Source organism: Talpa europaea, assembly GCF_964194135.1.
Source record: "Talpa europaea genome assembly, chromosome: 3".
In the NCBI taxonomy this organism is placed as follows: domain Eukaryota; kingdom Metazoa; phylum Chordata; class Mammalia; order Eulipotyphla; family Talpidae; genus Talpa; species Talpa europaea.
This window is the reverse complement of record NC_140069.1, coordinates 140,467,789-140,539,877: the sequence shown is the minus strand read 5'-3', so window position 1 is coordinate 140,539,877 and position 72,089 is coordinate 140,467,789. Positions and strand designations below refer to the sequence as shown.

General features: G+C 39.6%; 1 protein-coding gene across 2 annotated transcripts; it reads right to left on the bottom strand.

Annotated features, from left to right (window-relative positions):
- Nucleotides 1–23,275: 23,275 nt before the first annotated feature.
- Nucleotides 23,276–59,234, bottom strand: AKR1D1 (aldo-keto reductase family 1 member D1; the record flags this gene model as incomplete). 2 transcript variants are annotated; one of them, XM_084230832.1, is made up of 9 exons in its annotated part: nucleotides 23,276–23,318; nucleotides 25,163–25,245; nucleotides 32,799–32,964; nucleotides 33,628–33,737; nucleotides 34,332–34,454; nucleotides 37,106–37,183; nucleotides 40,867–40,983; nucleotides 45,261–45,428; nucleotides 59,142–59,234. In XM_084230832.1, the coding sequence occupies 9 exons, from the start codon at nucleotides 59,232–59,234 to the stop codon at nucleotides 23,276–23,278; spliced, it is 981 nt and encodes a 326-aa protein (XP_084086958.1). The 2 variants fall into 2 exon arrangements, with proteins under 2 accessions (XP_084086958.1, XP_084086959.1); XM_084230833.1 differs by lacking the exon at nucleotides 34,332–34,454.
- Nucleotides 59,235–72,089: the final 12,855 nt, after the last annotated feature.

Here is a 72,089-nt window from a genome sequence, read left to right as displayed (position 1 = left end):
CATAAAACAGATAAACCACAAATTTAATTATGTAGCTATACACAGAGACACCACAAAGATATGAGACTGTAAAGGTGGCCAGATGATTGAGACTTCAATACCATGCTGTGCTAAGGAAAGTGAGCAAGGCTGGGGGTGGGGGTGGTTAACAGGAAGTTGAGAGGAGGAAGTGTATGATAAATAAAGGATGCCTTGTTATGCAGATAAATTTCTCCATGGTGAGAAAAATTCTCTGTTAGTATGGCTCTTCCTGATACAGGGACTCATTCTAATGAAAAATTCCTTTCTAAATATAGATTTTCCCCTTAAATGAGGAAATCTGTACTCTCTTTAGGTAGTTAAGAGGAGAGTTAAGATGTCCTGATTACTTTTGGTACAGGGCAGGGAGAAGGGCCCCTCAGAACCCCCAAATCTGTCTGCTCTAAATAGGTTCTGCCATCTGCTGCATCAAGACAAAACATACAAGACCTTTAATGGAAAGGAACTTTAATGCAATTAGTGAACAATACACAAAAGACAAAGAATATAGTTTCTAAATCATGTACTCAGTTACCCATCCCCTCGTGGGTAAACGTCCACCCACATGGGATTGCCCAGAGCAAGACTGAAAAGCCTGCGACACGTCTAAAGCACCTTCCAGGTGGGACCCATAGAAAAGGGTCAAAAACAGCCAGACAAGTCTGGGAGGAAAAGAGCAAAATCAAAATCAAGATAAAAGCTGCCATTGTGAACCTCCTCACAGGTCTCTCACCCACATCCATTCCAACCAGTCCAGGACCAAGAAGCAAGCTCAGCTTCTTCACATGTCTCTGCTCCATGTGCCTCCTCCAGGTCTCCTCCTTGCTTCCCATCCTGCTTCCTTCCTTCTCCAGTCTCCTCTCCAGTTGCTTCTCCTCCCTGCTCTGCTCCACCCTTCTTTGGGTGGGGCAGGGAACCTGGTACCTCCCCTTTTCCTGGGGACCACCCTGTTACACATCAATTGAAAATAATCCACATGCCAGACTTGCAAGGCCCCTTCTGTCACTTTTCTGGGGTTCCCCTCAAGAAGAACTTAGACTTGTGGTAAACGTTTAGGCCATAGTCACCCTCCTTTGGGCCAAACCTGTTTGGCTGGGCATTTACCCATGAGGGGTTGGGTAACTTTGGGTGTTTCATTGGGAAACTATCATCCTCTCTTCTCTCTCTATGCCCACTAATCCTGTTAAAGTTCTCTCACTCTAAGACCATGCTTTGTCTTTATGTGCAGATGGCAATACCCTGTTAGAGCATGCAAATATGGGGTTCCTGGGGTGCCACTCAATCTGCATACTAATAGCATTTTCTGAATGCCTTCAATAGTAATAATAGATATTTCTTATTGAAGAATTAACTCTAACTCTCCACATATACAAAAATAGTTTCTACATATACTAGAGAAGTAGACATAAGCTTTAAAAAAGTCATAGAAGAAACTGATAATATTTATATAGTTTTGGGGGTAGGGAAGTCTTATGACCACCAAATTGAGATTCTGATTTCATGAAATTCTGATTGAGAGATTTAATTAGAGAAAGGAAAACACTGAGGCTTGACAAAAGATATTAGAAAAATGTTGCTGGAAAGCAACGACCTGACAAAAGAATTTGCAACATGTAAAAAAGTCAGAAAATAATTACTTGCAATTGCACTAATTAAATGATGACAGAGTTGATAGTTCTTAATCACTTGGAGGGTGAGTCTATCTGTCATCTATCTCAATATCATAATTTTTCCCTCTTAATGTCATAATTTGAATATATTTCCATATTATTAAGTATACTTCTAGAACATAGTTGTTACTAGCCCCATAGAATTCCATGTGAGTGTGGTGAGCATGCTGTGGGTACCGAGTAGCAGTGTTCTGAAGCTGACCACTTTTCCACCAACTCTCTTCCATCTTCCCCCACCATCCCAGTCGGTAACACAGGCTCATTTAAATAAATCCTGGATAAATATTTATGAAGTGGTGTTAAATCTTAAACCTGTGTACTCATGTTCTTCATCCAAAACTGTCTGCATTGGTTTAGTTTCATCAGAACTTCGCTTAGACTATGAAGGTACTCAAGTCACACCACCCCAAGGGTCTCAGAACTGGTTTCCTTAAGACTTGTCTGTCTTGCAAGCAGAGTATTTTGAGCTAAGAACCAGGAAATCCCTCAAGGCTGAGGAGAAGCTTCTGTTCTTGCCTAAGTCTTTCAGCCTTCTCTAATTAAACATTATCATTCCTAAGCATCTGCCCTTTTCCTAATTGGAGAAGCAATCACTGTGCACTCTTTATGACCTGGAAGAATATGGTTCAGGGTTTCATCCAGTTCTAGGTTTATCCATAAGTAAACATTCTCTCTATTTAAGAATCTCATCTTTAATGAGATCATGTCCTTCTTATCTATTATGTAAGGTCTCCCTCCAACCCTGACACCCCAGTTCCCTAAGTGTGGGATTATTAACTGTGGTTTACTCTGTATATTATTAAATTTTGGTCTTTCTACTACTAATCTGCTTGATGTTAATTTGTAAATCCATCCAGCCTTAGAAGTGGGGTTGGGGAATATCACCCCTATGCCCCAACAACTGTATGAAAGAAATAGTGGTTAACAGAAGGGAGGTGGAAGAGGGGTGAGTAAATCAGGTATAAGGGTCAACTGTGTGAATATTGGGAGGAAACAAGAATTCTGGTGTTAAACATGATGTATTACATATAGATGTTGATTTAAAAGTTTCTACACCTGAAACCTACATAGTGATAGAAACCACTGTTACTTAATAAAAATAAACTTTAAAAAACGTAATTCATTTTCTTTTTAATCAGAAGATGGAAAAACATGTAGTTGCACAAAACCAGTAATTTGTGAAAACTCCATGACATCTATCTATCTCTCCATCTACCTACCTACCTACCTACCTACCTACGTACCTACCTACCTACCTACCTTATCATCTGTCTTGACAACAGATAGTTTCATAAAATAAGATAATCAAATGTAATAACTCCCCTCTTCTGATGCCCTTAAATAATACATTAATTCACAATGATACAAATAAAAATCATGTTAAGAGCAGTTTCTTATTAATAGATTTTGAAAAGTTTTGTTTTTTATTACAGCAAACATTGACATTTATTTAACCACTAAAATAAATTCAAATTATATTGTTTGGGAACTTTATGATTTCAAATGATTTTTTTTTTCAAATAATTAAAGTTCTACATTTGTAACAAATGAAAAGCAATGATTGGTTTAAGGAGATGAAAATATATGCTGAAATAGAATATTTCAACATGGTTATAAATTTATGCCACTGTAATAAATTCTAATTAAAAAATAGAATAAACAGATGTGCAAAAATGGAAAAAATCCATTCAAAATTTCACAGCTGTTAATATTTATTACATTTCTTTTCAGTCATTTTCTAAGCAGAGGTTCTTCTCTTTCATGATTATTATAATATTACATAGACAATGTAAGGTCTTCATTGTTTCACATGACATAAAATAATGTACTTCTAACAAATTCAATTCTATGAGTAGGATCTTTCATCCAAAGAATCCACATTTAACATGCAGCCTCTCCATTTAAGAGAGACCACACTATGCTAGAATAGACATGTTTACATTCAAGTCCTTGTTCAGCACAGAATCTTTCTGGAACTTAGGGAAGACATTTGGATAATATTACTCACTTCAGCTCTCTTCCCAATGGCAAAAAGAATGGGTTTTGGCAGCTCAGCTTGTGATACACTGCCAATCACCAGAGGCAATGTCTGACAATGAACTTAGAAAATCTCATTGCTTTTGAATGATAGAAAGGAGAGGGATAGTTTCCAATTTATAAATATTTGGTTTATTATTACACAACAGTCATAAAACAAATGTTGTGAGAAGATACTACTTATGTCAAATACCTCCTTTGTGTACGTTGGTGAACAGACATGTTCTGTCTGTAGATCAGTGATAGTTATAGCAGACATTCCTTAAATACAAAAAACTCTGAGGGTCATTCTAAGTACAACCAATTCAAGCATTTATGTTAATTCTTAACCTTGGTCCAGAGAGGAGTCACTCACACCATTATGCATTTCCCTTCAATGAAGTCCAGCCTCCCTGGAGAAAGCCTGCTGTTGAAGGCGTGGCCTTCTCAAATATCAGTGTATAGTCTGATTTATGCAGATACAATGAATAATACACAGAAAATAAATGAACACAACCGACCCCAGGTACTTATCTATCTGTGACATCGGGATTCCCTTCTTAAAAGTAGAAACCCTGAGTGTATGAAGAATGAAAACACATAGTACAACCATTTCAAAGCAAAACCCCCAGTGTGCACAAAACACCGTTTTGGATAAAAGATGGCAGCTGCAGAACTGGAATGGTAGCAGTTGCCATGGTTACCAAGGCTCTGATTCAGCCACCATATGCCACCTGGTGTTCTCAGCCTGAAAAAGCAGGTCCGTGATGGCCCAGCTAGGAGGTGGAGTTGTGGCCACTGCCCTTCAGGGAAATGGTGTTGGGCTTGGAAGTGAAGCAGAGTTTGTAGCATCTCACTCATTGATAGAAGATTTGGGGCTGCAGCCTTATCCCTTAAGGCAGGGGTTCAGTTGGGGAAAGGAAACAGACACACCCTCCTCCTCTCTTTCTCAAGATCATTTTTATCTTTTCATGGAAACATTGCTGTGTGGGCATCCATTCTCAAAGATCAATATTTGACCTCATTTCAGGGGAAATTTGCTACTCAAATCTGTTATGTCATATATTACAATATCAACAAACTCAAAATACTGTGTACATCTCAGTACATTGATTGAAGAACAATAGATTTTATCAATCCTCGGGGTACCCTTCTATCCTTCTAAAAGTGCTATATGGTACTTAACTGTATAGCTTTTAGTTTTGAATTGTGTCCAAATATTATTTATCTTCTGAATATCTGCCTTGGGATTCCTTGAAAATATTTGCAATCCCTGGGTCTCTAGTAGTAAGTAGATATGTGGTGTGCTATATCATATATAATTTTAAAAATATAAACATATGATATAAGATTATCATAAAAATTTTACCCCTTATTCTAAGTTCTGGGGATTCATGCTTGATTTTCATATTTATAGTAAAGACACCAACTAGGTGTAGATATTTGCTAGTGATTCAGCTATGAAGTAAACATTTCATGTTACCCATGTTTTCAATTTGAAAGCTAATAAAGTGATTACTGACTTCATATTCATGATTTGAGCACTCAAAATTACATATGATATATTGCTGTCATTTTTAACAGTGCTGAGACAGTAATCAAGGTAATCGATAAGATGGTTAAAAAAACAAACTCGTACTCTTCATAGCTATTCCTATTTTGTGTCAATATTTTTAATACTCTGCAGTTAAAAAAATTTTCATCTAGAGATTGCTCTACCATTAGTATTCTTTTAAATTTTGGGATTCATCAAAAAACAATTTCATTGTTTTAATTGACTTTGTAATAAGTAAATATCATACATTTGAATTTATAAACTGCAATTTGTCCATTGAAATAACTTATTTCTCTAATATATTTGGGGCCTAAATATAGCTTGTGTTGCTAAATTAGTTCTGCTGTTAGAAACAAGTCTGGCTGTCACCATACTTGTTAACATCACGACACTAGTCAAATCCCTTTTCCAAGGGCGTTGACCTAGTCTAAGTAGACAAATAAGTTGAGAAAATTTCAGGGAATTTGGCCTCTTTTCTTGTCCAACTGGAAGTACAGGTAGTTTTAACTGCCCCGAAGACACTGTGTTAACAGAAATTCCCATTTTTTTGAACGTCCCAACCCTAGACAACCACTAATCGATTTCGTTTTTATAGATTTGCCTATTCTGGCCATTTTGTTTAAGTGGAGTCATTTACTATCTGGTGTTTTGTGGCTGGCTTCTTAGGTATGTTTTCAAGCTTGGTCCATGCTATAAAAAAAAAAAAAAGAAAAACTGTGTGTGTGTGTATTACAAAGACCAAATACTTTGTAATTAGATGTTTTCCCTGCCACATGGATGGGTTTGTCTGATTGAAAGGTTATTTCTGATAAATCCTAATTCTGGGTAAGACTCCCAATTTACATTAGACATTCTGACCAACTCTAGAATGATTTCTGAAATATCTATCCTATTTTTATTGCCCATAGCAATGTATGAGGCTTCTAACTTGCTTATACTTACTTGTGGATACAACTTTTATCTGTTATCTTGGTGAACATACAACTTTTATCTGCTATGTTAAATGCTTTAGCATTTTCCAATTATTAAGCAATATTGTAAACATTCTGCTCACCAGTGTGCTTTGTGTGTGTGTGAAATAAACTAGAAATAGTTTGAATCTAAACTCCTTCTTTTCCTGCTCACTCTAAAAGGAAAACAATTATCCATCACTTATCACCTTCTGAAAGTTGAAAATTCAAAATATTCAAATTGTAAAAATATTATTTACAAAAAGATAACTTAGAAGGATTTCTCTATACAAAGTAACTAATGAAAACAATCAATAGCTTTTCTATAATAAGATCCTTCTTAGAAATGGAAATTAAAAGAAAAACCATTAAAATAACAAATCTGTGTCACCCAAGAAAAAAACTTAACAAGACAGAACACTTACCTAAGGAGAAAAGTACAATTTTACTGAAAGACATAACAGAAGGGTCTCTCTGGTGGCGCAAGGGGTTAAGCACCACACTATGAAGAAATCCACAATCTCTGCAGCACAAGTTCGATCCCCGGCCAGCCAGGGAGCTACCCACATGGCACAGCAGACCTCTCCTATTTCGCCTGCTACTCCCCGCAGTGGTGTATTTCAGTCAGTCTGCCTGTTCTGTTCCCCTCTCTGTCTCTGATGAGTCCTCTCACCACCACCCTGCACCTATGGCCTGTACCCCAGTGCTTGTATCATAAATAAATAAATCTTAAAAAAAAAAGACATAACAGGAGCCGAAATGAGACATACCATGTTTCTGAGAAGAATTTAATATAATAAAACTATCAGTGTTTTTCCAAAATAGTATATACATTTTATGCAATTTTAGATAGAATCCCAATAGAGCATTTGGCGGGATCTTGAGAAGTTTCTATTTTCATCTGAAGGGGAAGAATGTGATAATTATCAAGAAATCATTGAAAGAGAATAGGGAGGGTGGACCTAACAGATACTAAAATATATTATAAAGCAAAACTAATGAGTACTTTGGTTAGAGAAATAAACAAATAGATCAGAAGAATAAAAAGGAACCCAGAAATAGACTAATGTACATATGGGAGTTTCAGATCAGAAAGGAAAGTGTGGCCCCTTGAATAAACGACACTGGGGCAACTGAGTTTTCATTATAAAATGTAAAGTTGTAACTATAATGTATAGCAAAGACAAGAGCATTTTCAGATGAATTAAAGATTTAAATGTAAAAACAAACAAAAAAAAACTCAGAATGGTTAGAAAAATAAAGGTGGTTCATATAATTTCAGGATAGGGCAAAAAAGAATGTCTAAAGGAAAATCCTGATTTTGACTATAGAATATTTATATATTTTTTCATAGTAGGACTTCACAGGCAGAGGTTGAGTCAATCACATACCCCAGTTTATGGCACATCAATTACTATAATTAGCTTTTGTGAGCCTCCTGGTTTGCTTTTGTATGTATACCTAAGTTTTTATGTGTTGCCATTTATTGCTTTTAATTCTCTGACTTCCATACATATGTAAGCAACTTTTCTAATTTTTTACACACATATAGTCAAGCTCAATTAGTGTTGATAATATTTTGGACAACCACTTGGGCTGCATATCTGATGGGGTCCCAATAAGCTATCCCAGACAGCCAAGGTGTGTAGTAGACCACACGGTATAAATTTGTGCAATTACACTCTCTGCTGTCAGCACAACACTGAAAATGTCTAGTGGTGCCTTTCTCAGGATGTAACTATGTCATTAAGTGGTATATGACTGTGTTCTTTGTATTGCTCTAAAATGATTAGTGAGGCCTCCCCGGTGGTGCAGCGGTTGAGCGCTGGGTTGCAAAGCTGCCCGCAGCTTCTGCAGCGCCAGTTCGATCCCCGGCCACCTGGCGAGGGTCCCACATGGCGCGCAGACCTTTCCTGCCATGCCCGCTGCTCCCCTCAGCAGTGTACTTCAGTCCTTCTTCCTGTTCTGCTCCCTGCTCTGACTCTGGTGAATTCTTTAGCCCTCCCGCGCTTCCTACTGTACCCAGTGCTTGTATAAATAAATAAATAAATCTTTTTAAAAAATAAAATAAAACGATTAGTGCTGTTTTGAATACCTACCTTTAACTCTGCAAATACTCTTGTTCTTTCATTTTTTTTTTCTACTTAGCAGTGTACTTTGTAGATTTATTTTGCTGTGTTTACCATTAGCTTTTTGGTTCTTTGGGCTGCATAGTTCTCCATGATGTGCATTTATCAATTTTTTGATGTTCTCTCCTTGACATGGGAAGCTAGATCACCTCTCATACCCAGTTACATGCTTTCATGAATTTCTTCTTGCATGTGACCTGTGGACAAGGGCGGTGATTTCTTTGGGATAAATATTCAACTAGACCATAGGGTATGCACAACTTTAATATGGCCAAATGCTATGTTGCCCTCCAGGATGACTGTACTGATAGAAAATAGCTCCATCGTCAGTTCATTTTGTATGCGTACAAGAACTGGGGTACAGGACAGAGGTGTGGGGGATGAGAGGATTCACTACAGAAAGAGTGAACAGAACAGGCAGAGGGAACAGAACAGGCAGAATGACTGCAATACACTGCTGAGGGGAGCAGCAGGTGAGACAGGAGAGGTCTGCTGTGCCATGTGGGTAGCTCCCTGACTGGCCGGGGATTAAACTCATGCTGCGGTGGGTGTCGATAGCTTGATAGTGCTGCCACTTAACCCCTTGCGCCACCAGGGAGGCCCCCAGTTCGTTAAGGTCAGTATTCTTTAACTTTCCTAATTTAACAGGCATAAAGTGATCTCATTATTTTGTTCTCTAATTTATTTTTAAGTTAGTTTTCTGTAGCGAACATATAGCTCAGTCTTAAATTTTTATCTAGGCTGACATTATCTGCCTTTTATTCTGAATTCTCAAATGACATTAGATATAATTATGAATTTGTAATTATGAATTTGCTTCTACCATCTGGCAATAAGCCTTCTATTTGTTTGATATCTTTGAGCACTTTTTCTTCTTTTTCAGTGTTCTTTTGAATTGACTGAATAGCTGCATAATTCCATTTATCCACTGTTGACTTTTTAACTCTATTTTGAAATGGTTGTGCTAGAGTTTCCTTGATGCCTGTTTAATTCAAAACAGGCCCAATGACTTCGCATTCAATGCAAAAGCCTTCTCCATGTTCTTCTGTGTCTCCAACAGGTAGCTAGTTGAGAGCTAATACAGGGGTTAGTCTGACTTCTGCTCTTGAGAAGGCTGACTACGGGTAGCCAAGAACTTCACCGGCTTCTGGATTCTCCAGAAGAACTTGAGAGTTTAGTCATGGGACATGTACAGTAGCTGTCTCTGTGTAGCGTCAGCCCAGGTCCTTCTGTTAGCACCATCCTTCAGTTATCAGGGTTTCACCACTTACAAGAATTTCTCAACTTCCTCTTTTGTAAAGTCAGACTGTGGTAGAGGACTAAGGGTGCTTTGGCGGTGGGTGTGGTTGGTAATGTACATCTAAAGAGGTGTGAACCTATATCTGTAATCATACACCATCTTGCAAGCCAAACTAACCTCAATTAAAAAAAAAAAGGGGGGCCTCCCCAGTGGCGCAGCGGTTGAGCGCTGGGTTGCGAAGCTGCCCGAAGCCTCCGCGGCGCTGGTTCGATTCCCGGCTGCTCCCCGGCCACTGGAGGAGGGTCCCACATGGTGCGCAGACCTCTCCTGCCGCCCGCTGCTCCCCTCAGCAGTGTACTTCAGTCCTTCTGTATGCTCTGCTCCCCGCTCTGGCTCTGGTGAATTCTCTCACCCTCCCGCGCTTCTGACTGTACCCAGTGCTTGTATAAATAAATAAATAAATCTTTTAAAAAAAAAAAAGGAAAAAAAAAGCAATTGAGGAAAAAAAAAACCACCTGTGTATACTACATTATGTTCACTACTGCACTTCTAGTTTCTTTTTTTTTAAAGATTTATTTTATTTATGCATACAAGAGCTGGGGTGTAGACCAGAGGTGCTGGGGTGTGTGTGTGTGTGTGTGAGAAGATTCACCAGAGACAGAGCAGGGAACAGAACAGGCAGATTCACTGAAATACACTGCTGAGGGGAGCAGCGGGGAGACAGGAGAGGTCTGATGCACCATGTGGGTATCTCCCTGCCTGGGGATCGAACTCATGCTGCAGTGGCAGTAGACAGCTTCACAGTGCTGAGACTTAACCCCTTGTGCCACCAGGGATGCCCACTTCTAATTTTCTTAACATAAGAAAATTCAATTATCTGAATAGAAGAGTTTATTAATCACATAATGTTTTATAATAAAATCTTTAGAAGTTAACTTGATGATTCCTTGATAACTCTGTCATTGGAGTTGAGAACAAAACAAATGAGGATGAGACACGTTTAGTGTTTTAAATTGAGTTTGTGCCCTGGAATGTAACCTTGACTTTTATGAATTAATAGTGAAGGAATCTTTAGCACAGCTAGAAATTCCCAGATTGGGGGTTCTGTAATTTCTGTTAAGAAAAGGAAATGACTGCTCCTGATCCTGCAGCCAGGGAGGGCTTTTGAGACCTTCAGCTGCAACAACTGACTTCTGTAACTTTGCCCAGAGAAAATCAGTAAGCAAAGTAGCAAGAACTATCCTAATTGTATTCATCCATGAGTTCTAATTATCTATCATTTCATCAGATTTTAAGTTTGAAAAATATTCATGTATATTGTCATTTAAAAACACATTCATTCTTTAACCTGCTAATTGATGACCATTCTACAGTTCTTGTAAAAAATAAAAGGGTAAATTAAAATGGTGTTTAATGATCATTGTCTTGCATCTTTATCTTACTGAGAAATTTTCAAGGTAGCCAGAGATTATTCAATAATTAACTTGATTTAATATTAGTTTAAGGTCTTAAAATTAACTAAGGATTTGGCTATTTCAATTTATGCTGACACATTAAGTCCTTATGATTTAGAACACTGTAAGAATCCCTCTTATAAAGAATTACTTGTAATTTAATTTCATTTGACACAATTTTAATATTTTATAATCTGATATGAATTAACTTATGTGACTAGTAGAATCAGTAAAGGAAATTTCAAAAACTCAAATTAATTAGACTTTTTATTGGAAAATAAAATTAAGAAAATATAGCTTGAATTTCAAAAGCATTAAATCAATCTAATTTATCCAAGGAATCATCTTGATTATTATATAAAAATCACTTTATTAACTGTGTACCAGATATTAAAATCTTTAAGTTGCTTAAAAGCAATTATTGCTCTTAACATGTTTCCAAGTAACCAAGCCCTTAAATTAAACTCACAGTTAAACTTTTGAAAAACATTTCTTTTGGTTATTACTTAACAAGGCATTCTTTTTTTTCCTGAGAGAATATACTCTGAAAGCATAAAAAGAAAAATCTCCCTAGAAACCTTTGAGTTCCTCTTCACATTTATATTAACATTTGATATATTAATATCATTACAATTGGATAATTGGAATAAGAGCTTGCTCTATTAAATTTTAATAAATCTTATAATCTGGTTGATTAATTCATCCTGGAGGTAGATAAGATATATATCTGCTCAAAAAATTATATCTATAAAATGGGAAATTTTACCAACTCTTTTGCGAGCTATAGTTGCAAAGGTGATAAAGTAGAATCTAACCTGGAAACAGAGGTGTCAGTATCGATTATGACTATTAATCAATTAAGAAACAAAGATATATAATTATGTACCAGCAGGGACTCTCAGGGAGAATCCTTATTGAAATGTAAGCAATTTTATGATTTCCTTTTATGATTTCTAAATATAGCAATAGAACCCCTCCCTCTCCCTCCTACTCCCTTCTCCCACTTAACCTCCCTCCCACACACACACACCTCTCTCTCTCTCACACACACATCTCTCCCTCCCTCCCTGCTTCCCTCTTCCTCTTTCTGTCTCTCTTTCCACATCCCTGATAACAATGACAATCTCCTTTCTTTAGTCTCTAGGGTCAGGCAACAGCACAGCACAAGGCTCTATATGGCTACAAGATGAATGAGCATCTTGCTGTGGGGCCTCCTGGAGCTGCCGCTGAGCCCCATTATAACCCGCAGCTGTACTGGGGTCGGGAGGATGGAACACTTCGTTGGTGAGACCCTGGGACATGAGATGCAGCCTCATTTCAGCCTCCTGGGTGGGTGGAGAGGGGGTGCGAAATGACCGTCCTTGTAGCACCAGCTCCCAAGCTCACGTTACTCTTGTTTGATGAGGGTCAGGCTGCTCTTTGAGATTCAGATCAGCTGTGCTTGAAGCTTTGCCTGCTGGTCATGTGGATACCAGCATGGTCATTATGTATCAGCACATCAGGAGCCCTAATGTCACTTGTAGAGTCAAAATCTGTCTTCAGGGATCTATCCCAACAGATAGATGCATGAGGCATTCCAATGGGGCATAGCACCAAGAGAGAAAGCATTTCCCAGTTCAGAGAGCCTGGGAACGGAGGTAGAAACTCATGGTGCGAAATCAGGTGCAGCTATGACTAATGACACCTGTGCATAAGGGCAGTCCTCTTCACGCTGCACACCTCTGAAGAATGCTCTAGAAGTTTGGAAGTTATCAGTGCATTTGAAGCCTCATAATTTCTGGTCTCCAGGCTCCCAATCACCCATGGCCATTTTAGGCAAAACCCTAATGCTGTCTTCCCTGCAGTTGGCTGCTGAGATCCAGGCCCAGATCTTATTCCTTTAGTTTTCCCTACTTGATCCTGGTGTTTAAGTTTCCTCTTAGAGGCTTGTAGGGTAAATGAGTTAATCAGGCTTTTTGTGCCACTGGCCTCTGTGGATATCACTTGTGGCCTTGATCGTGTTAACGCAGAAGGTGCTTAGACACATGGGCGCAAGGCCCACATGCCTGATTGTGGACACCAGAAGTATGGGTATGGCCGTGCGTAAGTGTGCACCTCTGAACCTAGAGGTCAGGACTATAAGCCCTCAGAGACAGAGGGCTATGGGAGGACACATGATCATAGAAGAGGCAAGACCATGAGAGAATGCCAGAGGGAAAGAGAGTCAAGATTCGCTGGGGCTGGGAGGCCTGCCAGTCTCCCGGCACTGACCTCCCTGCCTTGCCAGCCTGCAGGCTTGCCACTACAAGGCTCCTGTCCAAGAGGCAGCTGGCGGTGGTAAGTGGAGATAACCCATATTATGGTTTCCATGATGTCAGCTCATGTTGCTGGCTTGTCTCCCACAGGGGTAGATTAGGAGGAAAATATGAGTTATGCATGACATAGTTGTGCAGGGGAGGAAAGGTCTCTTCTGCCTAACTCAGGACTCTGACAGGATCCTGTCGTTGCACTGACAAAAGACAGATTAGGGCCTCCTTGGTGCTACCGCCAGCCTCTGCAGCACGAGTTCGATCCCAGGCTAGCCAGTGAGCAACACACGTGGCACAGCAGACCTTTCCTGTCTCGCCCCTGCTCCCCTCAGCAGTGTATTTCAGTAGATCTGCCTGTTCTGTTTTCACTCTCTCTAGTGAATCCTCACCTCCTGCACCTCTAGCTTATACCCCAGTTCTTGTGTGCATAAATAAATAAATATTTTTTACAAAAGACAGGTTAACAAGAGAGAGACAAAGAGAAGTTTATTAACACTTGTGCTACTCATGCCATACATGGGAAGGACCAGGTAGGAGCAACTCAACAGTTTGGTTAGAATTTGGACTTGTATGACTTAACAAAGGGACAGTGCTTTTTCAGAGAAATGGAAAAATGAACAGACATTAGTCTTAGGGACAGCAAAATGTGGTGCCATGAATATATGGTAGACCAAGGGAAGATGAGGACTACTTAGTACAGTTTGTCATGTGGATTCCTCTGGTGCTGCCTCCAGTCTGAAACGATAGCTCCAGGCTGGGACTAAAGCTGTGTCCAGTGGAGTTTTTGTCCTATCTGGTCACCAGGGGAAGAGGGACACCTTTGTAATTGTTTGTTCTGCTCTTAGGCAGCGGGAGAAGGCAGAGAGCTTTTCTTGTATCTGTTTCTTCTCAATTGCCTTTAGCTCTTAATAACCCTATGCCAATGTGGTCTAATCAGGGTGGCGAATTCTGATCTCTTTCAGCCTCGATCCTGATGTAGCCGGGGGACCCCCTGAATACTGACAAAGGTAACAACCTGTTACCTCCGTTGGCTGTTACTTCCATAGCTTTTTCCTGGATAAATGCCAGAAGCTTTTTAGCCTTCATTTTTTTTTCCTCCTGCCTTTTGTATGGTCCTTCGAAGTTACCCCAGGCTGTGATCTGCTTCTTTCCCTAGTCTCAATATTGTGTTACCCACCCTTTCCTGGACTAGCATTCACTTTGATTAGAAAGAGGTGGATTTCAGCCTAAAGAACAAATACAGAAATGGGCAGAACCTCAGAACTGTGTATACAGAGCAAGGAGCCCGAGGAAAGTGAAATCACCACAGCTTCAGCATTTTTTTTTTTCCCCACTAAGTTTGAATCTTGTTTGAAATTGCTATTATCCTTGCAGAAGTTTTTTTCCGCAAGTGCTTGGGGATAGATGTAGCTTCCTACTCTTATTTCTTTATCAAATGAGTTACTTCAGCTCTCAAACCTTAAGGATTTCTAGTTCACTGCGTGCCCCTTTATTCCAGAGGTACAATGGATTTGGCCCATTTAATTGGCTCTCTGCCTAGTTATATCAAGAACTTTGGGGTCGGAAAGAAGTAGATTACTAGCTTAATTTACTCTCTCAAATTGCTTCTATTGAATAGCAGTCTTTTATTTATCAGAACAACTTTGCTTTGATTCCTGAGGAAATAATTTATAATTTTTGTTTTATGTATTAACTCATTTTCAGAGGGACACATTTGCCTGGGTGTTTTAAACTCAAAATCTAAAAGATGAAAATTGTCCTGTTTTATTTTTTTAAAGATTTATTTATTTATGCATCCAAGAATTGGGATGTAGGCCAGACTTGCGGGGTGGGAGGATTTACCAGAGACAGAGCAGGGAGCAGAACAGGCAGATTGACTGAAACACACTGTTGAGGGGAGCAGCGGGTGAGACAGGAGAGGTCTGCTGTGCCATATGGGTCAGCTCCCTGGCCTGGGGATTGAACTCGTGCTGCAGTGGCTTTGGATAGCTTCACAGTGCTGTGCTTAACCCCTTGCGCCAACAGGGAGGCCCTGTCTTCAGTTTTACAATCGGAAATGACAAGCGATAGACAGCTTACTGTAAGCACTATGAAAGTGAGCCTAAACGGATTTGTTTTCAGTTCCATGTAATCAACTGAAATTATGGCATTAGGAATAAACACATTTTAACAGCTAACAAGAGTCTTGTGTTAACAGGTTTTCTCAGCCTCAGTGCTGTTGACATTTTTGTCCAGATAATCCCTTGTTATAGGGGCTGCTCTATGCATTGTGGGATGTTTGGTGGCATCCCTGGTCTCTAGTTACTCAAAACCAGTGTTCCCCCAACAGTTGACAATAACTTCTGCGCTCTAACCTTAAGGATTTTTCGTTCACTGGGTACCCCTTCTTTATTCCAGAGATACAATGGATTTAGTGCATTTAATTGGCTTTCTGCCTAGTTACACTAAGAATTTTTTTTAACTGTCTGCAAATATTGCCAAATGTCTCGTGGGTGGGATGGAGGCTAAATTGGACAAAATTGCTCACAGTTACAAAGGAGAAACCCTCTCTCAAAATAGCTTTTCTAATATTAGTTGATAAAAATGTGTAACACAGGATTGTATATCCATTGCACTCAATTCCATTCTTTAAAAGAGAATGTATCTTGTCATAAGCCCATGAAATATTGAGACCATTGATTGATGATATCTGAGCTCAGCATGAGTCAAATATACATTGAATATACAATATATCATATAAAACATAAATAGAACTTTGTTTTCTAGCTTTTCCATTTTTTTTTAAATAATTAGGGATGAGCTTTTTTTTTTTTAAAGATTTATTTATTTATACAAGCACTGGGTATAGTCAGAAGCACGGGAGGGTGAGAGAATTCATCAGAGTCAGAGGGGAGAACAGAGCAGGCAGAATGACAAAGTACACTGCGGAGGGGAGCAGCGGGCGGCAGGAGAGGTCTGCGCACCATGTGGGACCCTCGCCCAGCGGCCGGGGAGCGGCTGGGGAGCAGCTGGGGATCGAACCCGCGCTGCAGAGGCTGCGGGCAGCTTCGCAACCCAGCACTCAACCGCTGCACCACCAGGGAGGCCCTAGCTTTTCCATTCTAACACAAGAAATAATAAAGCAAGAATTGTTGCAAACATTATTAATCAAAAGAGGAAGCAAAAACGAATTTCAGACTATCTAGGATATAACAAAATTGATGTATGAACTCAACTAAAATAGTGTTCAGAGGAAAATTCATTAAATTCAATGCTTATATTACTAAAAAGGAAAACAAATAAAATTCAATGAAATAGGCACTTGACCTCAGAGCTTATAAATCTATGGATAAGCAAAGTAGAATAGATAAAAGGTCAGTAAAAGAAAATGAGATATTAATGAATTGGGAAGCAGAAAAACAGCAGACTGAGTCAATTTTATTTTCCTTTGGAAAACTTGTTCTAAGAGAAATTTAAAAAAAAAAGCAAAAATAAAAATACCTTGCCAGACCACTAATTAACAGGAATTAACAGGAAAGACAGGCATACAAAAATGGAAAGCAGCAAATAACCACAGGTTTAGGAAAATTTAAAAAATCAGAAAAGTACAAATATGTAAATGCTGGGAGTTCAGGAATTTTTACTTCATTTATTGATGTATCCCTGCTGCCTAGGACAGCTGAGCAGAGGGGTTTCACAGAAGAATTTATTGTCTAAATGAACAAATGTGATAAACTATATGACCTGGATATATTTTGAGATGATAAATTTGAAAAAAAATTGATCTTTGAAAAAAATGGAAAATATACAGGTTCTCATTGACAGAATTGAAATTCTCAGGTAAATTTTATTAAAAGTTTAAGGAACAAATAATTTAAATTTAACTTGTTCTGGAGTGGAGAGGGTGAAAGAAAATCTTTAATAATAAAACAGCACACTTGATAGTAGAAATGAATTAATGAGTATAAATAAAGAAAGCTACAGAACAGTCCCATGCAAGCATCACTATAAAAATGGTCAATAAATTTAAAAAATTAAAAATGTTCAAAAAACAGTACATTATCAAATAACAGGATAGTTAAAAAAAAAACACAACAAAAACCGAATCATTTCTACCGACTCCTGCTAATTCTGTTCCTCCCTGACCTCATGTGACCTTCAGCAGGACTTTGCATGAAGTCTACACAACCTCCAAGCCATCTGGCAATTTCTCCCTTTCCTGACAACACCTAAGACAGGATTAAGGGGTCTGCATGCTCCTAAGGTCTTTGTAGGAGAATTTCTAGTAGCTAGATTTGAAGACCTACAAATGTCTATGGACTTTGGTCAAGACCACTGTTCTTTGTCCTGTGCCATGTCTGCATCCAGTTCTCAAACTGACTAAAATACTGGAGCCAAAAAGGAGCATGATTAAAAGTGATGATTTATCCCTCCCAACTCCTGCCCCTGGCAAGAGAAGCAAGACTTTAGCGATCTGGTATCTGCAGGTAGATGCATGGAGGCTGGAGTTCAGATTCAAAGATCCAGATTTAGATATTATCTGTAATGATCAGAAATTGAACTCGACAGCAGAAACCCGAGTTTAGGGAGTTGCAGAGAAATACCAAGCCTGGAAAGTGTAATTTGACTCAACCTTTGTTAAGTCCCATCACTGTGGTCATAAAATATGTGCATGTCAAAGTGTTGGAGGCAGCAGACATGGGTTTGGTGCCAGTGCCCTCTCATGGCCTCTGCCAATGCCTTCCGTGTCCTTATCAGTGGGAGATTGTGCCACAGAAGTTAGTGACCTCCAGGAGAACAGGGGCAGGCAGATGAAGAAACATCTGCAGGCTGGGGCAGCCAGTCCTTGTGGCTTCTCGCCAGTTAGTTAACAAACACCTCTTTGGGCTTGCAAAGTTCACCAAGAGTGTTAATATTATTGGTGATGACTACCTGGGCTTAGCGAAGCATTAACTAATTAAGGCCATTTTTACTACTGATATCAGCTGCAAAGAATTTAATTTTAATCAATTAGTTTGCTAGGATTGTTGCAATAAAGTGCCACCAGATGGGTGACACACAACAGAAATCCATTGCCTCACAGTTCTGGAGGCCAGAAGTCTGTGATCAAGGTATGGGTGTTGTTGGTTGCATCTGAGTCCTATGAAGGAGAATCTGGTTCATGCCTCTCCCCTAGCTTCCCTTGCTTTGCTGGTTATCTTTGGGGTTTCTTTCATTGTAAAAGAATCACCCTTATCTCTGCCTCAGTCTGTCCATGGTGTTCTTGTGTGTGGATCTGTGTGCAAATTTCCCCTTTTTGTAAGGACAGTCATATTGGATTCAGGCCCACCCTACTCCAGGGTGACCTCATATGAACTAATCATATCTGCAATGACCCTATTTCTAAATAAGGTTACATTTGGAGATCCTGGGGCTAGGACTTTAATATATATATGGGTGGGGGTGTGTGGAGTGTACAATTCATCTTAAAATAGATGAGAAGCTTAACAAACTCAGTAGAAATCAAAAGAATAATCAGAGATTACTATGAACACGTATATGCAAACAATCTAGAAGAGATGGATAAATTCCTAGAATGATATAATCATCCAAGCTGGACAAAGAAGAAATAGAACGCCTAAACAGACCAATTACAAGCAGCAAAATTGAGGCAGTAATCAAAGCACTCCCCAAAAACAAAAGCTCAGGCCCAGATGGCTTCACATATGAATTCTACCAAACATTCAGCAGTAAATTAGTGCCTATCCTACACAAACTCTTTCAAAAAATTGAAAAAGAAGGAATACTACCAAATACTTTCTACGACGCCAACATTGCACTAATACCAAAACCAAACAAAGACAGCACAAAAAAAGAAAATTACAGACCAATCTCCCTAATGAACACTGATGCAGAAATCCTCAACAGAATCCAACAATGCGTCAAAGGGATAATGCACCATGATCAAGTGGGATTCATCCCAGAGGCATGAGGATGGTTCAACATACGAAAATCGATCAGTGTAATCCAACATATCAACAAAAAGAAAAAGAAAAACCATATGATCATATCAATAGATGCTGAGAAAGCATTTAACAAAGTCCAACATCCATTTATGATGAAGGCCCTTGAAATTCTAGGGATAGAAGGAACATACCTTAACATGATAAAAGCCATATATGACAAGCCCACTGCCAATATTATTCTCAATGGCGAAAAGCTGAAGGCCTTTCCTTTAAGATCAGGAACAAGACAAGGATGTCCTCTCTCACCACTGCTCTTCAATATAATACTGGAAGTCTGAGCCAGGGTAATAAGACAAGAGAAAGACATACAAGGAATCCAAATAGGGAAAGAAGAAGTAAAACTATCACTATTTGAAGACAATATGATAATATACATAGAGAACCCTAAAAACTCCACAGAAAAGCTACTCTAAATAATCAACCAATTTAGTAAAGTAGCAGGATACAAAATCAACACACAAAAGTCAGTAGCCTTCCTACTTGGGAATAAAACCTAACAAAAGAGGTGAAGGACCTATACAAAAAAAATTATTAAACACTGTTAAAAGAGATAGAAGATGACACAAAGAAATGGAAAGACATCTCCTGCTCATGGATTGGAAGAATTAACATTAAAATGGCCATCCTACCAAAAGCAATATACAGATTCAATGCTATTCCAATAAAAATCTCAATGACATTCTTCAGAGAAATAGAACAAATACTAATGAAATTCCTATGGAATCTCAAAAAAACATGAATAGCCAAAGCCCTACTGATGAAAACTAAGGAGAAAGGGGTATCACACTTCCAAACTTTAAGCTATACTACAAAGCCATAATAATTAAAACAGTTTGGTATTGGAACAAGAACAGACACACAGACCAATGGAACCAAGTAGAGAGCCCAGAAATAAAGCCACACTTATATGGACAACCGATCTTTGACAAAGGAGCAAACACTATGCAATGGAACATGGACAGTTTGTTCAATAAATGGTGCTGAGAAAAATGGACCACAACATGCAAAAAAATGAAACTGGACCATTACCTCTAACTTAGCACAAAAATCAACTCAAAATGCATAAAAGAACTAGACCATAAAATAAATAGAAGAAAATATCAGTAAAACACTACAAGACATATTTCTCAATAACATATTTAAAGACTCATCACCCAAAGCAAAGAATGTCAAGGAAAAGATAAACACCTGGGATTACATCAAACTGAAATGCTTCTGTACAGCAAAAGAGACATTAACGAAAACATAGAGACACCCCACTAATTGGGAAAAAAATCTTCCACTCCAGTCATCTGATAAGGGGCTGATAACAAAGATATACAAAGCACTCACATGACTCAACAAAAACAAAGTAAACAATCCAGTCAAGAAATGGGCAGAAGATCTTAAAAGATATTTCTCCAAAAAGGAAATGCAAATGGCCAACAGGTGTATGAAAAAATGCTCAACATCCCTTATCATCAGGGAAATGCAAATCAAAACCACATTGAGATACCACCTTACACCAGTAAGAATGGCATATATCAAAAAATAAACAAGCAACAACAAATGCTGTTGAGGACGTGGTGGAAAAAGAACTCTCCTACATTATTGGTGGGGGTGCAAACTGGTCCAGGCACTATGGAAAGCTGTCTGGAGGTTCCTCAGTCTATTAAATGGAGCTACCATATGACCCAGCAATTCCACTCCCAGGGATCTACCCAAAGGACACAAAAACAGTGATTCAAAAGAGCACCTGCACCCCTATGTTTATTGCAGCACTATTTACAATAGGTAAAACCTGGAAACAACCCAAATGCCCAAAAATAGATGACTGGATCAAGAAGATGTGGTCCATATACACCATGGAATATTATTCAGCAATCAAAAAGATAAACTCATGCCATTCGAGCAACGTGGATGGAGCTAGAAGGAATTATGCTCAGTGACATAAGCCAGAAGGAAAAAGAAAAATATCGATGGTTTCACTTATAGCAGGAATATAGGGGAACCCAATAAGACATCAGTGGGAAAAAATAATAACAGTACAAAACACAACAAAGCAAAAATAGACATTTATAAACCAGAGACATCCTGCAGGGGAGGAGGCGGGAGAGGGATCAGAGGGAGGGAGGGAGGAGCACAGAGGACTGAGGTGATGGTGCACGGGTGCCTTGGTGAAGGAAACTATGGGGACTATACCTGAAGGGGTGGGGGAAAGCAAATATTGTTTAAAAATGAACAATGATGTAAAAAATAAAAAAAGTTAAAAAAAAAAAAAGAGAAGCTTGACAGGGGCAAGAACAAAGGGAGATGTGACATCACACTCTCACGTTTTCCCTGATAGTCTTGTTTCCTGTCTCCAACTCCGCCCACCACCCCCTTCTCTGTTACAAATGAGAGAGAATCCCCCTCCTCAGGGGACTCCTGAGGACTCTTTCAGTCAATGCCTATCTTTTCAAATTGTTTTGCCAGATATGGTCCCTCCTCCACACCAGCCACATAGAAATATTTTAAAGAGGTTTGATAATAGGGATCAGTTTCTTACTTTAATTATTGGACCCCATTAGGCCCCCTCTTTTCTTAGTGCCCACTGTAGGAACTTAAGGTCTTTGAATTGAATTGAATTCAGATGATTGTCCCCCTGCCTGTCCCAGCCCCCCAGAACAAAATGGAGATTTTTATGTAGTAGAACAAGTCATCATATTTTATTATTTTTTGCAAACAAAATAATTTCTAGAGGACAGCATATAAGCATTTATTCTTGGAATCATCAGAAAAAAGTAAAATACAAATCAAACTTTCTTCAGAGGGCCAATTTCTCAGAAATGTGTGTTTTCAAGCCATTGGAGATTATCTGTAAACAATTGGTCTTGGACAAACATAATTTTTGAAGAATTCTTGTGGGAGTGAACAATTTTGAGTAGGTAAAAAGATTGGCCTAGTTTTGAAAATACATACTTCTCCATTGTGGACTTTTAATATTCTTATTCACTTAACAAATTTACAATGAGTTAAATTACCAGTATTCTCTTGAACTTGTGCCTTTCTTGAAATTCTATGATCCTAACAACACTTTCAGAGTCTTAAGAAAATGTTTTTACAAAGACTCTCCTTTCAATATGTTTACCAAAGACTCTGCTTTCAATGCCTTCTTTTAAAATAGTCATCTTTGGACTATGTTACCAGGCAGGGTTTTATCTGTGTCCGTTGGTTGTCTCGAGCCACTTTGCATGATCATATTTTGTATGATGAATGGAGCATAGAACACCCAGTTATGTCCAAGCTCAGGTTCCTTGAAGCAAGCAAGAGAGATTCCACAAGTACCCATCCCTCTAGCTGGGCAGAAGCTAAGCAAACACACACTGGATGGAAATAACAACAAAATTATTTTGGCTTTGCTGACCACTGTGGTGTTTGTTTAGCACTGTGTCTGGAGCTGTCTATACTTAGCCCTCTCTCTGCACAGAGTGCAGCAAATCACTTCCTTATTTAAAAGGAAGGTGTGGATCTTACCTCTGCTGCCCTTGTCACAACAGTAGTCCAAACCCTCAAGGCCTGACACGTGCAGACTCTCCTTTATTGACATCTAAACCTTTGTCTCCTGCTCTGTCTCGGCTAACAGTGCAGCTACCAGTAGAATCTGCACCCAGATTCTAACACCACAGCTACCAGTGGCTGTACCCAGATTCCTGGGTCTTCATATTTGCCTCCAAAGTCCTTTCTAGAATCTATTGTTTTTCCATCTGTAACCCAGAAGACATTGATCTGCTAAATCATGAGTTGATTCTTTCCTAATGATTATTGTAGCGTTTAATCATCTTTTCTTTGACATAACTAAATCAAAGTCATTACACTACATGAAAGTTAAATATCTTTCCACTACTAAATCTGAGAATAGTAAAACTCCTTTCATCTCCACATACGGGGAAAGCACCCAGCCCCACATCGTGATACAGAAGGAAAGAATCGGTGCAGGAGCTCGCGGAAAGTCAGTATTCCTCATGAAATGGGTATTCAGGATGGTCACTCCACCTGCCAAGACAATTCCCCCAAAGGTAAAGAGCTTACTCCAGAGGCTGAGTAGGTAGCCTCAAGTCACCAGCCTCCTTTGACAGCCTCACCCACAACCCCCTGTCTCTTACCAGCCCCCCTGTCTCTCACCCACTCTCCTTCCCTGTTTTCCCTCATCCCTGGTCCTTTTTCTGAAGCCCTGAGCAGCGCCCTGAGTGTAAAGGGTGGAAGGGATGGCTGGTTGCTGCCAACTCAACGTTTTGCTCTGCATATAAGCACAGGTGGTGATCGTGCTGGGCTGCATTTGGGTGAGTTCTCAATTCCTTCCTCACTCTCCTCCCTTGAGCCAGGCTGTGAAACACAATCTTTTCTTTTTTTTCCAAAGCCCTGGTACCAGCCCATGTGACCCCCTTCTCATAGATTTTACTTGTCCCTCTCACTGGGCCTCCTGGGAGTAGAAAGTCTGACATTTAGAAAGGTAACCATGAGCTAAGTAAGTTTCCACGATGATGATGGTGGTGGTGAACTTATCTCTAAATAGCAAGGGTGAAACAGTCTATAAAAGGACTGGTATGTGTGGGTACTTGTCATGGAGCATATAGAAGTATCAGTTATCTGCAACTACTATGAACTTTATAAAAATAAAGATTCTCAAATGTCAAAGATGAACTGGATGAAAAATAGAAAAAAAACCATGGACAGCATCCTAAGTGATCCTTTTAGTGGATTAATCTTTGTTTCTGCTCGCCGGTTTTTCTAGTTGTTTGCTGGTATGATGAGTTATGTCGCTGGTGTTGCTAGAAATAGGTATTAAACATGTCAAATACCAGACTAATGTTACCAACTGTATGTAACAAAAGGAAAATCAGTTCAGGGGTGGGTTGACTAGTTCCATAGAAATCATTTATCTTTAAGAGCCAGTAATTAACCTTGACATGTTTGTTCTGTGTTTGTGTTTGGTCTTTTGTTCTTGTCAGGTGTACCTTTGATGTCAGATAATTTTTTGCCATGGAAAATTCACATTTGAAGACAGATTGGTTCAGAAATTTGGTATTAGGATAGTCAGATCACTTTTCACTCTTGACAAATAGTGGGACCAATAAGAGTCCAAATGATATGAACTATCTTAAGGAGCATTTTCTAAATGCTCACATAAAGAAAAGGCTGCAAAGAGAAGATGACTATCCAGGAAATTTGAAGAACTGCAAACAATGAGTAAGAAAAAAATGTGTGTCTACAAATACGTGTGTAAATACACATATATATGAACTGTACTCTTCTTAAAATTTGAAAAGCACAGGCTATTTAGAGAACAGGGGGCTACTTCAGTTGATTAGCCTGATGTCTTCAACTAGCGTAAGCAATTTTGTCTGTGGGAAGTCCGCAAATAGAGCTCGACACTCCAAATCTGAGAGGCAAGCATTCATTTCAAATTCTAGGTTCTTGGGTCCCAGCCCCTGTCCTCTTTCCCTCTCTCGTAGGACTTGTTTTGGAAAACTTTTCTCTAAATGATGCATCACTTTTGGGGGGAAACAAATATGTTGTATTAACATATGTATAGTAGGAGTTAATTCTCTTCGAGGTCATTAGGCTGCCAGGCCTTCACCAAAGTCATGGAATGTCATTAGTTCCAGGAATATTCTTTTCAGTAAGAATATAGGCAAGATTAAAATGGAGCTTTCTAGGGAATTCCTCGAGTAGATGCAGTCTACCCGCCCCTGTGTAACACGGGGGCTGCCCACCAGCCTCACGCCTGCCGCTCCCTGTGGACACAGGTCCAGGCCCATCATCCTCTTGAGTTGACACCTGACTCTCGGTTACCTAACCCCACAGCAATGCGCGATCCAGGACTCCCCCAAACTCACATGAGCATTTGCACGAATCGGATATTTTTATTCAAGGCTTCAACCTTCTGCATTTCTTCGTCAGTGAGAGAAAAATCAAAGATCTGAAATAACGGGAAAAAATGATATTAGGAAGGTGGAGGTCAGAACAGCGGGGCGTGGGGGAGCAGGGCCAGCAGCAGGAGCCCGTCAAAGACGGTGAACATCTCTGTGGTATCTGAGACCAGATGGGGGCTTCTATCCTTTGTCTCTGAGACAATGCTGGTAACAAATCCAAATGATGTGACGCAACAGAAGTCTAGATCTTCTCCTGACATCCCCAGAATGGACAATTCTTGTTCTTTCTGTAAAAGATGCTGAACTTTTGGTCCTGGACTCTGGCCTTTGTACACTTACAAAAATATCCCCTAGCCTCTGAATTTGCATTTTTTAATGTTTCATTTGCTTTGTTTGTTCTCTTAGTCTTTTCTCTCATAATATTGAAAGCCACCTCTGTCCTCTAATTCTGTTTACATTTTCACTGTTTAATTTTCCTTACCTTATACACTTTATACTCTGGTTTATTCGCATTTTTATTTTTATTTAGTTTATAATTTTTAACACTTGTCTTGCCTATTTATAATTTATCTTCTCTTGACCATTGTCTGTTCCTGTTCTTAAACTGGTCTTTTAATATATTTAACCATTTATAGATTTTAATTATACAAATAACTCATTAGTATGTTTTTGGTAAGGAAATGAAACACTGCAATACATAAGTGTGTATGGAATAACAAATGAAAGTTCCTTTTGTTATGTACCAACCCAGTCCTATTTTTTCCCCTAAATGTTCCTTCCAAACATTCAATACATTAAGAGCAAAATGCAATAATTTTATCAAATCTTTATCATTCTGCAACTTTCTTCCATTCACAGTGTCTATGTAGGTGATCTTTCCTGTCATAATAAATACAGTAATTTTGTTTAACTACTGCATTCATAAGTATAAGTTTAACAATTTACTTGATCATTCCCCCATGGATTATTTCCAAGTGCTTTTTTTGGGGATATTTTTTTCTCTGAGTATTTGTTATCCAGGCACTGAAGTTATGAGTTTGGTAAGGAATCAGAAGTTTGCATAACATTAAAGCAGTTATGAATAAGCCAGCCACTTCAAACTACATCCTTACTCACATCTTTTTGCTTAACAGCCAACTCATCCTTTCTGTGTTGGGGGGTGGTTAGTGATTGACGCCAGCAAGTATGTAATATAACCTAAAGACAAAGTGAAGCAAAACCTGCCCCAAATGCAGGCTTTCATGACATCAATGAAAGTGATGTGGGAGATTTGCTCTAGTTTTAGGCACATCTTCAAACCAGGTTCAAAGAATCTGATTCAATTAAAATCTACTTTGGTAGACACATTAAAAGAGGCTTTTGGGCCTCCCTGGTGGTGCAAGGGCTTAAGACTTAGCACTGTCAAGCTATCTACAGCCACTGCGGCATGAGTTCCATCCCCCGCCAGGGAGCTGACCCACATGGCACAGCAGACCTCTCCTCTCCTGTCTCCCACTGCTCCCCTCAGCAGTGTATTTCAGTGGATCCAACTGTTCTGCTCCCCACTCAATCTCTGGTGAATCCTCTCACCCCTCCCCCCCTGCACCTCTGGCCTGCACCCCAGCTCTTCTATGCAAAAATAAATAAATCTTAAAAAAATAAGAGAATGTTTTTTAAAAGATTGACTCTCCCATCACTTCTTAGCCTTTTGACTAAGATCAAGTGTAAAAGATTGACTCTCCTTTAGATAAAGTCTCTGAAATTTTACCAAGATTACTCTCTTTATGATGCCCTGGGATATCATGTTGTTATGTAATTTTATTTTTAAATTTTATTTGTTTTTCATTGATGTAGTATTTGGATACCCGTATAAGGCATCACCGCCATAGTGCACCCACCACCAACTCGCCCTTAGTCTTCCACCATAGACCATTGTGCTTTCTTCCTCTTTGTTCTTATCCTCCCTCCTTGATGGCCCAGTCCTGTAGTTAGTTTTTAAGCTAGTCTTTATCTGATTCTTAATTTAGTCACCTATTAGTGACACCATCTCATATTTATCTTTCTCCTTTGACTTAGCTCACTCAGCATCATCCCTTCTAGCTCCATCCATGCTGCTGCAACTGGCATGAGTTATGTAATTTTTAAAAATTAATACCGATTCCCTGTTTCTTCTAAGATTTAGTGCACGTATGCAATTGCAACCTAAATTTTGTTGAATATAAGTAAAGATTGTCCTCATAAACCTCAGGTGTAATTTAAGATAAATTTCCAAATTCTCCCTCTCTCCATCATTCCTATGCATTTTAAAAAATTTCTCATGGTCTCTAATTTAATGGTACAAATTAAGTAAATGACAATCTTCTAACTGCAAAACTAAGCTGCTCACGTTCCCCCTAACCCACAAAACTGCTTCTCTTATAGTAAATGCTTCAAGAAGGAGAGACTGGTGACTGTATTAAGTACTATGGAAAGATATATTAGGGCAAGGACTGAAAACAAATGATAGGATCCACTAATGTGGAGGTCACCAGAGACCTTAACAAGAGCTGTTATGAGGGGATGGCTTCGGTGGGGAAAGGGACTCTTGGATTAGAGTTGATTTTTGAAGATTGGAAGTTGCAACATGCTTGCTGTTGGTGGGAGGCATGCAGTAGAGGGGAACAATTGATAATGCAGTAGTCAGTGATGTTTGAGATTAGGAATTAATCTCAATTTCCAAGGGATAGCCATGGGAATCAGTGGTGGAAATACGTAGGATGATATCCTTGTGGGAAGGAAGGTCAAGGAGCTGTTAGGCCAGACTATTGGAATGGTCATCGAGGTGGATACTGAATACACTAAGAATTATTGAAAGCAATGCTGGAGGGAGTGAAGGTGGATCAAGGGATAAAATCTGCAAGGATCTGGGCCTCCCTGGCGGCACAAGGGGTTAATAAGCGCCATGCTATGAAGCAGTCTGCAGCCTCTGCAGCATGAATTCGATCCCCAGCCGGCCAGGAAGCAACCCACATGGCTCAGCAGACCTCTCCTGTCTCGCCCGCTGCTCCCCTCAGCAGTGTATTTCAGTCAGTCTGCCTGTTCTGTTCCCCGCTCTGTCTCTGGTGAATCCTCTCACCCCCACCCCATGCCTCTGGCCTGTACCCCAGCTCTTGTATACATAAATAAATAAATCTTTAAAAAAAATGTGCAAAGATTGGCAGTTGCTGGATGACGAGAAGATAGTGGGTGGTAAAATTTGAGATTTTTTTTGTTCTTTTAACAGTATCCTACCTCGCTTAGTTTTCTTCATTTTTCACGTTTAATTTATCTAATTTTTCAACTTATGGTTTGCTTTAACTTTTTATTCTATAATTTTAAAAGCTATCATTATTGAAGTGACATTAATTTTACGTTCTTGCTAGTGCTTTGACACTGTAAGATGCCCCCTCAGATGTAGTCACCGTAGCCCTCCAGCATATTCCACTGTGTTCTCCTCCCCACTCCATTGTGGTCACCCCTTTCTCTCCCCTCCCTGCTCTGAAAGCCCAAGATTTATGGTCAGTTTTCAAGGGTTGGTTTTAAAGTTTGTCTCTGACCCTTTATTTGGTTTTTCTATAGTCCACATATGAGTGACACCATCTGGTATTTATCTTTCTCCTTCTGCCTTAATTCACTTAGTATAAACCCTTCCAGCTCCATCCACATTGCTGCAAATGGCAGGAGTTCCTCTCTGTTGATTTCTGAGCTGCGTTCCCTTATGTGTATATACCACATCCCCTTCACCCACTCTTCTGTGCTGGGGCAAGAAAATCTTTTGCACAAGATTTTTAGTTTGATGTAGTCCCAGTTGTTTATACTCTCTTGTGTTCTTTGTTGCTGGAAATGAATCTGTAAAGATACCTCTAAGGTTTATGTTTGGAATGTTTCGCCTATGTTTTCTTCTGTGTATTTTATGATTTCAGGTCTTACATCCAAGTCTTTTATCTATTTTGAGTTGATATTTGTGTCTGGTATGAGATATGGTCTATTTTCATTCTTTTGCATGTGGCGCCCCAATTTTCCCAGTACCACTTATTTAAGAGGCTTTCCTTGTTCCAGTGTACATTCTTCATTCCTTTGTCATAGATTAGCTAGCTATATATGTGTGGGTTTATTTCTGGGTTCTCAACTCTATGCCATTGGTCTCTGTGTTTTGTTCCAGGATCCTTTACTTATATATTTTATGTGTCTTTACTGTGTATTTAAAAAATGTCTTTGAAAGTTTATTTACCTCAGTTCTAAAAGAATATCATTTTCTATTTTGTTGATTCTTAGTTTTATTTTTTTAAAGATTTATTTATGCATACAAGAGCTGGGGTACAGGCCAGAGGTGCGGGGGTTGAGAGGATTCACCAGAGGCAGAGTGAGGAGCAGAACAGGCAGATGTATTGAAATACACTGCTGAGGGGAGCAGCAGGTGAGACAGGAGAGGTCTTCTGCGCCATGTGTGTCAGCTCCCTGGAGGGCCAGGGATCGAACTCGTGCTGCAGAGGCAGCGGATTGCTTCATAGTGCTGTGCTTAACTCCTTGAGCCACCAGGGAGGCCCTGATTCTTAGTTTTAATACCCAGCAAACTTCATGATTTAAGGATGAATCTATACTACCTAGAGAGTGGAAATTGTGATTTTTATCACTCATTTTCTTTGTAAATCTGTGCCCCTCTCATATTTTCCTGTGGTAGGTGAATCTCTGACTCCATTTCCTTATTATCATGGCTATGGAAATGTACGCAGTATAACAGTTAACTGCAATGGAAATCTGAAGGAGGATGACAGGTCTTTCAGTCCAAAATTGTGATCTGCCAAATGTCTTCAGTCTAAAGGCTCTCACTTTCCACTGCTCGGCGCATTTGTAACTCAATTTTTATAAAATTTTGAATACATGAAAGCACTCATTTGAAGTGCATCAAAAATTTTTTTTTTATGATTGATTTATGTATATAAGAGCTGGCATGCAGGCCCGAGATGTGGGAGGGTGAGAGGAGTCACCAGATACAGAGTGGGGAGCAGAACAGGCAGACTGACTGAAATACACTGCTGAGGGGAGCAGCAGGCAAAACGAGAGGTCTGCTGCGCCATGTGGGTAGCTCCCTGGCTGGGGATCAAACTCGTGCTGCAGTGGCTGTGGATAGCTTCATAGTTCTGTGTCTTAATCCCTTGTGCCACCAGGGAGGCCCCAATTTGTTTTAACTTTTGGTAAATGTCACATTAGTCCCTCACTGTTTTAAGATGGCTGGGAAGTGTTAAAAGACAGTCAGTAGTTGAAACAGTTTTTTAGTTTTATTTTGCTAGTAACAGAATCCTTTCCTCCTTTTATGAACATTCCTTTCCCCATCTAGTATGGTGTTTGCCACATCACTCCCCTCCTCCTGCACAAAAATCGGGATACTCCTCAGGGGACCAATCAAGTTATCTTACTGCACATAGAGATTATATGGTTCTGGCTAATGACGTACAAAGGGACCATGAGAGAGCAAAGATTGATAGAAATCCGGTTAGTGCCACCATGTGGAGAGCGAGGGAAAGAGAGGATGCCAAATCCTTTCACAAATCATTTAAATATCTGTGTCCAGTCTCTTCTGATCTACCCATGAACCTTTAAGTTATGTAAGCCATATATTAGATTTCCTTTTCTTTGCTGAGTTTGAGTTGCATTATATCATGTGGTAGCAAAAAAGATAGACAATTTATCTTTATCTTCAGATCTAATGTCATAGATATCTTCCCATAACAGTTCTTAGATTTTCTTTTGGCTGTTTTTAAATGGTGATATAAAATGTCTCTAAAAATATATCATAATTTGTATGATAAATTCCTATTAAAAATTGGTTCCAGTGTTTTAAAAATGATGTACAGTAAATATTGTCATAAATATGTATATGTGTACATGCAAATTCAAAGACATCTGTAGGATAAGATTGTTGCGTTGATGGATATGCTCATTTAAATGCTCATGGATCTGGAAAAATACTCATCCTTCCGCTAATCTTACACCATTTAACATTTCTAGTAGCAGCATGTGAAAGTACCTCTTTTCTTACATATCGCCTACATTCTATTTTTTTTTTCCTGAGGGGGAACAATACTCTTTCACTTTTTAAAAAAATATATTTATTTTATTTATTTATGCATACAAGAACTGAGGTGCAGGCCAGAGATGCGGGGGGTGAGAGGATTCACCAGAGACACAGTGGGGAGCAGAACAAGTGGATCCACTGAAATATACTCCTGAGGGGAGCAGCGGGCGAGACAGGAGAGGTCTACTGCACCTTGTGAGTTTGCTCCCTGGCTGGGGATTGAACTTATGCCTCAGTGGCTGGGATAGCTTGATAGCACTGAGATTTTAGCCCCTGGTGCCACCTGGGAAGTCCCCCATTTCACTTTTATCATTACTGATGAGTAAGACAACAAGCAACTTAGGAAATTTAAATTTTAATTAATGGGTAGTTGATTAATTTTACGTGGTGCTCTATCCATTGCTGTCTTTGCCTAGTTATTTAGGGTTCAGTAGCAACAGGGTAAACTAATCACTTCCACAGTGACATCTTTTCTCACCTGTAGGTTACCATGCTGGCCAGAGATGACTTATAGAAGGAATAAGGCAGCGCCATTCATGAAGTCTAAGTAATCCTCTTCAATAATTTCCAAATTTATCCCCAACTTTTACAGAGCCATTAAGAAGCTGGAAAGTTGACTAATACTAAATTCAATTGTTACACATGCTATTCCTGTGGGCTGGTGGAGAAGTAAGTAGGTAGTGTCAGGAGCTCACAGAGAGAAGGCCCATCTTGATAGCCTGAGTAAGGTAAAAAGTATCAGGCTTTTCTGCCCTACCGCCATTAGGACAAATGACAGAACCCTGTGGTCCCAAATGCATGCCTGATGGTGGGTACCTGGAGTAGGGTGTGGCATATGTAGATGGGATTCACCTGGGCTAAGACTGTGCTTATAAGGGGGGCGTCATGGGGACGCCAGGAGAAGCATAGAGAAGCAGAGAGAACACCAGAGAGCCCAGAAAGAGTGAAGACTTGGTGGGGGCCGCCCCCCCGGCACCCTTGCCTGCTGTGACCCAATAAATCCCAATAAAAGCCTGCAGAAACCACCGAGGGCTCCAGGACTCCTCCTTTACCTAGTCTGCTCAGGTCATAGAAAACCTGCTCCGTGTCCTTCCAGCCCTTACAGCCGGCCAGGGAGCTGATCCACATGGTGCAGGAGACCTCTCCTGTCTCACTCACTGCTCCCCTCAGCAGCGTATTTCAGATCTATTTATTCTGCTCCCCACTCTCTCTGCTGAAGCCTCTCACCCCACCCCTTCACCCCTTGCACTTTTGGCCTGCACCCCAGTTCTATGCAAAAATAAACAAAATCACAGGGAAATACATGAAGAAATAAGAGAACTAGAAAACATGAGCAGCAAAGCAATTCCTGAAGTGCTAGCAATTGTTTCAAATTCAGCTAAAATTAAATCCCGAGATTGGCAGGGTAGGTCCAAGAGCTGGTGTAAAATGAAATATGAAGGTATTACAAGTTTCTTATTAAACTAAACAGAAAATCCTCTAAAGAAAAACATTTTTTTTTACATTTTTGAGAAGAAATTTTCTTACTTGAAAGTTTTCTCTGATCCTTTCAGGGTTAAAGCTTTTAGGAATGACAACCACTCCTCGCTGGATGTTGAAACGCAGAACAATCTGAGCTGCTGTCTTATTGTACTTTTTCCCCAATGAGGTTAGATATGCATCCTCTAACATAGGAGGGATAGAAGTATTCACCCTTCAAAAAAATGAAAAAGCACATGTGTGTTAGGTCAAGCAAAGAGAATCAAATGAATCACCCTCCTCTGTTTGCACATTCAACTGGTAACTTACCACCTTTCCCTGAGTGCAAAGAACTCCAAGAATTACTATTAGGATGGGAAGAAGAGCTGAGGCAAGTTTAGAGAACAGACTCTTTCAGAACGTAAACAATATTTCTTAGATCGCACTTGCGGAGAGAAGTGGGTTGTTGGTAGACATTAGAGGATGACAGCAAGACTAAAGAGAAGAAATTAAAAGGCACAATTCCTGGAACCATTTTTGAGTAGGGAGCTCTCTACTTATGTCTGTGGAACACATGACAGTAGAAGTATTGCCACTAAATACAGAGATGAAAAAATTTAAAACTTTCAGAGCATAATCATAGAGACTGTGCGATAATACCTAAACTAATACCTTTTGAGATTTCCCGTTTCAGACACACCTAGGTAATTGTATATAGGTAGAATAATGGATTCTCAATGAGGATGATTTTATTAGCTCTAATTTGTGTAGATGAAGACTGGTTGGAAATTAACTTCGTAAGATCCCACAGCCAGAGTAATTCCAATCAGGAAATTCACATGGTTCACGTTACTCTATACCCAAGGATCTGCTCCTGAGGACGCACAGTATTACTTACCACCCGGGATCCCTTGAAGTGCCCAAAGGACTGTAGGCAACAATGACAATGTTATGTTGTCGGCAAAATTGCAAGAGCTTAGGCTGGGTGAAATATGGATGACACTCCACCTATATGGTTGCAGTGGAGATCAGAGCCCAAAATTAAGGCATGTAGATATATGCATTTTTACAGTGTTAAAAAATTCTTCAATTAAATCCATTTAAAGGTGTCATGGATAAGGGGGCAAATCCCAAATATTTTTCCTAACAGGAAAGTTTCCATGGTTTCTATACTAGTGAGATTAATTAAAACAAGGTTAGCGAAGGCACCAACTGCATGTTAATCCTAAAATAATTGGGGAACACATTCAATTTTGTGTAGCTGTCCTGGCTTAAACCTTTAAGTCAACAGTCAGTTACAGTAAACATTCTAGCAAATACAATTTTCTATAATAAACAGTCTCCAAGTTCAGATTACAGTGTTTGTAAGTCAAAGTGACGTGTTGCATAAAACCTTTGTCCCTGGCTATCAAACAGCTAAGAATATTTTCACAAGCAGTACAGCACCTACAAAACTAAATTAAAAGGTGAATTTTTTTCTTTTAGGATATTTGTAGAACAACCACATGACTTTTGAGTCCAGAAATCCTTGTGTTTTGTGAATACTGGACTCTGACACTGTCCACCCTGTCCGTCTCCCTCCACTCCCAGGGTAAGCTGTACCTGGTTGCTGACCGGCTTATATTTGAGCCCCGGTTTATTCAGGATGAGTTCCAGCTGCCTGCGGTTAAAGTTGGATACTCCCAGGGATTTCACCAAGCCAGCATCTTTGCAGGCTTCCAAAGCCTGAAGAGTAAATGCCAATGAGTCAAGGATGAAGCCTCAAAACAATCAAGAATGAATCTTTTTAATAATGACTGAGTTCTTTAAAAAGAAAAGTCTCTGAGTATGCTGGCAGGTATTCTATGAAGAAAAAACAAGGGGGATATTGGTGGAAACTTTGTGATTGAATGAGTTTGGAAGTATGGTATACCATTATCTCCCCCTTGTATTTTTTTTAAGATTTATTTATTTATGCATACAAGAGCTGGGGTACAGGCCAGAGGGTGGAGGGTGAGAGGATTCACCAGAGACAGAGCAGGGAGCAGAACAGGCAAATTGATTCATATACTCTGCTGCAGCGAGCAGCAGGCAAGACAGGAGAGGTCTGCCACGCCATTTGGGTAGCTCGCTGGCCGGGGATTGAACTCATGCTACAATGGCTGCCAACAACTTGATAGTGCTGAGACTTAACCCCTTGCACCACCAGGGAGACTCCCCCTGGAATTGTTATAGTGTATATCAGCACATCAGTAACAATCTTATTTCTTAAAATTTGTTGAGGTTTTGTTTATGCCATGGTACCTGATCAATTTTTATGAATGTCTGGCATATGTGGGAAATGTACATTCTCCTGTTTTTAGATGCAGATCTCTCTGTCCTGTCTCTGTACCACTCTCTAATACATTTGTGTATATATGTGTATACATGTGTATATATGTGTGTACACATACACATATATAAAGTTAGCTCAACCTTTTCCTGAGTTCTCAATAACTTAAAGGAATATATCAGAAATCTCTTATTAAAGTGGACTTATCAGTGTCTTCCTGAATTTTTTTTAAAGATTTTATTTATTTTTGCATAGAAGAGCTGGGGTACAGGCTGGAGGTATGGGGGGGTGAGAGGATTCACCAGAGACAGAGTGGGGAGCAGAACAGGAAGATCTACTAAAATACACTGCTGAAGGGAGCAGCGGGTGAGACAGGAGAGGTCTGCTGCACCATGTGGGTAGCTCCATGGCCGGAGATGGTACTCAGACTGTAGTGGTGAGAGTACTGAGACTCAACACCTAAGCCACCAGAAGGGCTCTGTCTTCCTGACCTCTATCAATTTTTGCTTTCTGTATTTAGAAGATATTTGATTTGATACATGTGTGTTAAAATTAGTGTATCTTTTTGATAAATTGGATCTCTCATCATTATGTTATTTACGCTTCCTGTTAAATGACAGAATCAGTTTCTTAATTTCTTTTGGGATTTTGATTGGAATTGCAATGCATTTATATATCAGTTGGTGGAGAATTAACATCTTAACTGCATTTAGTCTTAAGATCAGGGGCCTCCCTGGTGGCACAAGTATTAAAGTCTCAGCGCTATCACTGCTATGGCCTGAGTGTAATCCCGTGCCACATGTGGCATAGCAGACCTCTTCAGTCCTACCCCTTGCTCCCTGCAGCAGTGGATTTCAGTAGATCTTCCTGTTCTGCTCCCCACTCTGTCTCTAGTGAATTTCTCACCCCCACGCCTCTGGCCTATACCCAGTTCTTCTATGCATAAATAAATAAATATATTTTAAAAAATCAAAAGAACATAGTATATACCTCCCTATTTATCTGGAATTTTCGACATCTCAGTAATTGATTGTAGTTTTTACTATTAAGTTTTACAGATTTTATTAAACTTTAAATATTTCATATGTTTTTTAAAAATTTCATTTCTAATTGTGTTGTTAGCATACTGGTATTATATACAGATACAGATTGTTATTTCTCTTTGGTATTATGGGTTACTTATATGTATGCTTATTAATTTCTAAGTATCTATTAATTTTTTTAGATACATTTTGTTATTGACTTAAATTTTTTTTTAAGATTTATTTATTTATTTATGCAAGCACTGGGTACAGTCAGAAGCGCGGGAGGGTGAGAGAATTCACCAGAGCCAGAGCGGGGAGCAGAGCAGGCAGAAGGACCGAAGTACACTGCTGAGGGGAGCAGCGGGCGGCAGGAGAGGTCTGCGCGCCATGTGGGACCCTCCTCCGGTGGCCGGGGAGCAGCCAGGGATCGAACCGGCACTGCAGAGGCTGCGGGCACCTTCGCAACCCAGGGCTCAACCGCTGCGCCACCGGGGAGGCCCTATTGACTTAAAATTTAATTCCAGTTTTATCAGAGAGCCTACTTTGCATGAAGAATATTTTTATATGCGTTGTGATTTGTTTCATGTCTCACAATGAGGTCTATTTTGTTAAATGTTTCATGTGCATTTGAAAAATAGCATTCTAGACTTTATTGGTGATGCATTCTACAAATGTCAATTGGGTCAAGTTAGTCAATAATGTTTGAATCTCATATATTATAGATTTTTTTTGTCTATCTCATATCTCACTATTCATAAATCAGACAGAAATAATCAGATCAATTTAAAGTGCATTCTTTACAAATAAAAAGCCAGCAGCTCTGCTGCCCACCTGTGACTATGCAGGTGTTTCTCTTCACTAGCCTTCTCCAAGGCTGCCTGCCTGGGACTATACAGGTATCTCTTAACAAACCTGCCCCTTTCAAGGACAGCTCTTTCTGACCACTGGTGTCTGTGTAAGCATCCTTCTTTCCCTTTTTAAATTTTTTTCTGAAATCAAAGTATGCAAAAAAAAAAAAAAAAAGGCCAACTTGAACTCACCTCCCAAGTGGCACACAGATCTGTCTTATGATATATAAATTTACCATTCTCATCTTTAGGATAAACGTCATCTCCAGGCTACAAAAAAAAAAAAAATTAAATAAAATAGCAAGTGTAACTTATTTATATCCAGGAATTAAAATTATGGAATTTGAGCTGTCAGTATATTCTGGCTCTAGAGAGCAATTCAGATATATACTTTTTTCCCTATTGTGAGACCATTTAGAAATTCATTTAGAGACCATTTAGAAATTCATTTGTGCAACATATATCTCATCTCACACTGGCATTTATTTTTCCTTTATCAGTTGACAGACTATTGTTCTTAAATTCTAAAGTCTCCCTTATTGACAAAATTGCTCATTAAGAAAAAAGAATAGAAGTTGAGAATTAGAACTTTCAGACTCACTGTTTTGACAGTCTCTTCCTGTCGAAGGATTTACTTGAGCAAAGCAAATTTCTTACTGTCATAAGGAACCAAAGAGAGGAAATTCTTCAGCTAAGAAAAGTATAGGTGATTACTGGAATGCTCCCCAAGTACAAGGGAAATGCACAGTAATTTCTCAATTCTAGCTATCTTGTCCAATGGCTCCTTCCCTTTGGACCCACCAGAAGTTCAACATCCCTCTCTCTCTCTCACATTGCATGTCAAACCCTCTCAAGTTTTGGGGTGATCCTTTTCCAACTAAGGCTGACTATGGTCTAGAACATTGACTTTCAATTTTCTTCTTTTTTCCTTATATCTCTTATGGAGTTGGAAATGGAAAAGACAGTAATGAAAGATTTTCAGACCCCTGGAGTGGATGGTAGTGATCATTTCCTAAGGTTGGGGTAAGAATCAAGAGTTTTGTTTTGGATATTTTGAGTTTGAAATGACCGCTAGACACTCAAGTGACTATTTGCAGTGGCAATTGAACATAGAGGTCTTACAGAGAGGCTCAGGAAGAGGTCGTGGCCACAGGCAAAATTTGGGAGTCATCAGCATTTAAAATGGTATTAGTGGAATCTACTTTGAATCAGAGTCCATCTTGTCTTTAACCACTATCTTGAGTATTGGGAGTGAGTAGCTGTGTGCAGCCCGAATCAACAGCCTGACTCAACTCCCTATCTTATTGGCAACTAGAATGACAACTCCTTGTTTTCTTTTTATGGGCAATTAGAAAACAAGAGACTGTCTATGGATTGTTAGAAAATGTCCCATACTGCAACCAGTCAACATTTTCACAACAAGTGACAAAGCTTAGACTACACCCCTGATTCATCCTTAAAAATTTTGCCTCCCCGGTGGTACAGGGGTTAAAAACAGCCCTATCAAACTATTGCCACTGCAGCACCAAGTTCGATCCCTGGATGGCCAGGGAGCTAACCCACACATGGTGCAGCAGACCTCTCCTGTCTTGCCTGCTGCTCCCTTCAGCTCCCCACTCTCTCTGGTGAATCCTCTACCCTGCCCCCCTGCACCTCTAGCTTACACCCCAGTTCTTGTATACATAAATAATTTTTTTTTTAAATCTTAAAAAAAAAAATAAACTAAAAAAGAAATTTCCTCTGGCCCTGGTGGAATACACTTTTGCCCAGGTCACTAGTTGTGGACTGGAATCATGATTCCTATTCTCAAATAAACACATGTTCCCCTATTATATTACTGTCTGATTATTTTAGCTGACCTATGTATCTCATATGTGAATTGAGATAAGATCACCTGTAGTGTATGTGTGACTCGTTAAAGCAGGAACACTGAAGACAGAGTACTGGACATGGCATTTGAGGACTGGCAGAGAAGTAGCTGCCAAAGCAGCATGAGAGGGCGACATCAGAGGAGGCAGGAAATAAACATGTTTATAAAGAAGGAGGTGGTGTGAACTGTTTTGCAAGAGCTCTAATAATGGGAGGACAAAGTGTCTACTGGATTTGGCTGAGAATAAAGAAGTCTTTGTAGACCTTGATAATGGGAATTTTTGTTGAAAATAAAACAGTTGGACAAAATCCATTATGTCTTTAAATTTTTTTTCCTAATTCTTCTCTCTGCCTTCTCACATGAATGAAATTCAACTGGAATCACTTTTCCCATTGTCCTCTTTAGCAAAGTCAATTTCTTTTAAATTTTCTCCTGTCTCAATGAGAATATGCAAAGGCCATCTTTCTTCACAATGCCATATGGTTATTCATGTTAATTATCTTTTCTCTCTCTGATTTCTGAGCTCTTTCACCTTGTCAACACTTAGGACCCACATTTCCACTCCAGTGTCCCACCATATTTCTTGCCTTTTGTAACTCCTAATTTTACTTCTGTTCTTGAATGGTTTAATACCTCCATCATGAACTCTATTAAATAATTTTCACTTTCCCAGATTTTTGTTAAAGCCTTATCAAACCTGATATATCTGTGATGTCCACTGTATCTACTTTACTAATCTCTTCATCTTGGTAAAATCATTGTATTATTCCTCTATCCGGTGCCTCACTGTAAGACATTTTTATAAGAATAATTCAACCATCTAAAAATCGATGCTATTCACTCTCATTTTTGCTGAGCAATAATTTCATCTTTTAAAAATGTCTTATGAGTTTTCCTATTTTGTTGTTCTGAAGTTGTGTCTGCTTGTTCACATGACATGTAAAAGTAATAATGTGCTAAAATATTCTAGCAAGAAAAGCTTTTTGTCTAAAAACATGATATTTAAAAAGCATGTGATATTTTTGACTTCAAGGATTGATTTCTCAATTATAGGAATCATAAATTTGTTGGGAAGTAATGTTACTGTATTATGTCATGTCTCACTCTTTTGTCTTCAGTGTCCTTAATCCTTGATCCCATCTAAGCATAGGAATAGAAATTCTCTATTTTCCTTCTCCATAAAGATTTTACAAGTCATGAGTCAGCCACAGAGAAGTGAATTTCATTTTCTCACTTTTTAATGCAGGTTCTTTCCAAATCTTTAAGATTCAACTAGAAATCTGCTGTTTGAACAAAAGTTGAAGTTGGCTGAAGAGGAGGGGCGAGGTCATAACTCACAAGAGTCTGAAATTAAGAAATTACCATAGTCCACAAGGTATTGGGACTGTTAGGTGTGTGACGAAAAAGCAGAAGGGGTGGGGCAGTAGAGAGGACAAATACGGGATTGGCATCAGGTGACCCAATATCTGGATCCAGTTCTGTTCAGTTAGCTCTTTCATTGGTTTGCACCTCAGCTTTCTCTTGAGTGAAATGAGGCCACTGGCATATGTAATTGCTATGTTCCTTTCCACCTTAGATAATAAATGAATGGCAAACTAGAATTTGATTCATTCATTTAATCGTGGAGCTGACTCAAAAAACCTGACCATTCTTTGGGTTATCTCCCTTTGGAGGGGTGGGAGATAAATTTTCAGTTGCAATTATTATTTTGTATTATGTTGTGCGGAAACATTTCCATGATTGTGTGATTGGAGAAAAGGGTGTATCTAGATGTTGGCCAGCAAAATGGTGGACTACAGTTAGGAAACTGCACGTTAGTTTGATGGAGAAAGTTTAACTACAGTTGTGAGGACAGAATAAAAAGTACATTGGAGTATGAATCAAAACCACTTGGGATCTAGGCCTGAATCTGCTTCACATAATCTTCTGGGCATTTGTTTGGCTAGGTCAGTACTCTTTGATCTCTGGTAACAAAACACCATGACATTCTATGATGCTAAGTAATGAACTAACTTCATACACATTGCTCCTGGCGCGTGACTACTAAATATCAGAGATCTAATCTTTAGGCATCTGAACTTACCTTAAAAGCCATGGGTATTTCAATGATATAAAGATCCACATATTCTAACTGGAGGGTCCTGAGTGTCCTTTCCAAGGTGGGGCGGACCATCTCTGGGGTAAGACTTGTAGCCCATAACTAAGAGAATAAAAGTGAGTATAGTTAGCTAATATCCACGTTAATGTTTCTTCTTTTTTTTTTTTTAATATTTATTTATTTATACAAGCACTGGGTACAGTCAGAAGCGCGGGAGGGTGAGAGAATTCACCAGAGCCAGAGCGGGGAGCAGAGCAGGCAGAAGGACCGAAGGACACTGCTGAGGGGAGCAGCGGGCGGCAGGAGAGGTCTGCGCGCCATGCGGGACTCTCCTCCGGTGGCCGGGGAGCAGCCAGGGATCGAACTGGCACTGCAGAGGCTGCGGGCAGTTTCGCAACCCAGTGCTCAACCGCTGCGCCACCGGGGAGGCCCCACGTTAATGGTTTTTCAATAAAGTAGTCATTCATTCTTTACAAAGCACTTATATATACATCTTACACACTCATTTAATTTCATGACAATGAACTTAGTTCTCTTTAATTATTAAAGATAATGGCTTATTGGTCTTGGTTCAATATTTTCAGGTTAAAATTCACCAAAAAATATTTCACAATAAAGGACAAAGATCTAGAAAGAGTAAGAACTAAATGTTCCATTTAATAATAAAAAGTGATGAAAAGGTGTTGGGACTTCTTATAAGGTCAATGAAAATGATGAAAAATTACTCTGAGTACTTTTTAATGAATTTGACAAAACCATTACACAAAAAATAAAATTTGAGATTTAAATAGAGTTGATTACAGGTGTTATGAGTTGGTTGAGATGTCTTGCTTATTTGCCTATAATGAAAATAAGACAAAAATATTAAAATAAGAACATAATACACCATATTTTTTTTTTTACAGAAATAGTATCTGATGAGGAATTTCTTGAAACAGTAGAAGATTGATCAGTAAATTAAAAAATCTTTCAGGTTGCTGTATGACACAGCAAGAGGATAAAAATCAGAATTGCTGTTTTCAAAAACAATCACCTGAAAACAATACACTTTGTTACCTTTTAGGGCAATATTCAGAGTATTGTGCTTTCTGATAGCAAAATAAAGCTCATAAAGCAATGAAAAAAATAATGAAGCCGTAAATAAATACTACATTTTTTGGTGTCAGGATTCTGTAAGTGTTATGACACTAAAGTAGAAGAAAAATAGCTTTGACATTGGATAGTATATGAAGGATAAGTCCCTAATTTGGTTCAATTTTTTCAACATGATAGATATTGCAACAACATTAACTGTTGACCAAAGATATAGGAAGGAAAATTTTTTGTTTTATTTATTTATTTTTTTGTAATTTAAAAACCTCATCTCTACTTTGAAACAAGGAGACTATATTGAAACAGAGACTATCTGGTTAAATTGCTTTCAGACCCCAAGAGCACAAAAGAGAGAATAACATATCTAACTTTGTTTTTGAGGTTTGTATTTAGAGAAGCATTTTATGTGACACAGTCTAAGTAAGTAAAAACAAACAACCTTGAGTTGACCTGCAAAGCTAGCTGGAGACTGAGAACACAGAGGTAGAGGTGCTACCCCCACATAAGGAACTCACCAACAGAAATTTAAAACTCTAGTTATTTGAAGAAAAACCTTTTTATTCTTCTCTGTGTTTGAACTACCCTGTAACTAGACAATGAACTTCAGCCAAGTTCAGATTGCTTTGCCCCTAACCTCCTCCTTAACCAATGAAATAGAATTCCTTTGTTCTCAACCCTAGTTACCTCCAAACCTCAACAACATCATTTCCTTTCTTAACTAGGGATGTAGATTTGAATTTATCATCTGCCTTCTTACCAATCTATTTGCATTAAAGTTTATTTCTCTGTTCAAAAGCCCGATGTCATAATCTGATCTGTTGCTTGACTAACCCCAATTCTCCAAAACACATTATGGAGAAAAAATTGCAAAAGCCTAAAAAAAAAAACAACAACATAGAGCTAAACATATTTCTGGTTTTGGTCAGACTGCTTTGTCCTAGGCCCTCAAGATATAAATACAAGTTTATTCTTCTCTTGAAATATTTTGGAAGAACCCAACTTGAGGTTTGGTATTTTACTCTAATAAGAGATTCTGTAATAACAAAATCTTTAAGAATCAAAATTGTAAAGCTATAATAAAGTGAAAAGTTTCAGGCTGATATTTTGGGACAGTGGTTCTGTGTGACCTTGGGAATCATAACCATAAGTGGCTGGTGACTCAGGAAACCACAGTTCCCTGAAGAACTTGGAAAGGAGACTAAGCAGGGAGCCAGGAAGAGGGGCAATTGGTGAGTGAGTGAAGTTGAAAGCAGAATCTTCTCCTCTCTAGAATACTCAGGAGAATGATATTACCAGTATCCCAAAGTGGTACAGTTTTATTTCTGCAAATGTGCCTGTAAATATGCATTGTCCATTTCCCACTGACTTTCATTTTAATCATGATACTTTATCTTTCTGCCTGCTCTTCAATGGATTGTGACTTCTAACACAGGTGCTTTAAATTTTTCAAAAGGCAGTGAGTGATCTTAACAAAAATACAGTGTATCCTACAAAGGAATAGTTTTCAAACATCACACAGTATGAATAAACTTAGAAAATATTATACTAAGTGAAAGAAACTAGACATAAAAGCTCACATATTGTATGAACCTATTTGTATGAAAAGTCCAGAGTAGGAAAACCACAGAAATAGAAAGTAGATCAGTGGTTTCCAATGGCTGGAGGAGAGGGCTAAATGAGAATTGACTGGTAGTGTGTATGAGGTTTCTTTTTAGTATGATGAAAATATTCTGGAGTTAGGTAGTGGTGATGATTGCACTACGTTGTGAATATATTAAAAACTACTGATTTAAAATGTTGAACTTTATGATATGCTAGCATTAGGGAAATGCAAATTTAAACCACAATAAGATACCACCTTTCACATGTGAGAATGGCCCATTTAAAGAAACAAACAAAAAAAAAAAGCAAAAAACAAAATTAGAAACAAGTGTTGACAAAGATGTGGAGAAAAAGGAACCCTCCTACGCTGTTGGTAGAAATGTACACTGGTTCAACTTCTATGGAAAACAGTAGGGAGGTGTCTCAAAATATTAAAAATAGTTATGGGAGCATTGGATGCCCAATGGCAGAATATCAAATCACCAATTCAAAGAGATACATGCGGGCCTCCCCGGTGGCACAGCGGTTGAGCGCTGGGTTGCGAAGCTGCCCGCGGCTTCTGCGGTGCCGGTTCCATCCCCGGCTGCTCCCCGGCCACCGGAGGAGGGTCCTGCATGGCGCGCAGACCTCTCCTGCCGCCCGCTGCTCCCCTCAGCAGTGTACTTCGGTCCTTCTGCCTGCTCTGCTCCCCGCTCTGGCTCTGGTGAATTCTCTCACCCTCCCGCACTTTTGACTGTACCCAGTGCTTGTATAAACAAAACAAACAAATAAATAAATAAATAAAACATGCCTCTATTTTAAAAAAAACAAAAAACAAGCAAACAAAAAAAAAACAAAGAAATACATGCACTCTGTATTTATTGTAGCACTATTTACAATAGCTAAGTTATGGAAACAATTGAATGCTCAATGAAAGATGAGTGGATTAAGAAGATGTTGTACATATACACAATGGAATACTACTCTGCTGTCAAAAAGATGAACTCTTGCCATTTATGACAACATGAATGAAACTGGAAGGGATTATGATAAGCGAAGTCAGAATGAGAAAGACAAATACTGGATGATTTCATTCATATGTGGCATATAAAAAGACAAGACAAAGGAACATACAAAACTAACCAAAACAAACCCTAGAAATCTCAGCACAGAACTGAGACTACCAGAAAGGGAGGGTCGGAGATGGGGAACACAGTAGGAGGGAAACCAGTGGATTTTGGTTGAGGATTAGGGATGTTTGGGTGGTAGACATGGTGTGGTAACATACATCTGAATGTGTGAAATTTTACCCCTAAATCAACAGTGTTTTAAAACAATGTTACTCCAATAAAAAAAGAGCCAGTTAAAAAAATTAGTGATATATGAATACATATCCACAAAAGAAAATGAAAACTGCCCTTCTAAAGAGAGTTTTGAAAAATGTGAGTCTCCTTCTTCCTTCCACTCCCCAGTTTGTAAACTTGGCAGATTTGTCTGTGCCCATATTATCTTAATTCAATGCCCATGTATGCAGACGGAGCATTGTTCTAAACTTCAAGAGCTAATGAGTGCCTGAATTCTAGACAAGAGTGAGCAGTCTGGAGTTAAGAACTCACTCTTGGTGAATCCAACATCCTTTAGCAGAGAAAAATGACACAAGATCCACCCTCATATAAGGAGATGTGGGGGCCAAAGGAAGAGCTCACCTTTCCGCAGTAGAAGATATTCTCTCTCTGCACCTTTCCCTCTGCCATCTTCTCTCTGATGGCCTCACCCACTTCATGCTCATTCTCATAGAGGAAGGCCCCGTCAAAGTGCTGGTATCCCACATCAATAGCAGCCTTCACTGCTATAGCACAGGTCCCCTTAGGAGTCTGAAATGACAAGAGGGTTGGGATTGGGGAGAGGAGAAATAGGTCTTTCCTTTAGATCACTCATTTTTTTTAAGATTTATTTATTTATGCATACAAGATCTGGGCTGTAAGCCAGAGGTGCGGAGAGTGAGAGGATTCACCAGAGACAGAGTGGGGAATAGAACAGGCAGATCTACTGAAATACACTGCTGAGGGGAGCAGCAGGCCAGTCATCAGAGGTCTGCTGCGCCACATGGATTGCTCCCTGGCTGGCCAGTTGAACTTGTACTGCAGTAGCTGGCAATAGCTTGATAGCACTGTCTTTAACCCCTACATCATCAGGGAGGCCCCTCCTTTAGATCATTCTTGACTAGGTGCTTTTGCATACACATTGTGATACAGAGAAAAAGGCAAATTCCTAGTTTCATTTTGCTGTGATAGGAAAATAGTTCCCAGGAGCTTCCCTTCTTCTATGGGGGACTCCATCAAACCCAGGTTTGCCCTCAACTTTGTGACTTCAGACATGTGACTTGATTGATTTTACCAGTGATGGGAGATTTCATGGCATCCATGTTATTGGAGACGACAAGCCCATTGAAGGTTTAATTATCAATCAAAGATTGGGTAACAAATTGAGATACACTTGCAAAATGGAATGTCAGTAAGAGGAATGAATACTGATGTACACAGCAATAAACCTATCAAAAGCATTCTACATGGTGAAAGGAGCCAGACCAAAAAGAATTAATAATTTATATTCCATTTCTATAAAATGCTAGAAAATGAAGACAAGTCTATAGTGACAAACACAGATTAGTGAGTACCTTGGCTGGGGAGTAGCTGTTTCAGATATGGGTGGTGGGGGGCATTACAACGGAACATGTGGAAACATTGGGTGGTGATGGATATGTTCACCATCTTAATTGTGGCAGTGGTTTCATTGGTGCACATGTGTCAAACTCATCAAGTTGTATAGTTTAAACATGTACAGTTGGTTGTATGTCAGTTATGCCTCAATAAATGTGGGAAGGGTTGGAAGATTGTTGGGAAGTATATTTGATTTTCAGGATATATTGTTATCAAATTTGCTAGCCAAATCTTTGTTCACTTTATGACCAGGAATAAGAATTAAAATTCTTATGCATGAAACATAAGAAAGATAATACTTTTTTCCTCTGGATGTTGAAAGGACAAAAAGGACCCAAATTCTTTTTTTTTTCTTTCAAAGACTTATTTTTGTGTAGAAGAACTTGGGTGTAGGCCAGAGGTGCAGGGGTTGAGAGCACCACCATAGTCAGAGTGTCAGAGTGTGGAGTAAAACAGGTGAATTGACTGAAATACACTGCTGAGGGGAGCAGCAGGCAAGACAGGAGACAGGAGAAGTCTGCTATACCATGTGGGTCAGCTGCCTGGCTGGGGATTGAACTCATGCTGCAGTGCCTGGGATAGATTGATAGCACTGAGACTTTAACCTCTGTGCCACCAGCGAGGCCCCCAACAAATTCTTAATGCTTGATATATGAATTAGCCATTTTTCAGATTGTACCTCAATTACTATTGTTTAGTTACGATGACATTTTGAACATTCAAAAGTGTGTCTCATTACATTTTCCTAATGAATAACAGAAGCTTTGATGGATATTTCCATCAAGACAATCACCTAGGTGAGAACTGGGACACGGAAGATAAACGGAGGACTCCAGCAAACTACCCGAAGAAGAAAGTTGCCATAAAAGAGGACTAGAAGGGAGGAAAGCTCAGAACCCTGCTACCCTCCCCCAACCACAAAGTCGGCACTCTCCGACCAACCGAAAGGAGGAAAAAATAAAAAAAACTAAAACAACCAACAAGAACAAACTAGACATCAAGCGGGACTGAGTGGAAAGGAACTATTTCAGCCACCACACCCCATGAACTGGAGCTGTGGAGAACCCTGCAGGATTCACCGGGGAGGTGATCGAATGGCTTCAGGTGCCATTAGGGAAAAACAAAGACTCCTGGAGACCTACACACAGCCCCAGGCCAGCCGGTAAGCTTGTGCAGAAAAGCAGCACACTTGAAAAGCAAACACGGGTCACGGCTGCCCAGGTCCCCATGCCTGTGACCTAGGCTTGCGGGGAGATGAGCAGGGTTTGTCACTGAGGTGAATGGCCCTCACTGAGTAATCAGAAACCAGGCACCTGGACAAGGGAGCAAGGTGCAAAAGGCGCCATTTCTGCGGACACTGAACTGGGCTACAGCCTGCATCCTGGATCTGAGGGCTTTGGAACTGAGACCCAGGGCACAAAATTTGGGATGTGGGTTCCCCACGATGGTGGGGCACAGGGCAGACACAGCACCCCAAAGCAGTTGAGGCTTTCCCCACAAATCCCACTCTGTTCCCCGTCCCATGGGGTGAAAAAAACAGCTCCCCAAGGACACTAGGAGAGATCTCTGGCGCCACGTAGTGACCAGAAAAAAAATCACCAACACCCCATAGAATAGGGACCTTTTGTCAGTAAAGACTGCTTGAAACCAGCAGAAAGCTCCCAGAGGAGCCAGTGGTGAGCTGGGAAGTTCGCCCACGCCAGGCCCCTCCTGACCAACAGTCTGAGCCCAGAGGGGAAGCGGGTACCCACGACCAGGGCAGAGAGGCGCGTGGAAGAGTGTGCCTGTCTCTGAATCGCCAATTTAGAACAGGGACCTTTCTTCAGTAAAGACTGCTTGAAACTGAAAGAAGGCTCCTGGAGGAGCCAGAGGAGAGCAGAGAAGTTCACCCAAGATGCCGGCCACTCCCAGTAACACCATGTCCCAATGCATACGGCAAATTAGAAAACAGACAGTAGGGAGTAGAAGAACCACACGCAACCTAGCAACTCCTGAGGAAAAAAGCACACCACAAAAAGAAAACCACCCACCAGATTGCAACAACAGTAACTTGGAAGGACTTCTGAACCTTCCAGAAAGAGAATTTAAAATTGCTATGATCAAAAAACTAACAGAAGTCATACAGGAAAACAATGATAAGGGAAAAATAATCAACGATAAGAAGAATGATTTGAGTTCCTAAAGAGGGAAGTAAAAGAAATGCAGGAGATCAAAGAATTAATGGAGGCACTAAAGAACTCTGGGAAAAGCAATGAACGCAGAATAGATGAAATGGAAGAACGAATAAGTACTCTTGAAGACACAGAAATAAAAAGAACCAAAACAGAAAAGGAAAGAGAGTACGAAGGGAAAAAACCGAAGAAAGACTTTGGGAACTATCTGACTCCATGAGGAAAGGAAATATAAGAGTTATAGGAATACCAGAAGGAGAGGAGAGAGATGAAGGAACAGAGAAAATATTCAAAGAGATATTTGAAGAGAACTTCCCAAACGTGAAGAAGGAGCTGAAAATTGATATACAAGAAGCAAGAAGAACACCAAACTTCCACGACAAAAGGAAAATTCAGCAAGACAGACACATAATAGTAAAGCACCCAAGAATCCAGGACAAGGAAAAAATAATGAAGCTGACAAGAGGGAAGAAACAGATAACATTCAAAGGGAAACCAATCAGGCGGACATCAGACTTCTCTGAAGAAACACTACGGGCAAGGAGAGAGTGGAGGGACATAGTCAACAGACTCCAAGAAAACAGATGCCAACCAAGAATACTCTATCCCGCAAAGCTCTCCTTCCTCTATGAAGAAAGAATAAGGACCTTCCCAGAGAAACAGAAACTCTGGAATTTCATTACGACTAAACCCCCACTCCAAAAAATACTACAAGGAGTCCTAAAGCCAGAACCTCAGAGGGACGAATAATAATGAAAGAAGGCCAAAAAAAAAAAAGTTATTAAAGGAATAAATAAATAAACTCAAAGGAAAGACAAACACAATGGCAAATACAGATGCTAACATATCAATATTAACTCTAAATGTAAATGGACTAAACTCTTCAATAAAAAGACACAGAGTCGCAGGCTGGATTAAGAAACAAACCCAACCTTTTGCTGTCTCCAGGAAACACATTTAGCTACAAAGATAAAAATAGACTCAAAGTTAAAGATGGAAAACAATCCTACAAGCAAATGGACCAAAAAAGAAAGCAGGAACAGCTATACTTATATCAGATAAAACAGATTTCAAACTCAAAAAGATAAAAAGAGACCCCAACAGTCACTACATTATGATCAAGGGGACAATACTTCAAGAAGAAATAACACTCATTAACATATATTCACCAAACGAAGGAGCACCAAAATATATCAGACAACTATTGTCATCTCTGAAAACAGACATCAGAGAAAACACATACGTGGTGGGACACTTCAACACACCACTATCAACAATGGATAGATCAACGAGACAAAAAATAAGTAAAGACACTAAAGCTCTAAATAAGGACCTAGAGCGCTTGGGCTTAACAGATATCTATAGAACACTAAACCCCCCCCCCAAAAAAAATGGAGTACACATTTTTCTCAAGTGCACACAGATCATTCTCCAGGATTGATCACATACTGGGACACAAGACAAACATCAACAGATACACCAAGATTGAAATCATACCAACCATCTTTTCTGACCATGAAGGCATCAAACTAGAAATAAACCATAAAAAGAAGGAAAGGAACTGGAGATTGAAAACCACACTACTGGAAGACCACTGGACTAATGAGATCAAAGAATTGAATGACAAGTAGGACACCAATTTCCTAAAAGTATGGGATGCAGCAAAAACAGTAATAAGAGGGAAATATATAGCCATAGAGGCTCACATCAAGAAACAAGAAAGAACTCAAAGAAACAACCTAATCTTGAAGTTCAAAGATCTAGAAAAAGAACAACAAAAAAAAAAACCCCAAAACCAGTAGAAGAAAAGAAATAATAAAAACCAAAGCAGAAATAAATGAAATCAAAACTAAAAAAACAATCCAAAAGATCAATGAAACCAAGAGCTGGTTCTTTGAAGAAATCAATAAAATAGATAAACCCCTAGCCAGGCTCACAAAGGAAAAAAGGGAGAAAGCACAAATAAACAGGATCATAAATGAAAGAGGAGAAATCACAACGGACACAGCAGAATTCAAAAGAATAATCAGTAACTACTATGAACTGTTATATGGAAACAAGTTCAACAATCTAGAGGAGATGGACAAATTCCACAACTCTACAATCACCCAAAGCTAGATGATGAAGAAATAGAACACCTAAACAGGCCAATGACAAGCAGCAAAATTGAAATGGTCATCAAGAACCTCCCCAAAAACAAAAGCCCAGGACCTGATGGATTTACAAATGAATTCTACCAAACATTCAGAGACAAATTAGTGCCTATCCTTCACAAATTCTTCCAAAAAATTGAGAAGGAAGGGACAATACAAAACACGTTCTATGAAGCCAACATTACACTAATACCAAAACCGAACAAGGACAACACGAAAAGGAAAACTAGAGGCCAATCTCCCTAATGAACACTGATGCAAAAATCCTCAATAAAATTTTAGCTATCAGAATCCAACAATGTATCCATAAGATAATTCACCACGAGCAAGTAGGATTCACGCCAGGGACACGAGGATGGTTCAACATCCAAAAATCAATCAACGTTATCCAACACATCAACAAAAAGAAATATAAAAACCATATGATAATATCAATAGATGCTGAGAAAGCTTTCGATAAAGTGCAACACCCATTCATGATAAAAGCCCTTGAAATTCTTGGGATACAAGGAACGTACGTCAACATCATAAAGGCCATGTATTACAAGCCAACAGCCAGTATCATTCTCAATGGTGAAAAGCTGAAAGCATTTCCATTAAGATCTGGAACAAGACAAGGACGTGCACTCTCACCACTGCTTTTCAATATAATACTGGAAGTCCTAGCCAGGGCAATAAGACAAGAGAAAGACATACAAGGAATCCAAATAGGAAAAGAAGAAGTCAAACTATCACTATTTGCAGATGATATGATAGTATACATAGAGAACCCCAAAAACTCCACAGAAAAACAAATTCAACTCATCAATCAGTTCAGTAAAGTGGCAGGATACAAAATCAACAGACAAAAGTCAGTAGCCTACCTATACACAAACAATAAATCTGAAGAAGAAGAAACCAAAAAACCCATCCCTTTTATTATTGAAACAAAAAAAATCAAATACTTGGGAATAAATCTAACAAAAGAGGTAAAGGACCTATACAAAGAAAACTATAAAACACTGTTAAAAGAAATAGAAGAAGACACAAAGAAATGGAAAGACCTCCCCTGCTCATGGATTGTAAGAATAAACATTATTAAAATGGCCATCCTACCAAAAGCAATACACAGATTCCATGCTATTCCAATAAAAATTTCAATGTCATTCTTCAAAGAAATAGAACAATTACTGATGAAATTCACATGGAATCACCAAAAACCCCGAATAGCCAAAGCTCTCCTGAAACAAAAAGAAGGGAATGGAGGCATCACACTCCCAGACTTCAAACTATACTACAAAGCCATAATCATCAAAAACTGCATGGTATTGGAACAAGAACAGACACACAGACCAATGGAATCGAATAGAAAATCCAGAAATAAACCCTCAGATTTATGGTCAACTAATCTTTGACAAAGGAGCAAAGACTATGCATTGGAGCAAAGAAAGTGTGTTCAATAAATGGTGCTGGGAAAACTGGGTCGCTCCATGCAAAAGAATGAAGCTTGACCACTACCTCACACCATACACAAAAATCAACTCAAAATGGATTAAAGAACTAGACATAAGACCTGCAACCATAAAATACATAGAAGGAAATATAGGCGAAACACTACGTGATATGCACATCAAAGACATCTTTACAGACACATCACCCAAAGCAGTAAGAGTGAAGGCAAAGATCAACAGCTGGGACTACATCAAATTAAAGAGCTTCTGCACAGCAAAAGAGACAATAACAAAAACAAAGAGAAACCCCACTGACTGGGAGAACATTTCTGCACACAACACTAATGATAAAGGACTGATCACAAAAATCTGCAAAGAGCTGATGAGACTCAGCACAAACAAAGAAAATAATCCTGTCAAAAAATGGGCAGAAGAGCTAAAAAGAAACTTCTGTGGAGAGGCCAACAGGCATATGAAAAAATGTTTTACATCACTTGTAATCAGGGTAATGCAAATCAAAACTACCATGAGATACCATCTTACACCAGTGAGAATGGCACATATTAAAAAAACTAGCAATAACAAATGTTGGTGAGGGTGTGGAGAAAAAGGAACTCTCCTGCACTGCTGGTGGGAGTGCAAACTGGCCCAACCACTATGGAGAGCTGTGTGGAGATTTCTGGACCTACTAAACATAGAGCTTCCATATGATCCAGCAATTCCACTCCTAGGTATTCACCCAAAGAAACAGAAACATCCATTCCAAAGAGCACCTCCACCCCTATGTTTATAGCAGTACTGTTTACAATAGCTAAGCTTTGGAAACAACCCAAATGCCCAAAAATAGATGACTGGATCAAGAAGATGTGGTGCATATACACCATGGAATATTACTCAGCATTCAAAAAAGATAAACACATGCAATTTGCAGCGACATGGATGGCGCTGGAAGGGATCATGCTCAGCGAAATAAGCCAGAAAGAAAAAGAAAAATACCGGATGGTCTCACTCATAGCAGGAATCTAGAAAACTTAAATAAGGGACCAGGAAAATGAATAACTATAAGAAAGTGAAAATCAAAATCAACAAAAAACAATGAACTAGAGACACTCTGGGGGGGGGGTGTGGGGAGGGGAGGGATTGGGGTCAAAATAAGGGGGTTGCAATTGTATGGGGAATATAAAAATAAAATTAATTAAAAATAAATAAATAATAAATAAAGCTTATACTATTACAATATAAAAAAAGACAATCACTAGTCTCATCAAATAAAAACATTCAAGTCATCTTTTAGGTTGTGTGGGGGTGGAGGTAGAGGTTTAATCCCATTTGTGGATTTTTATTGACCTCCTATTCAGATAGTGATCTTGTTCACAAATACTGGTAATTATTTGTATGTCTGTATTTTAGTGTTCTAGCCAAATGCTTGGCAAATCAAAGTGGACCTGTGAACTCTGGCCCAAAGCTATTGATTTGCTGTAGAATGAGTGGGAGAAGTCTCTTGTATTTCTAATAACTTTATAGCTCCAGACTGGAAATTGAAACCCTTAGAGCATAAATTTTATTTTCTTTCCCAATTTCAGTTTCAAGTCATCCCTTCTGTGAAGATAAAAGGATATGAAAAATAAACTGGCCACACAGATAGTATCAGAAAATAGGAGTCATAGTCACAAATATCAAATAGCTTGAGAAAGAGATACATATTCCAGGAAGGTCAGAAACATCTCTTTGGTTAATTATTTAACACCGTGATTAACAAGGTTTAAACAGAAATTGAGGAAAAATCAACAAAACTGTAAACTGTAAAATGAGATAGTATGGAGGACAGCAAGTATGATAACTGGGAAGACGCAGTTTGGGGTAGAATCCTGAGATATACAGGAAAAAAAATGCTACTTCCATTCTCAAGTATATATACCGTTTTAATGAAAAGAATGTGGCTTAATATGAGATGATCAAAATAATCTCAGAAATAGGGGCCTCCCTGGTGGTTCAGGGGTCAAAGACAAAGCACTATCAAGCTATCGCCAGCTACTGGGACGTGAGTTTGAACCCCTGCCAGGGAACTGACCCATATGGCACAGCAGAACTCTCCTGTCTCCCCTCAGCAGTGTATTTCAGTAGATCTGCCTGTTTTGCTCCCCACTCTGTCTCTGGTGAAGCCTCTCACCCCCACACCTCTGGCCTACACCCTAGTTCTTATATGCATAAGTAAATAAATCTTTAAAAAAAATCTGAGAAATATCACTGAGATTTTGTGACCTGGAATTAATCATTTAAGCATAGAGCTAAAGTAAATATTAGAGGGAGAACCCAAAACAGTGCATGTGAAAGTACATGCTTTTATTCAAAGATTAACCCAAGGGAAGGAGCAAAGCAGAGATCATTTATTATCAAGAAAGTGAAAAAGACATGGGTTAAGGCAGGAGTCCAGCCTGAAGTAATATATGGATGTTGCTTTACTTAAAGAAGATAATGGCACAGAAGCAAGTTATAGCAGGGAAAGCCTTCGAATATTCAGCGATCATTAAAGATACTTTTCTGAAAGCTGGGTATCTGGTAGAGTCTTTACTTGTTAAAAGTGTTCTTGCTCTGATGGCAGGAGCAGTAATGAGGTGAAATACTGTTCTGGGCTTAATTCTAATCAACATGGAGAAATTAGTTGGAAACATGGATGTGAGAAAAAGATTTTTTCTGATGCTTAAAGATAGTGCAAGAATTCAAAGTAAATTCTGGCACATTCTTGAGGAATACACATTTGAATAAAAATCAGATAAAATATAATACCACGTTTGGAGAGTCTAAAATGCAAAACTTTGACTCTACAATGAAGGGCAATCTCAGTAAAACAAAGAATCTCTTTCTGGAAATGACCAATAGCACCCTTCTTGCAGTTAAGAAAGGAGCAGGTCCTATAAGGATGAGATGCCATCCTTCAGATAGAAACCATGCCCGAAGTAGACATCCACTATATAGTGTTGTGTCCCCATTAAGGAGAATATGTAAGTCTTCAAATGCAGTAAGTCATTCAACTTTGCATCACTCCCTTTGACTCACTTGTGAGAGTTATGACTTCCATCCCTGAATTTTGACTCTTTATAAATGTCCTAGTTCCCAGCGGGAAAGCCAGGTCCCTTATTTTAAGAGTTCAGCATTCAAGGACAGGACTTGCCGTATTGCAGGATAAGTGGCCCATATCATTGGAGGAGGAAGAGCTCCTCTGCGCTTACATAACAGGACAGGGGAGATGTTTGGCATTGACGTCATCCAGTGATGTGCCACTTACTAATTTTGATAGTTTACAGAAAGCACAGCAGCCATGACCTGAGAAAGGTAAGTTGACCAGAGACTCAAGCAACTCAGAGACATAGATCTGGATCATAATTTCAGGTAAGTCACCTGGGCCAGCAGAAATGTTAGCTAAGGGTAAGGGAAATTTAGAACGAGTAATATAGGTGGGAGACAATACATCTAAGTTGCTACTTGAAGCTAACTTTTATATCAGGAGCTGCTTGCTTCCTATAAATCTAGCTCTTTTACATTTTCTTCCAGGAAAGAAACCAAATATTGATGAGTTGTTTCCGGGGAGGATGTTAACATATATAGCAATAGGTTCCATTGGTACCAACGGTAGACTATAGCAGATGTCATGATGTACCCCACTCATTTCCTTGGCTGCCAGAGTGATGGCTGCTGGTTACTTATATCTGGTTCCTTCTATGAATGATACCAAGGCCTACTCAGCAGAACTCTGTGGCACCATTCCTGTTCCAGAGCTCCCTGTAGGGTTGATGAGCAACTGCATTGCAGTTTAATTCTCTGCAATGCACAGGCCTGAGAGCACTCCCTGGTAAGCCTCTTACATGCATATCTCCTTCTCAGAAGCAGTTCTTCAGAATACCCAAGCTTTGCGGATTTTTATTGACCTATTCAGATTATCATCTTGCCACAAATGTTGGGCTAAGACACTTGGGTTGGCACTGATGAAAGAGTGACAGTGTGATCACTTTAAAACTGAGGAACTCTGTTCATCACAAACATCGTTGAGAGGGTAAAGTGACAAGTAGGAAAAGATAGATATCTTTCACATAGAGCTTTCACTAAGATATAATGGACAAAGGACTTGTATCCAGATATTTTAAAAACCTACCCTATCAATAAGGGAAATGCAACAAAGCTATGAAGAGGGTCTCCCTGATGGCGCCAGAGGTTAAGTCTCAGCACTATGAAGCTATCGGCAGCCATTGCAGCATGAGTTCGATCCCCGGCCAGTGAGCTGACCCACATGGCACAACAGACCTCTCCTGTCTCGCCTGCTGCTCCCCTCAGTGTGTGTTTCAGTAGATCTGCCTATTCTGCTCCCCACTCTGTCTCGGGTGAATCCTCTTATCCCCCACACCTCTGGCCTGTACCCCAGCTTTTGTATGCATAAATAAATAAAATAAATCTTTAAAAAAAAAACTGTAGAGGGCATGGCTATTTGGCAAAAGATATCAAAATGACTAATACAATTTGAATAATTGACCGATCTCATCTAGAGTAAAGGATATCCAAATTAAACTACCATGAGAGATGATTTCACACCCACCAGAGCTGCATAAGTTAAAAAGATACCAAGTGCTGGTTAGAATGTGGGGTAGGGCCTCCCCGGGGGTGCAGCGGTTGAGTGCTGGGTTGCGAAGCTGCCCGCAGCCTCTGTAGCAATGGTTCGATCCCTGGCTGCTCCCTGGCCACCGGAGGAGGGTCCCGCATGGCGCGCAGACCTCCCTGGCCAGGGAGGTGACCCACATGGCGCGCAGACCTCTCCTGCCGCCCGCTGCTCCCCTCAGCCGTGTACTTTGGTCCTTCTGCCTGCTCTGCTCCCAGCTCTGGCTCTGGTGAATTCTCTCACCCTCCCGCGCTTCTGACTGTACCCAGTGATTGTATAAATAAATAAATCTTAAAAAAAAAGAAAAAAAAAGAATGTGGGGTAAAGGAGAGAGATGTTGAGAGAGAAAATGTTGAGAGAGAAATGTTGGAGTGAGTGTAATTATATGTCTACTTTGAAATGATCTATACTGACATCACCTACTGAAAGTGAAGATAGCAGTTCCCTCTACATCCATGTCTTAGAGACACGCGCGTGTGGTAAGTCATGTGCAAGACTTTTGGGAGCAATATTGTCTGTGAAGCCCCAAATGGGAAGTAACACAAATGCCCACTGATAGCAAATTGGATATTGATGTGTCTTATAATTAAATAATGCACAGCAATAAAAATGATTGGGGACATGATTAATATGGGTGAATCTTACAATGTAATGTTTAGAATAACAATTCATTTGTATGTTTCCATTCATATAAAGTCTAGTTAAATCTAGTCAAGTTTAACTATCAATGCTAAAAAAAAAGTGCATGTTTAAGTTGTGCAACTCTTGGAATAAAAGATTAAAATAATGCCCATTAAACATTGGAAGAATGAGTGGGGACCCAGTGGCCTTGGCTAAGGGACTATGGGTGCTTATGATGGTGGGGATGATGTGATAACATATATCTCAGGAATGTGAACCTATTCCCCTAAATAACTTGTAAACTAATGTTACCTTAGTAATGAAGAAAAATAAAAACTGGAAGAGCGATTACCTCTTGCTGGAGGGAGGATTTGGGTTTGGAAGGGTATATAGAGGTTTCTGGGGCTTGCTATGTTTTAACTTTGGATCTGAGTGTTGGTTACACAGAGGCTAAATTAAAAATTATTTGTTCTTCTAAGTGTATACTATTTCAAAAATTAAATATTAAAAAGAGGGAAGAAGTGTAGATAAAAAATAAGGCTTAGGTGAATCAAATAAGTTTCAAACCTTAGACCCCCAAGAATGTGATAGCCTGTTAAATTCAGTAAAGGAAGCAGGAAGGTACAATTATCTAATCCAAGTTAATTTTATTTTATTTTATTTTTTATTTATTCCTACAAGCACTGGGTACAGTCAGAAGCACAGGAGGGTGAGAGAATTCACCAGAGCCAGAGGGGAGAGCAGAGCAGGCAGACTGACGAAATACACTGCTGAGGGGAGCAGCGGGCGGCAGGAGAGGTCTGCGCGCCAATGGGACCCTTGCCCGGTGGCCGGGGATCAAACCGGCGCTGCAGAGGCTGCGGACAGCTTTGCAACCCAGCGCTCAACCGCTGCGCCACAGGGGAGGCCCTCCAAGTTAATTTTTTTAAAGATTTATTTATTTATGCGTACAAGAACTAGGGTGTAAGCCAGAGGTGTGGAAGGTGAGAGGATTCACCAGAGACAGAGTGGGGAACAGAACAGGCAGACTGGCTGAAATACACTGCTGAGGGGAGCAGCGGGCGAGGCAGGAGAGGTCTGCCGCACCATGTGGGCAGCTCCCTGGCTGGGGATCAAACTTGTGCTGCAGTGGCTGCGGACAGCTTCAAAGGTTGCGTCTTAACCCTTTGCACACCAGGGAGACCCTCTAATCCAATTTAATTTTTAATCATAAGGTCAGTCTAGCCTTTGGCTAAATACATATTGAGTCCTTACATATTGCTTTTATTATAAAAAAGCATATCAGTGAGATCAATTCAAAATTAATTACATGCTGAAAAGAATAATGCACTTCTTAAGATTATGCCAAGAATCTACCTTTAAAATAAAATTTCATCATAGGAGAAAAGAAGTCAGAAAGAAAGGATAAAACCAAAACAGATTGTCCACAAAAAATTCCAGATTATCTTCTATGGAAGAGACCTCCAAGAAAAAGGATAACGACATCACCCTTAAAGAAACAGAAAATTCTGTAAATAGAAACGCTGATGAGGAAGTAAGTACTTCAGAATCCGAATTTGAGAAGGGCTAGCAGAGACAGATGGCAAATCATAGGAAAAAGCATTTGATGAGAATGTTCAAGATTTGTTTCTGTGAGATGAGAGAAAAAAGCCTTTATTCCTTAGTGTGAAATACACGTTGAAACTCTTCACAAAGGTTTTATCTACATGTTGAACTTTGAATGGTGTGTCTTTGCAAATAAATATCTGAGAATCTAGGGGGAAAAAATCCAAACTCCCCCAAAATTCTAGATTATGATTTAGGAAAGTGTCCAAACACACACATACACACAGAGAAAAGTTTACCCTTTTAGGTGGTGCGTAGGTACCAAGTCCGATGACAGGAATGCTGTTTCCATCACTGAGAGGTATACGGTGATTTGCAGCACTGAAGTTCATCTTGGAGGGAGAGTGTCCTCAACTTCAACTGTGTTGGAGTGATTCTGACCATCACCAATAGTGTCTTTTGGGAAGTTGTCCTCGGGCCTGTTTAATCTAAAGGAGGGACAATGGGAGGAGCCGTGGGAGGAGAGAGAGATTAACAGATCTATTTCTCAATCTGTTTTTTTTTTTTTTTCCCTAGGTTGTTCTGGAAATCCTAAGTGAGGTTGTTCTTTGAACTTCATCAGGGGCATGCAAATCAATAGGCCATTGACAGCTAATGCTTCTTTGCTAAGAATAGTTTGAAAGAACAAAAGGAAACAAGTGTAGCTGGTTTCTGTCAGTTTGGGTATTTCTGAAAAGTGGAACATTAAGGTTAGCTTCAGATGAGAGGAGAGCAGCTTCCCAGGACTTCCCTGGAGATTCTCATGGGAAGGGGATTGGGACCGGGTCTGAGATTTTCAGCACCTAATTGAATTTGGGAAGCCCAAGACTAGAAAACAAATGATATAGCCAGGAACCAGCTTCTTATTTCCCAGTTTATTTCTCTACCTTCTTGTTCTTTGTGCTCACTCTTCCATTATCACTGAAAGACAAAAATCATTCCTGGAGTTAATTCAGGTTTAAATTCAATAGAAAAAGAGAGCTTACTTATTCCATATCTCACGTAGTAACGCTGAAATGGGGTCTGTTTTACCTTTATTGCCTTTCTTGGTTCATGTACCCAATACGAAATCATTATGACCCAAGGAATTAAAAGACGAATTGCCTTAAGATAATGGAAATTTGGAGTAGGGATTACACCTTCTGGAAAGATGCTGCAGGTTAATAAAAGGGAAGATTGTAAAAAGGAAAGAGGCATCAGTTAAGGAAATAATTAATATATATTTATTAGTTTCTTCCCAAAAAATCGTGTTATTCTTAGAATGAGAGCTTTGGACCTGGTAACCTTAAAGATAACTGTAATCTTGGTGATGAAATTGTCCTGAAGTTTCTCTTAAATTAATTTTCTCTTTGTCTGAAAAAAATCCCACACACATGTTGACGCAATAATTTCAACGAGGTTGGGAACATGGGCTGGAGTGATTTTCAACATCATTTGTAAATTGAGTCAGCAAACACTTATTGTATATCTTTGTGTGCTATAACATTGGCTAGTATATGTTTATTTTTGTTATTATTGACTTTTTTTGGTATTTATCTCTGTGACTATATATGTATTTGTAAACTAGCATGGTATCAGAAATACTGAAAGGTTCTATAATGCAGATAACTCATTCATTCTATTTCTTTATAATTACATCCTCTCTCATTTGAGTGCCTGGAAATCACCATTTGTTCTCCATTGCTTTAGTTTTATCTTTTGAAATTATGAATTGAATCATACAGTATGTAGTTTTTGAGACTGTCTTCTTTCATTCAACATAAAGCCTTTGAAATTCATCCAGGTTGTTGCTTGTATCAATAGTTCATTTTTATTGCTGAGTAGTACTCCACTACATATAGGTACCACTGTTTGTCACCCTGTTTATTTTTTTTAAGATTTATTTATTTACACAAGAACTGGAGTACAGGCCAGATGTGCAGGAAGGTGAAAGGATTCACCAGCGACAGAGAGGGGAACAGAACAGGCAGACTGATGAAATACACTGCTGAGGGGAGCAGCGGGTGAGACAGGAGAGGTCTGCCGTGCCATGTGGGACCCTCGCCCAGTGGCCGGGGATCGAACTGGCCCTGCAGAGGCTGTGGACAGCTTCATAGTGCGGCACTCAACCACCTGTGCCACAAGGGAGGCCCCTGCTGACCTGTTTATTTGAAGGATATTGGTTTGTTTCTCATTTTAGTGGTGGGAATACAGCTGCTATAAATGTTTACATACAGATTTTTGCATGAGCAATAGTTTTCATTGTCAAGGCTGAAGTCCCATGGGTCAGATTATGTGATAATCTCATGGGTCAGATTATGTGACAAGTCCCAGGTCGTGTGATAAGTAATTTTATTTTGTAAGAAGCAGCCACACTGATTTTTTAAATGGTTGTAAGATTTTACATGTTCCCTAGCAATGTATGGGAGTTCTGGTTGTTCCACACCCTTGACAACACTTGATATTGTCAGTCATTTTTATTTGTCATTCTGATAGATTTGTCATGATATCTCATGTGAATAATGATTTTGCATACTTTACATGTACTCATTTGTTATCTATCTCTGCTTAGTAAACTCTCTATTCAAATCTTTTTTTAAAATAAATTTTATTTTTATATTCCCCATACAATTGCAACTCCCTTATTTTGACCCCAATCCTCCTTTCCCCACCCCCAACCACCATAGAGTGTCTCTGGTTCATAGTTTTTTGTTGATTTCGATTTTCACTTTCTTATAGTTATTCATTTTCCTGGTCCCTTATTTAAGTTTTCTAGATTCCTGCTATGAGTGAGACCATCCGGTATTTTTCTTTTTCTTTCTGGCTTATTTCGCTGAGCATGATCCCTTCCAGTGTCATCCATGTTGCTGCAAATTGCATGTGTTTATCTTTTTTGAATGCTGAGTAATATTCCATGGTGTATATGCACCACATCTTCTTGATCCAGTCATCTATTTTTGGGCATTTGGGTTATTTCCAAAGCTTAGCTATTGTAAACAGTGCTGCTATAAACATAGGGGTGCAGGTACTCTTTGGAATTGATGTTTCTGTGTCCTTTGGGTAATTACCTAGGAGTGGAATTGCTGGATCATATGGAAGCTCTATGTTTAGTAGGTCCAGAAATCTCACACAGCTCTCCATAGTGGTTGGACCAGTTTGCACTCCCACCAACAATGCAGGAGAGTCCCTTTTTCTCCACATCCTCGCCAACATTTGTTGTTGCTAGTTTTTTTAATATGTGCCATTCTCACTGGTGTAAGATGGTATCTCATGGTAGTTTTGATTTGCATTTCCCTGATTACAAGTGATGTTGAACATTTTTTCAAATGCCTGTTGGCCATTTGCATTTCCTCTTCAGAGAAGTTTCTTTTTTTAGCTCTTCTGCCCATTTTTTGACAGGATTATTTTCTTTGTGCTGAGTCTCATCAGCTCTTTGCAGATTTTTGTGATCAGTCCTTTATCATTAGTGTTGTGTGCAGAAATGTTCTCCCAGTCAGTGGGGTTTCTCTTTGTTTTTGTTATTGTCTCTTTTGCTGTGCAGAAGCTCTTTAATTTGATGTAGTCCCAGCTGTTGATCTTTGCCTTCACTATCACTGCTTTGGGTGATGTGTCTGTAAAGATGTCTTTGATGTGCATATCATGTAGTGTTTCGCCTATATTTCCCTCTATGTATTTTATGGTTTCAGGTCTTATGTCTAGTTCTTTAATCCATTTTGAGTTGATTTTTGTGTATGGTGTGAGGTAGTGGTCAAGCTTCATTCTTTTGCATGGAGCGACCCAGTTTTCCCAGCACCATTTATTGAACACACTTTCTTTGCTCCAATGCATAGTCTTTGCTCCTTTGTCAAAGATTAGTTGATCATAAATCTGTGGGTTTATTTCTGGATTTTCTATTCGATTCCATTGGTCTGTGTGTCTGTTCTTGTTCCAATACCATGCAGTTTTTGATGATTATGGCTTTGTAGTATAGTTTGAAGTCTGGGAGTGTGATGCCTCCATTCCCTTCTTTTTGTTTCAGGAGAGCTTTGGCTATTCGGGGTTTTTGGTGATTCCATGTGAATTTCATCAATAATTGTTCTATTTCTTTGAAGAATGACATTGAAATTTTTATTGGAATAGCATGGAATCTGTATATCGCTTTTGGTAGGATGGCCATTTTAATAATGTTTATTCTTACAATCCATGAGCAGGGGAGGTCTTTCCATTTCTTTGTGTCTTCTTCTATTTCTTTTAACAGTGTTTTATAGTTTTCTTTGTATAGGTCCTTTACCTCTTTTGTTAGATTTATTCCCAAGTATTTGATTTTTTTTTGTTTCGATAATAAAAGGGATGGTTTTTTTGGTTTCTTCTTCAGGTTTATTGTTTGTGTATAGGAAGGCTACTGACTTTTGTGTGTTGATTTTATATCCTGCCACTTTACTGAATTGATTGATGAGTTGAATTAGTTTTTCTGTGGAGTTTTGGGGGTTCTCTATGTATATTATCATATCATCTGCAAATAGTGATAGTTTGACTTCTTCTTTTCCTATTTGGATTCCTTGTATGTCTTTCTCTTGTCTTATTGCTCTGGCTAGGACTTCCAGTATTATATTGAAGAGCAATGGTGAGAGTGGACGTCCTTGTCTTGTTCCAGATCTTAATGGAAATGCTTTCAGCTTTTCACCATTGAGAATGATACTGGCTGTTGGCTTGTCATATATGGCTTTTATGATGTTGAGGTACGTTCCTTGTATCCCAAGAATTGCAAGGGCTTTTATCATGAATGGGTATTGCACTTTATCGAAAGATTTCTCAGCATCTATTGATATTATCATATGGTTTTTATATTTCCTTTTGTTGATGTGTTGGATAACGTTGATTGATTTTTGGATGTTGAACCATCCTCGTGTCCCTGGCATGAATCCTACTTGGTCGTGGTGAATTATCTTATAGATACATTGTTGGATTCTGATAGCTAAAATTTTATTGAGGATTTCTGCATCAGTGTTCATTAGGGAGATTGGCCTGTAGTTTTCCTTTTTGGTGTTGTCCTTGTTCGGTTTTGGTATTAGCGTAATGTTGGCTTCATAGAACGTGTTTGGTATTCTCCCTTCCTTCTCAATTTTTTGGAAGAGTTTGTGAAGGATAGGCACTAATTCATCTCTGAATGTTTGGTAGAATTCATTTGTAAATCCATCAGGTCCTGGGCTTTTGTTTTTGGGGAGGTTTTTGATGACCATTTCAATTTTGCTGCTTGTCATTGGCCTGTTGAGGTGTTCTATTTCTTCTTCATCTAGCTTTGGGTGATTGTAGAGTTGTGGAATTTGTCCATCTCCTCTAGATTGTTGAACTTGTTTCCATATAACTGTTCATAGTAGTTACTGATTATTCTTTTGAATTCTGCTGTGTCCGTTGTGATTTCTCCTCTTTCATTTATGATCCTGTTTATTTGTGCTTTCTCCCTTTTTTCCTTTGTGAGCCTGGCTAGGGGTTTATCTATTTTATTGATTTTTTTCAAAGAACCAGCTCTTGGTTTCACTGATCTTTTGGATTGTTTTTTTAGTTTTGATTTCATTTATTTCTGCTTTGGTTTTTAATATTTCTTTTCTTCTACTGGTTTTGGGTTTTTTTTGTTGTTGTTATTTTTCTAGATCTTTGAGCTTTGAGATTAGGTTGTTTCTTTGAGTTCTTTCTTGTTTCTTGATGTGAGCCTCTATGGCTATATATTTCCCTCTTATTACTGTTTTTGCTGCATCCCATACTTTTAGGAAATTGGTGTCCTCCTTGTCATTCAATTCAAAGAATTTTTAATTTCTTCTTTGATCTCCTCATTAGTCCAGTGGTCTTCCAGTAGTGTGGTTTTCAATCTCCAGTTCCTTGCCTTCTTTTTATGGTTTATTTGTAGTTTGATGCCTTCATGGTCAGAAAAGATGGTTGGTATGATTTCAATCTTGGTGTATCTGTTGATGTTTGTCTTGTATCCCGGTATGTGATCAATCCTGGAGAATGATCCGTGTGCACTTGAGAAAAATGTGTACTCCTTTTTTTTTGGGTTTAGTGTTCTATAGATGTCTGCTAAGCCCAAGCGCTCTAGGTCCTTATTTAGAGCTTTAGTGTCTTTACTTATTTTTTGTCTCATTGATCTATCCATTGTTGATAGTGCTGTGTTGAAGTCTCCCACCACGTATGTGTTTTCTCTGAAGTCTGTTTTCAGAGATGACAATAGTTGTCTGATATATTTTGGTGCTCCTTCGTTTGGTGAATATATGTTAATGAGTGTTATTTCTTCTTGAAGTATTGTCCCCTTGATCATAATGTAGTGACTGTTGGGGTCTCTTTTTATCTTTTTGAGTTTGAAATCTGTTTTATCTGATATAAGTATAGCTGTTCCTGCTTTCTTTTTTGGTCCATTTGCTTGTAGGATTGTTTTCCATCCTTTAACTTTGAGTCTATTTTTATCTTTTGTAGCTAAATGTGTTTCCTGGAGACAGCAAAAGGTTGGGTTTGTTTCTTAATCCAGCCTGCGACTCTGTGTCTTTTTATTGAAGAGTTTAGTCCATTTACATTTAGAGTTAATACTGATATGTTAGCATCTGTATTTGCCATTGTGTTTGTCTTTCCTTTGATTTTATTTATTTATTCTTTTAATAACTTTTTTTTTTGGCCTTCTTTCATTGTTATTCGTCCCTCTGAGGTTCTGTCTTTAGGACTCCTTGTAGTATTTTTTGGAGTGGGGGTTTAGTCATAATGAAATTCCAGAGTTTCTGTTTCTCTGGGAAGGTCCTTATTCTTTCTTCATAGAGGAAGGAGAGCTTTGCAGGATAGAGTATTCTTGGTTGGCATCTGTTTTCTTGGAGTCTGTTGACTATGTCCCTCCACTCTCTCCTTGCCCATAGTGTTTCTTCGGAGAAGTCTGATGTCCGCCTGATTGGTTTCCCTTTGAATGTTATCTGTTTCTTCCCTCTTGTCAGCTTCATTATTTTTTCCTTGTCCTGGATTCTTGGGAGCTTTACTATTATGTGTCTGTCTTGCTGTATTTTTCCTTTTGTCGTGGAAGTTTGGTGTTCTTCTTGCTTCTTGTATATCAATTTTCAGCTCCTTCTTCACGTTTGGGAAGTTCTCTTCAATTATCTCTTTGAATATTTTCTCTGTTCCTTCATCTCTCTCCTCTCCTTCTGGTATTCCTGTAACTCTTATATTTCCTTTCCTCATGGAGTCAGATAGTTCCCAAAGTCTTTCTTCGGTCTTTTTCCTTTCCTTCGTACTTCTCTTTCCTTTTCTGTTTTGGTTCTTTTTATTTCTGTGTCTTCAAGAGTATTTATTCGTTCTTCCATTTCATCTATTCTGCTTTCATTGCTTTTCCCAGAGTTCTTTAATGTCTCCATTTTTCGATCTCCTGCATTTCTTTTACTTCCCTCTTTAGGAACTCAATTTCATTCTTCTGATCATTGATTATTTTTCCCTTATCATTGTTTTCCTTTATGACTTCTGTCAGTTTTTTATCATGGCAATTTAAAATTCTCTTTCTGGAAGGCTCAGAAATTCTTCCAAGTTATTGTCATTGCAATCTGGGGGGTGGTTTTCTTTTTATGGTGTGCTTTTTTCCTGAGGAGTTGCTAGGTTGCGTGTGGTTCTTCTACTCCCTACTGTCTGTTTTCTAATGTGCCATATGCATTGGGACATGGTGTTGCTGGGACTGGCCGGCATCTTGGGTGATCTTCTCTGCTCCCCTCTGGCTCCTCTGGGAGCCATCTGTACGTTTCAAGCAGTCTTTACTGAAGAAAGTTCCCTGTTCTAAAATGCCGATGCAGGGACACACTCCCCTGCGCACCTGGTCTGCCCCGGCGGTGGGTTCCCGCTCCCTCTCTGGGCTGGAACTGCAGGCCAGAATGGGTCTGGCATGGGCGAACTTCCCAGTTCACCTCTGGCTCCTCAGGGAGCCTTCTGCTGGTTTCAGGCAGTCTTTACTGAAGAAATGTCCCTGTTCTAAAATGGCAATGCGGGATGCACTCCATGCGCACCGGGTCTGCCCCGGTGGGTCTAGCTCCCCCTCTGGGCTCGGACTGCAGGCTAGAAGGAGCCTTGTGTGGGCGAACTTCCCAGCTCACCTCTGCCTCCTCAGGGAGCCTTTTGCTGGTTTCAGGCAGTCTTTACTAAGGAAACGTCCCTGTTCTAAAATGGCAATGTGGGACCCACTCCCTTTGTGCCTGGTCTCAGGCACACTCTTCTGCGCGCCTGGTCTGCACTGGCCATGGGTGCCCGCTCCCCCTCTGGGCTTGGACTGCTGGTCAGAAGGGGCCTGGCATGGGCAAACTTCCCAACTCACCACTGGCTCCTCTGGAAGCCTTCTGATGGTTTCAAGCAGTCTTTACTGAATAAAGGTCCCTTTTCTATGGGGTGTTGGTGATTTTTTTTCTGGTCGCTAGGTGGCGCCAGAGATCTCTCCTAGTATCCTTGAGGAGCTTTTTTTTTCACCCCGTGGGACGGGGAACAGAGTGGGAGTGGTGGGGAAAGCCTCAATGGCTTTGGGGTGTTGTGTCTGCCTTGTGCCCCACCATCGTGGGGAACCCACACCCTGAATTTCGTGCCCCAGGTCTCAGTTCCAAAGCCCTCAGGCCCAGGACGCGGGCTGTAGCCCAGTCAGTGTCCGCAGAAATGGCGCCTTTTGCACCCCGCTCCCATGTCCAGGCGCCTGGTTTCTGATTACTCAGTGAGGGACATTCACCTCAGTGAGGGCCCCCGCGCATCTCCCTGCAAGCCTAGGTTGCAGGCATGGGGACCTGGGCAGCTACGATCTGTGTTTGCTTTTCAAGCACGCGCTGCTTTTCCGCACAAGCTTACCGGCTGGCCTGGGGCTGTGTGTAGGTCTCCGGGAGTCTTTGTTTTTCTCTAATGGCGCCTGGAACAGTTCGCTCACCTCTGTGGCGAATCCTTCAGGGTTCTCCACAGCTCCAGTTCACGGGGTGTGATGGCTAAAATAGTTCCTTTCCACTCACAGTCCCGTTTGATGCGTAGTTTGTTCTTGTTGGTTGTTTTAGTTTTTTGTTTTTTCCTCCTTTCTGTTGTTGGGAGAGTGCCAACTTTGTGGTTGGGGGAGGGTAGCAGGGTTCTGAGCTTTCCTCCCTTCTAGTCCTCTTTTATGGCAACTTTCTTCTTCGGGTAGTTTGCTGGAGTCCTCCGTTTATCTTCTGTGTCCCAGTTCTCACTGGGACCTGCTGCTTTTCCTCCCTATTAACTTTTTTTTAATGGGAAATCTTTCTCGCAGTGTTTCCTTGCCACCATGTTGATCCGCCCCCCTCTCTATTCAAATCTTTTCATCTTGTACTTGACTTGCTGTTCTTCTTAATGCTGAGCCTTGAGATCTCTTGATAAATTCTTGATACATGTTCTTTACTAGATATGTGATTGCAGGTATTTTTTTCTCAGCCTGTAGCTTGTCTTTTCATTATATTAACTATTTCTTCTGTAAAGCAAAAGATTTTCATATTGCTCAAGTTCATTATTTCAGTTTTTTTGAATTGTGTGTTGGGTATTTTCAAAGAATGTTTTATTTAACCCCAGGTCACAAAAGTTTTATTCTGTGTTTTAATCTGAAAGCTTTATTTTTTAAAGATTTATTTATTTATGCATACAAGAACTGGGGTGTAGACCAGAGGTGCAGGGGGTGAGAGGATTCACCAGAGACAGGTGGGGAGCGGAAGAGGCGCATTGACTGAAACACACTGCTGAAGGGAACAGCAGGTAGACAGGAGAGGTCTGCTATGCCATGTGGGTAACTCCCTGGCTGGGAATTGAACTCGTGCTGCAGTGGCTGCTGATAGCTTGATAATGCTGAGACTTAACCCCTTGCACCATCAGAGAGGCCCTTATACTTACCATTTAGATTTATGATCCATTTTGTATAAATTTTTGTATAATCTGGCAAAATGTTCTGATCCTATTGTTCCAATTTCATTTGTTGGAAAAACTGTACTTTCTCCACTGAATAATTTACAGTATTCTTAAAAATCACAGATGCTATTTTTTAGTCAATTTTTGGATTTTTCTATTTTGTTTCATTGATCTGTTTCTCTACCTTCACTGCTATTACGTTGTCTTAATTACTGTAATTTATAGTAAGTTTTAAAGCCATATAGTGTAATTCTTTTCTTTTCCAAACTATTCTTACTCTCTAAAGTGTCTTAGCTATTTTTGCTCCTTTATTTTTACATAAATTTTAGAATCTGCTAGGCTGTGCCCTCAAAAATTTTGCTGCAGCTTTATTAGAATCAAGTTAAATGTATAGGCTAATTTGTTACATTGACTTTTCAAATATATGCATATACATCAAATTTCTCTCCATTTTATTAGGTCTTAGCATACACATCCTACAATTTTTTTTTAAGATTTTTTTTACAAGAACTGGGGTACAGTCAGAGGCATGGGATGGTGAGAGAATTCACCAGAAACAGAGTGGAGAGTAGAATAGGCAGACGGAGCAAGGACACTGCTGAGGGGAGCAGCGGGCGAGACAGGAGAGGTCTGCCTCACCATTTGGGTATCTTCCTGGCTGGCTGGGAATCGAACCAATGTGCCCACACTGCAGACAGCTTCAGAGCATGGCGCTCAACCCACTGAGCCACCGGGGAGGCCCCATCCTACAATGTTTTGTTACATTTATATCTAAGTATAAATATTTATTTTTAGAGCTATTCTAAAAGGTATTTTTAAAAATCCTGTTTTCAATTGCATATTGCCAGTCCATATAAATATGACTGATTTTTATGACTTCAATCATTGTTAATTTATTTTGATTTGTTCTTTCATGTATTACCTACCTTGGAAGATACTAGATGTGCACTTGAGAAAAAGATGTATTTTTCTATTCTCAGTGTAGTGTTCTATACGTGTTTTTTAAATCTAGTTGGTTCATAGACTCATTCAAGTCCGCTATTTATAAAAATTTTTCTTCTTCTGCCAATAAGCAATTGTTCTGTTAATTAGGGAGAAAGTGGTATTAAATTGTCCAATTGTTGTGTAAAACTCTATTTCTCCTTTCAATTATGTCAGTTTTGGGATCAAATACTTTGTTTCTTTTGTTCGGTGCATATATGTGTTAATTGGTGTATCTTGGTAATATTACTCCTTGTTATATTACTCTTTGTGAACACATAATGCCCTTCTTTGTCTCTTGAAACAATCATTTTCTTAAAGCCTGTTAACTCGTGGGGATGAATCATTGTCTCGTGGGGAGTCGCGAGGGATGAGGGACATTACTCAAAGTCCATGTGGAGAACGAGAAGCCCAAAGGGGAAGTCACGTAGCCTGGATCCATGGGCAGTCACAAAGAAGGTGGGCAAGTAGGTGGAGGAATGTGCATTCGTGGGGATGCATTATCGGGGAGGAGTCATTGCTGCAAGCTAGGGTGGAGTGACTAGGGGCTGTTGTTTTGGGGACTCCACAGTTCCCACTAATCCGAGCATACTCTCTCTAGTCCCTATTCTTACCTGACTTTCTGCTACTGTTTATAGGTAAGAATTCTAGCTGATCTTGCTAATCTGGCCATACCTGCCTACTGTTTCAGTAGACACTGTTTTCCTCATAGCAGGACTTCTGTGCTTGGTGAGAGGCCCCTGCCTGACTGTACATTTAGCTTGACCAGCAGGACCCCTGGGCACCAAGGCAACAGCTCCGAGAACATGGAGGGCTGGGGATTCCACAAAAGTCCATGATGTCTGATATTAGTGTAGCTGCTCCAGATCGCTTTTGGAACTTTTTTTAAAAAGATTTATTTATTTATGCATACAAGAGCTGGGGTGCAGGCCAGAGGTGCAGGGGGTGAGAGGATCCACCAGAGACAGAGTGGGGAACAGAACAGGCAGATTGACTGAAACACACTGCTGAGGGGAGCAGCGGGCGAGATAGGAGAGGTCTGCTGCGCCATGTGGGTCAGCTTCCTGGTGGGGGATCCAACTCCTGCTGCAGTGGCTGCAGATAGCTTCGTAGTGATGCATCTTAACCCCTTGAGCCACCAGGGAGGCCCCTGGAACTTTTTTCTTGCGTGGAATCTTTCTTCCATCTTTTTACTTCAGTCATTTGTGTCTTTGAATTTGGAGTCCTTCTGGAAAACATATATGTGGATTATTGAAAAGATATGTTCTTCTAAGCGCTGCCTTTTATTTATTATTTTTTTAAATTTTCTTACATCGTTCATTTTCATACATTATTTGATTTCTCCCCCAAGGCATAGTCCCTGTAAATCTCCCACTGCCACATCACCCATGAATCCTCACTGTAGTCCCTTGTGCTCTTTCCTCCCCAGTTTTGATTCCTCCGTCCCCTCTTGCTGTAGGCCTCAGATCTATATTTTGCCTGCAAATTTTGTCTTTCTCTTTTCTTTGACACTTTGTTTGGTTTCTCTGTATTCCTCCTAAAAGTGAAATTGTCTGCTATTTTTTTTTCCTTCTGACTTATTTCACTAATCATAATCCCTTCCAGTACCTTCCATGTTGCTATAAATGGCATGAATTTATCTTTTTTAATTAGTAGTATTCCATTGTGTATGTGTACCACATCTTCTTGATCCAGTCATCTGTTTTTGGACATTAAGGTTGTTTCCATATTTTAGCTATTGTAAATAGTTAAGCTCTGCCTTTTAAGTTAGGGAGCTTAATCCATCTCCATTTCAAGTCCATCGCCTTAACCACTCGGCCACGACTACCTAATCCATCTACATTTCAAATAATTATTGATAAGGAAGGATTTATGTCTGTAATTTCTGTGAGTATATATTTTCTTCTAGTTAATTGTTTTGATTCCTACCTTGTTTCTCTTTCTGTATACAATTGACCTTTGAACAACATCATTTTTTTTTTAAGATTTATTTTTTTATGCATACAAGAACTGGGGTACAGGCCAGAGGTGTGGGGGGTGTGAGGATTCACCAGAGACAGAGTGGGGAGCAGAACTGGTGGATCCACTGAAATACACTGCTGAGGGGAACAGCGGGCAAGACAGGAGAGATCTACTGCGCCATGTGGGTAGCTCCCTGGCCAGGGATGGAACTTGTGCTGCAGTGGCTGCAGATAGATTCAAAGTGCTGAGCCTTAACCCCTTGCACCACCTACTTTCCCATATTTTTTCCCAACTTTTCGAACCGAGTTTTATTTCAGGACAAATGGATTTCTAGCAAAGCTGATTTTAAACGCGATCTACCTCACCACTGGTAACAATTCCTTCTTCCCTCAACCCACAAACCAAAAGAATTGAAG